We start from the raw sequence: 68749 nt of genomic DNA, 5'->3' as shown, positions 1-68749 counted from the left end.
TTCACCTTTCTGCTTCTCACAGGAGCCGACTGCAGCGGATGATATCTGATATTTAATTAAAGGCGGATGAATCTTGATTTCCTCTGTGTGCTCGGCCCTGTTGTCTCCGCAGTGTCTTATCAGTGTGTACATTAGTTGTCAGCACGTCTCTGTGTTAATGTCACCAGGACAAATCCCCCGTGCGCTCGTTGTGCGATTAGAGTGACGCCGGTTGTGTTGTGCTGCAGGGACGTGGGCAGGGCGATGTGGGCACTTGTGCGCGAGGAGCCCTAAGTTGCAGAGGTTTTTTTCTAATTGAGTCAGGGACTTATGCTGGCAAGGTAGGCGTGCGAGTGGGGGGGGACTAATCCCAAGCTGCTGTTGTTTTTCGTGCCTGCTGGCTTGAGATCAAAAACTTAACAGCAATAATCATGCAAAATGTGTGGCTTCACTTCAAAGCTCGCCTCAACTTTGCTCACGCCCTTGTAGCTCGCATTGTTTCATCACTTCTGCCAGTATCTCTCCTCCTTCCTCTCCGGCAAGGGATGTTTTTCCTCTTAGTGCTCGTCTGTTGTCGCGTGTGACGGCGAACGCGCTCTCATAGGTAGTCGTGACCTTTCCTCCTCAAATTAATACATTTAACAGATTAATCACCGCGTCAGAGTTGAGGTGTTTCTCACACCACATCAGAGGCTCCACGGTTTCTCTCTGACTGCAGTGTGTGGTCGGGCGGAGGGAGCGTCAGCCTCCGCCTGGCAGCAGCAGACATGTCAGACGTCAGCAGCACTCTCAGGGTGAGGATGGCGTGGGCGGCGAGGGTCGCTGAGGCCCCTCCGTGGCCAAAATGGGCAAATCCCCTCCACGTCAGCCCACGGCCTGTCAGCAGGGAGCTGCAGGGCTTCCCACTTACAGCTCTAAAGGTGCAGCAGAGCGTTTCAAGAGCAGTGAGAACTCCACCGCATGAACGACGCCCGGCCCACTTCTTTTATGATTCCACTACTTTGGCAGCGCAGCCGGCGATGCAGGAGATTTGCAGATGTGCTGTTAGGACCACACTATAATAAATAACACTTATTTCAGCAGAGGATCACTTTATGAAATGTGTGTTTCCATCTGTGAAGGAGATTCGATGCACATTTTGTACGTTTTAGGTTTATTGTCTGAAAGCAGCTTTAGAGGCTAAATGTAGAGTCACAGATATAATAACCAGGTCATCTCCAGCTCCAAATATTCAACATTTCATTTCAATGGTGTTTCTTTGGTGTGAATCCTTCAGATAATGTGATTAGATTCAATGGAAACTTTTTATTTGATGTATTTTAGACTCAATAGATTGATTTAACGCAACATTCTCAAGGACACACACGTCCGAGGGTTTGACCTTGAGCAGATATTTGAATCCAGAGACTCTGAATGATGAAGACTTTAGTTAAACATGTTTGATGATGAAGATGTGTCACGCTCTGATAACACAAATGAAATGTTAAGTCAAACTTTATTCAGCTTTATCATCGAGTCAAACGTATATTTATTTATTCAGCTTTAATCAAAATGAAAGTTTAAAACACATCACTGTTGATTTGTGTCGACATCTGAGGATCAATTGATTTAACTAGTTAACTTTGAACGTCTTCATAATTTCAACGGAGATAAAACTGTGTTATTTTGTGAGCTGCTGTTTGCTTTGACTCATTTTCTCCAGTGAGTCTCGTGCTGGATTCAGGTCACAGTGTTTACACCATAACAATGAATCACCTCACAACTTCAATCACTTGTGAACATCAAAACTCCATCAAGTGGGAACTTCATTTGTTGCAAAATCATAAAACTCATTTAGGCCTTTTCTTAAAGTATCACCTCAGCATTTTGTCTGTTTGATTTTCAATAATTTAGAACAAAGAAAAGTAGAGAATCGTCTCTTTTGAGAAACGTGTGACTTCTGTGACTCTTGAGCGACAGAAAACAAAGTGTGAGTCGTCTCAAGAAGCCGAAATCTAAAGGAAACTAATTCCTCAGTTCACGTCTCCTCCTCTGGACTCTAGAATCTCCTTCTCCCTGCGTCTCCGCGGAGGAGATTCAAACCCTCACTTGTCGTGGACGTGTGTGAAGGCTGCAGATTTCCACGCAGGCACGTCTGCAGGCAGCAGGGCCCCTATAGCTGTTTGTGCAGTTGAGACTCTGCAGTAAAGTTTCACACACATAAACACAGTGCAGGAACACTGCCGTCTCTATCTGTATGTCACATAACCTCCGCCTACACACACTACGCCCACACACATCCTTGCCCAAAACGCCCACACACCAGTGTACTGTGTGCAAAGACACACACTTACACACGCACACACACACACACATCGCCCCTATACACAGTCCCCACCCACGCAGGCACACACGTGTTCAGTCAGACATAAGCCGCTCATACCATCCCACACTTTCTCAACAGACACAAAGTAAGACAAACCGGGGAGCCTGTGCAAACACACCAGCTTTCGCCCTGCACGTCCACACACACACACACACACACACACACACACACACACACACACACACATTCTCCCAGTACACACACACGCTGTGGCCTCGTACGACACCGTAAACTCAAAGGAATACGTTGTGTTTGCTGTTGAAAGAAAAACCTGCTTCTTCTGTCCAGATTCTCGATTTCACAACGTTTCATTTTCCTCCCGGTGAAGTGAAGTCAGGTCCACGCCCGACTGCACCGAGCCTGCCCCCCCGGACCGGCAGCACCACGCAGGGTGGAGCAGACAATGGAGTCACCGAGCTCCAGACGAGAGGAGAGCACTGATAGTTTAGTGTTTTTTAATTTTTCTCTCATTACTGAAATGTTTAAACTCTTGTTTTTGGCACCACTGTCTCTCTGTAACCCATATTCCCTCCAAATGAAAAGGGACACTCCATGACAAGCACCCCCCCACCGCCTGGAGACTAAATCAAGCCGCTCTGTTGTTCCTCTGGTTTCTTTTTTTTTTTTTCTTCCTCCAAAAGAGGAACTTGGATGAAAAGAGCTTCTTTTTTTTTTTTTGTCGAGCGCAAAGTGTTGAGGATGTGGGTTGGTGGGAAGGGGAGGAGGGGAGGAGGGGAGGAGAGGAGCCAGACGGGAGGGAGAAGGGGAGCAGAGCAGCGTGGGCGCTCTGACAGGGCGAGGGGCTGACAGGCCCAGGCGTGGGCGTGTCATTGAAATGTGTTTCTACTCCGAGGGGTGGGGGGGGGGGGGGGCTTGGGGGTCGAGGAGGAGACGGGGGGGGGGGGGGGGGGGGGAGTTGCAAGAAGAAGAAGAAGAAGAGACAGAAGCGAGAAGGAATTAAACAAGCAGGCGTCTCCAGAAAAGTGAAATATGAAGACACTCATTGCCAAAAGTGTGTGCGTGCAACTATGTGAATGTGTGTGTGTGTGTGTGTGTGTGTGTGTGTGTGTGTGTGTGTGTGTGTGACGCCTACTCACTGGGAATGATTGACAGGACGTGGTGAAAGCAGATTGCTGATGTCATGTGAAAACCTCACAACTCCTCCCCCCTGAGGTTTTTAGGACTTAATTGAAAGATGACTAGAAAATTGAATCTATAGTTTTATTCATTACTTTGACGGTGATACTCCACATTAGTATAGTCGTATTTATATATATACAGTAAATATAGTGGCTACTGCAGTGTGAGGCAGATTCAGGGGCTGTTGTTTAAGTGAGTTAAATTCGGCTGATGATGAATTGGCCTCCGGAGGCATCGGCCAATCGTCTGGGGCTGGGGGTGTGGTCAGGGGATGTCCAGGCCCGGCAGGACCACGGGAATCAAACCCTTCTCCACACGAGGACACAAACACTGATACTTTTTGTAGGTTAAAGCATCTCGGTCAATGCAGGTTAACCTTTTCTCCCTGCGGGCGACCGACGCCTGCTCCAACCTGTCACCTGCAGAATCAGATGTTCTTGTAGAAGGTGCAGTGAGCAGGAGCCGTTTGACCACAGCTGCCTGTTCCGACGTGTTGAGCTGAGATGGTGCTCGGCTGAACCAGGCTGATGTGATGAAGACTCTCAGACACAAGACACCGGGAACTCCAATGTGTCCAAAAGCAGATAAATCATCTTCAGAGGAATAGTGAATAATATGCAGAAGAGCTCATCTGTCTTTCTTATGGATGTATCGTGTGTGTTTCTCTCCTCTGAACTCTAGCTCTGAATTCACTTCACGTGATCCGAGCTTCTGTCGTCTGTAGAAACCATCATGTAAATACAGTGCCGTGCGGAGAGGGAGCAGTGGGAGTGTTAAGAAGCAAGGCAGTGGTGTAAAATTTGGTGAACTGGGAAACTGGGACTTGTGGGAACACGCAGCCTGGGTGTCGACCTACCTCAGAGTGTGGGTGGACATCCTATTTCCTGCCGGCGCTCTCATTTTAATTTGTTCTTGTTTGGTTCTTGTTGTTAGTTAGTGAGTGTACAGTGTGTGTGCGTGTCTGTGTGTGTCTGTGTGTAGGTGAGAGGAGGGGAGGAAAGGAGGGGGAGATCAAAAGAGGGATATCTGGAGGTGAAACTCCTCCTCCTCCTCGTTTCTTTCACAATTTGATTTGATCCCCGTCTGTTCGGAGGCTGATCCATCCAAGGTCATATCTGCATAATAACACACACACACACAGACACACACACAGACGCACACACAGACACACACTCAGCAGGCAGACGTGGATTTATCGGCCGAAGGTGGGCGGACTGGAATCCTACCTGCTACCTGCTCCATGTGTGCGTTTGGAAAATTCATCACACATCAGACACTTGCATGAAAGTGCGTCGTTGACCTTGGACTCGCACAATGACACACAACCGTCTGAACCCAGAGCTTCCTTTTACGAGCGGCTCCCCGAGCTGTCGACCACATGTCACGCTCTTCAGACAGCAGCTCGCCTGTCCGGAGAACGAGCGTGGTGATGTGTGCACCGGGCGATCTCTTACCCTAATGTAACTTCATACTAAGTCTACATATTGTATTTCTACGCTGTGTTTCTACCTTCTGCTGCCGTCTCCATGTTCCTGCAGGAGTTTAGATTTCAGCCTAATCTGCAGTTTTGCTTTGATATTTGTTTTAGTTTCCTTCTGAAATTAATTAGAGGATTATAAAAGCATGGAGTTCCACCCCGTCCACTCCCACACACACACACACACACACAGACACACAGACGCACACACAGACGCACACACTCTACAAATACTAGTTTTCTCATCATTTGGGCTTTTGAAGACACATGAAAGGAGCCGCAGCACAGACGCTGAATTGTACTTCTGTTATTGTATTTTATTTCATTGCTGCCGTGTTCAGGGTGCAGAGGCAGCGGAGGTGAGTGGTGGTGGGGGTGCAGGGTTTCAGGGTGGGATGTGTGTGGGGCAGGGGGGGGGGGGGGGGGGCGGTTGACAAAAGCCGCTCTGGTTCCGTCCCCAGGGTGTTACACTGGTGGCAGCTGGCCTAATTCCCCAGAATAGCTCATTGATGGGGAATCGGGTGGAGATGTGATCGGAGCTGGTAGTACTCAAACTTTACTGCATACTCCTACCAGTGTACTAATATACGCGTATATGTATGTGCACATTGGGAAGTAGATCAAAGGTCAAAGGTCATGATGTTCAACTACGACTACCAAAATACTACTGTTACTACTCTGCAGTAAAGTTAGTTAGTATTCAAAGTACCTCTAACTACTAAGGTAATCAATAGAAGCAGTAGTAGTACTCGTAGTATGTGTTGGTACTTGTGTAAGTTGGATTTGTTGCAGACGTGTGCGTTGGTAACAATAACAGAAGTAGTACTACGGATACTAGTAGCTGTGATGTAGAGCTGAACAAGTGAAAGTACTAGTATTAGTGTCAGTGCTGTTGATAGTAGCAGACATATAAGTGGCAGTAGCAGCAGAAGTGACAGTCCATGATCGACTCTGTGTACTTCTACATTAATGAAGTATTCTGAAGTACTGTACGTGTTTACAGACGCTGTGTTCCCCTGACTTGATTCTGTCTGACTGTTTTCATCAGCTCCGGCCGCTCAGTGAGTTCTGATGGAGGAAACGACCCCGAGTCCAGAGCGTCTGTGTGAAAGTCACTTTGGAGAAAACCCAGATCCAGCAGCAGACGAGTGGAGAAGCTGCTCAGCTGCTCCGAGGCTTCCTGCTGCACGGCGCCCTGCGCTGGAAACCATTTGCATCTCCTGTCACATCGCTGCTGCTTGTAAACGGCTCAATGTGATCAGAGCATTTGCATACAGGCCTGTTTCACTGACGCACGTGAACAGAGCTACAGACATCACTCACAGAACCTCAAGATAACAGCAGGTGACCTCAAAACACAGAGTCGGTGTGTTTGAAGTGTTCGGGGGGGAATTCTGGTCGTGGCCTTCATCAGATGTTTGAGTTTCTTTTCCTTCAGTTTGAAAGTGAATCCTCTGAAAAGCTCGAGGAGGAAACATGAACTGAAAGAACAAACAGGCACAAGTGTCAGTGTATGATGTCACATATACAGACAAACATTAATATGTCAACAACTTTATACTTATATTGAAAAAACTATGACCCACTAAATCCATATAATTTTATTTGTACAAAGAAATATTCCAATATTGACTGTTTACAGGCAAACATACACATGTGAACACATTGAACAAAGAAAGTATTTATTAATATACTTATACTACACATATATACATATGCAATATTATACTTACATTACACGTGGACCCATGAATAAAACAAAGGCTGTAATAAAGTTGACTATATTTACATTTTAGAGATACACTGACAAATATGTAAACGTACACATGTGCACATTGTTTATTGAACACGTTGTACTTTTAAAGTTCAAAAAGAACATTTTATCTTCCAGGACTTTTTGCACATTGATCCATTTCCATTGATTATTTTTTAAATGCTGAAATAACGAAGTGAGATCCACAGAAGAAGCCGGAGTGCGCAAACTGCTGTGTCTCTGTGGGTGTTGAACCTGCCTGTGTTTGGTATTCCGTGCAGAAGCCTCCCACGCCCCGTGTGTCCACCCACGCGCGGATTTGCGTCACGCAGGGAGCAGCGTGGGCGAGGAGAGAGAGAGAGAGAGAGAGAGAGAGAGAGGGAGGGAGGGAGAGACAGACACAGAGAGAAGAGAGGGAGGGAGAGAGACAGACAGACAGAGAGGGAGGGAGAGAAAGAGCGAGAGAGAAATAGAGAGACACAGAGACAGACAGACAGAGAGAGAGAGAGACAGACAGACAGAGAGAGAGAGAGAGACGCGGAATATCCCACTTTATTCCGCTGATGCGTCAAGCTTCGCGCTGTGATGACGCGCCAGACAGGAAGTGCTAACAAAATAAAAGCTTCTTAATCTGATGAAGAAATACACGAACGTGCACAAAAAGCCTCATGTACTTAATCTTAATCATAATCTTCATAATAAATCTGTTTTTATTGGCTTTTATATTTCATTTTATTCTTTTGTGCATTTAAATTTCCTTTTTGTTGTTTGTAAATATGAAAGTGTTTTGGATCTGGAAAGAGAAAGAAACCTTAACGTTGAAGTGGAATCTAAATTAAAGAGAAAACTTTACATTCTCTTAACAATATAGATACAAATATCATATTAAAGTAATTTTAGCATCACTGCATGTTTAAAAGTTGTACCCTGAACATTCTCCTTCACGCGTCCTCCTCCTGGTGCTTTTACTTCATTACCTCTGGCGGAAGTGTGTGTGAGTGTGTGCGTGTGTCTTGACGCTGGTGACAAGTGAAGGGGAGTGGAGAGAGAGGACTCAAACACTCACACACGCTCACGCACGCACTGACACACACTCTCCATACGCGGGCTCGCACGCAACACACACTTGGAGGCAAGAAGACGCACCGAAGACGCACGAAGGTCAGAGGCTCCTCACTGATTCTCTCTCTTTTCTCTCAACGGCAGGAGAAAGAAAAAGTTTCCCGAAGGAGAGAAAGAAAGAAAGAACGAGTGACGCTCGGCGCGAGCAAGAGAAGACGAGAGAAACCTCTTTGGCTTCATACCTTCTGCGTCTTGGACACTATTTTTCCGTTTTTACGCACCAGTCGCTCGCTGTGGGAATCTCCTCAAACTGACTCCCAGGGTTTGTGGTGCTACACAGTGAGGAAGAGGAAGAGGAACCGGACCAGGGCGAGCCGAAGGGGGTCAACTACTCACCAGGTAGGTAAGATCCGACTCGGGTTGAACCCTGCATGTCTCTGCAGGAATATTATAGGAGGTGTTTTAAAATCTCACTTTTACGCACAGGAACTCTCGTCATAGCGAGATGAAATAGTCCAAATGCAAACCCTGCCTCCGTTTGAAAGGTGCATGTGTTTATTATAAGAGATATAAATACCCTTAAAGAAATATTAAATTGGGTTTAAAAATAGCTCACAGCGCCACATGCCATTATTAACTCACTACTGAGCCGCACACAGGCTGAGTCGCTGTCAAGGGAAAACACCTTAAAGAACAACTCTCCTGATTGTGATATGTTCTATGTGTTCAGAATGAATGTGCTGTTTTAAGAAAATTCTGAAAACACCACAAAGGAGATAAAAATAGCTCAGAACTCATCATCACATTAACAGCTCTGGGTCCCCGTTGCAAGACTATGACATGGAAATACAGTAAAGCAGCTTATGGCCGGATACATGTATATTATATGAATATTATATGTATTAAAATACCACGAGAAGTAATTTAGAAGTAGCTGTAGGAGAATTACTGGTATTTTACATGATTTTGGGGCATTTTACAGCAATATTCACTCAATTACTGTGATAATATGATACAGACACACACACTCACGCTGTATGAACTCATGGTGACCAGGTCATAGTGATGCTTTATTGATAACAACATTTATGCTGCTGCTCTGACAAACCGGAAAATTCCCCTTGAATCACAGTCAAATCAAAGGAATCCTGGTTTTCTCTGTGGGAGGGCAGAGATAACGCCGGCGTGCCACTTCACCTGGAAAACCACACAGCAGCCTTCATTGTGTGTCTGTGTGTGTGTGTGTGTGTGGGTGCCATTGTGCCAGTGAGCCCTCCTTCTCCAGGTGAAAGGCTGAACTGGCTCAACTCGCTTTGTGAAGCAGGGCTTCATTTAGAAGCTGCCATTCACAGACGCCTTTTACACCCAGGACACACTCACACGTCTGCTGTGATCAAACTGGAGTATGATGGCAGGCGGTAGGAGTCTGAGAGTGTTTGTGCAGACGGATGATGAACAAACACACACACAGACACACACACACACTCACACACGCACACACAACATCACTGGAGCTGTTTTTCCTCTAATACAGTAAATTGATCCCGTCTCAGAACACCTTGTGGTTCTTTTAAAGCTGCAGCCGCCAGGATCGCTTTCATTCTCCAGCAGAGGTTTGTCTCTGTTGATGGACGGTTCTACCTGCAACACACACGTTTACACTGCAGCTAAATATAGTCGTTCAGTTCCCAGATCTGTTGTAAAGCAGCAGAGAAGAGTCCGTGCCAGCGTGACAGCCTCGTTCGGTCCTGCTGTCGTGTTCAGGGCTGCAGCTCTCCAGTCCATTAATCTGCCAAGTGCTTTCTTTGTTAATTAGTTAATTGTTTTTGTGACATATTCTCATGGGTTTTCTGTCCAAAACCCAAAGATGCTCAATTTGCTGTCGACTGTTTCTCAAAGAAAAGCATCAAACTCTCACATTTAAGACAAAAGAAGAAGAGATCAAGACGTTATCAGAGGATTTGTTTATTAATTGACTGATTGTCAATTTACCTCTGAAACTGGATGAAATCTGTCTTCAGACTTGTTTGATCGAGCCAGTTATGTTATTGCATTTGGAGATGAGCTGGACATTGTTTCCCAGAATCCACCTTGAGTCCGAGATGTCCGTACAAACTTTGTTAAGATTAAGACGTAACTGACGATTCTCTCAGAAACAGACTCAGGAGATGAGAAGCCACAGAACCTGCAGGAGGAAATAAAAACTACACAACTCTGAGTGTTAAACATTACAAAACTTGGTAACGCCTAAGATCCATTGATCCATATTTATAATATGACCTTGTGAACTAATAAACTATGGCAGAGGTGTGAAAGTTTGAATTCAAACTCAAGAAACTTAAGATTAAAGAATTAAAACGTCTCTCTTAAGCTTTACTTTAAATCATTTGCTCTACTTCTTTAACTTTTAAGGTTCAAGTCTTTATTGCCCCACTTGTGTCAAATTGATATAACGTGTGCAAACAGGTTGAACAAGGTGTAATCTGTATTTCCATGATTCATAAGGTCTCACCTTTCTCTGCGATGGCAAACAATCGTCCACCTTTTGAGCGTCAGTGATCAGAGCCGATCTTTTGTCTCCAGACGGAATCGGACGTCACGTTGTTCAGACGGTTCTCAGGTCGGATCCAGATCTGAACAAAAACATTCTTTAATTCGGATGTGAATCTAAATGTTTGGATGAAACTTGCAGAGATGTGAAGAGGAAAAGAAAGTTTGTGGTTGTGTTTCTATATCTTGTCCAGTGGAATCCTCTTTACATCTCCAACTCTCAAACTGTTAAATTAGTTTTCTGAAGGTTGAAAGTCGTGTATTCGTGGACTTGGATCCTCTGGAGCTGCTCGATGCTTCGTGGTGAACTTTCCTCCCGGGGGGGGGGGGGGGGGGGGGGGGGGGTAGGAGGGGATTCATCTTTCCCACAGTGATTTTTGCCGAATCACCAGTTTCTTTGGCAGCTCACTCTCTGGTTTGTTGTAAACAAGACACCACCAGACGTAGAGATAGGTGGAAATTCAGCAGCTGTGATCGGGTTTGTTGAGTGACTCACATTTACGTTGTGTGGTTTAATCCATCTGCATGGACCAGGATGTTAAATTAAAGACATATGTATATTACTACTTTAACTAGTAGTGGTTGTTTGAGAGAATGCAGCTGGAGGTAGAGATGGGATAAGGTCATTGTCTTCTCTCGTTTCACTGAGGCCGAGTCGAGGCCTGCCTGGCTCCCTGGGCTGAGGCTCTCCGGGCCTATTTCTGGGCGAGGCGAGCCCACCACCCACACATCCTGCAGGGGTGGAGAGAGGCATGTGGTCCTCCCAGCAGCCCGGGCCTGCTGACTGCCACTCCTCTGTCAGCCTGGCTTCCGCAGGGCCTCACATGCACATAGGAAGAGTCCGAAACAAGCCTCAGTCTGATCCCCTCTCAGTTCGAGGTGGCAAGGAGACGATCTGAGAACAACCAAACATCCCAACCAGAAGAAGTGTAATCACAGGCTGCTGCCGATGTGGAATCCAATGCATGTAGAAACACTGACGGCTCGAATAGTCCATTCAAATCCCATTTGTTCTGCATTTTATCCCCTTGTGCATTGGAGCAGCACTGTAAGAAACACCTTCTCTTAATCGCAGGTGAAGGAACGACTTACTGAGCCCTGTGAAAATAAGCTTTGTAGTTTTTAAATCTTGAATTCTGATGTTTTAAATGTAGATTATTAAGTTCGGGCAAAGCAAAGGACTAAAATATCCTGTCGGTGCCATTCAGGCTAAAAAATAACTCCTGTTCAGGCCTGATTAACCGAAAGCAAGCACCTGCCAGGAATAGAGAGTACAGTACGTTTCTGTGGAAATGTGTCTCCTCTTCAGGTCACGGCGATAATTTGGTTCTGAGTCAGTTGGGACATGAAATAACCGATGAAGGTGTGAGAGCAGGTTTGGATTCGTCTTTCAAAAATGCAGCTTTCACTACTTTAACCCGGTTTAACTGTAAATGCCCCTTTTATGACTTTATGCTTTTTCTGTTTATTGTCTTGATCATGATCGTCTCTCAGCAAAGTCCCTATTTCACGTTGTTGTGTTGCGCTGGTTTCTGATCCACTTGTGTGGCGTGCTGTCCCTCAGGTATGGCGGCGGTGTTGCCGAGGACCCTGGGTGAGCTGCAGCTCTACAGGATCCTGCAGCGAGCGAACCTGCTCTACTACTACGAGGCCTTCATCCAGCAGGGCGGCGACGACGTGCAGCAGCTGTGCGAGGCCGGCGAGGAGGAGTTCCTGGAGATCATGGCCCTCGTGGGCATGGCCAGCAAGCCGCTGCACGTGCGCCGCCTGCAGAAGGCGCTGCGCGACTGGGTCACCAACCCGGCCATCTTCAACCAGCCGCTCAGCTCGCTGCCCGTCTGCAGCATCCCCGTGTACAAGCTGCCCGAGGGCTCGCCCACGCTGCTCAGCGCTCAGGACCGGGCCAACACCGCCAGCGTCAAGATCCCCAAAGCCGTGGCAGCCGCCTGCTCAGATCCCGGGAAGCTGGAGGTGGCGCGGGACAAAGTGTCGGCCGGCTCGCCCCTGCAGGGCGGCAGCGAGGCCCGGTTCTGGTCGGGCCACAGCAACGACAGCGAGCACAGCCTGTCGCCATCGGACCTGGGCTCGCCCTCCTCGCCCAGAGACGCCCTGGAGGCCCTGGACGCTGCCGCCGTCCAGTCGGTGCTGGAGTGTGTGGACAGGATGGCCCCTGGACTCCCTAAAGCAGACCTGGCCGAGGTCAAAGATCAACTGAAGAACAACAAGAAGTTAGCGAAGATGATCGGACACATCTTCGAGATGAGCGACGAGGAGCCGCGGAGGGAGGAGGAGATCCGTAAGTACAGCGCCATCTACGGGCGCTTCGACTCGAAGAGGAGGGACGGCAAACACCTGACGCTGCACGAGGTTCATCCACCTTCTCCTGTTCAGTGAACTTTCCTCCCGGAGGTTTGAGATTGTGTGTTTCCTGACCTGACTCGTGTGTTTGATGCAGCTGACGGTGAACGAGGCGGCGGCTCAGCTCTGCATGCGGGACATGGCTCTGCTGACACGTCGAGACGAGTTGTTTGGACTCGCCCGGCAGATTTCCAGAGAGGTCACGTACAAATACACCTACCGCACCAGCAAGTAAGAGCTGCAGCCTTCTGGGCACTGATCTCAGATCGCTGTGATTCACATCCGTCCTGTGAGCGTCAGATTAAAGATGTAATGTGGTTCCATTTGTTTCCTGATGTGTCTCTGCAGGTCTCGATGTGGAGACAGAGACGAGCCGTCCCCCAAAAGGATCAAAACAGAGGTACGCTCTTTGACTTCCTGCACCTTCCTGATCTAGAGTGTGTGAAGTGTAGAGAGAGTCCAGCAGACGCAGCTTTGTGTTGTTTTGAGTTGTGAACAACGTGACTTCTCACTGGTCCTCTCCTGACACTTGGCTGGGAGCTGGAGCTGTGAATGGCTCCTCTCAGTTTGTAAACCTCTGATTGGAAACATGTGGCGGCAGCAGGGACTCTAACCACCGTGAGCCGACACCTGCCCACGGACTAACGGAGGGAGTTTCCTGTCAAATTCACTTTCAGGACATTTTACTGCAGAAAAACCCAAACTCCCCAAAACCACAGTTTGTCTGTCACCTGGTTCTCTTAGACACAAACTCTATTATTATTAGAAACCAAAGGTCTGACCCCCTTGAACTCAACCCTGACACGAAGGGTAAACCCAGGTTCCTCTGTGTGCTCTGCGTCTGCAGGAGAACTTCTTCGACATCCAGGAGGCGCTGCAGGCCATCCACATGCGGCAGGAGATGCTGAGGGAGCAGCTGGCCTGCGCCAAGTTGAAAGGAGAGGAGACCGTCGGGAGGAATCTGCAGGTGAGTCCTTGATGGATTTCCACGAAACTTGGTTGAAGGATGCGTTACACCTCAGGAAAGAACTCAGGGAAGTTTGGTTGGAATCCGGATCAGGGACCAGATTCTAGAATCGTTTCTTTAACATTGTGAGATAGAACGTTTCTGTTTATGATGCAGATCCACATCACATCTGGATTTAGATGTGGTTCTTTACCTCTTGGGCTTCAACTGAGTTCATGTCTAAATGCAGAAAGATGCTCCTCAGAGGTGAGGACACAGATTCTCTTCTGCACCTCAGCTGTGGAGTTGAAAGAATCATCAACTGCCGCGACAGATTTCCACATCAGCAGATGTTTGTGGCGGCAGAATCCAGTTTGATCCCAGTTAATGGTCTTTATTGGTTTCCATGCTGCTGCTGCGGCTTGTTCCTAATTAGAGTCAGAGAGTAGGAGGAGAGCTTTATGATAACTCATTACCCAGAGAACACATCGGTGCCGAGTGTGTCGACTGCTCTGTGCACGTGGAACACATGTCTGGTGTGCGTGTGGATTCTGGTTGATCACTTTGTGCGGCTGCAGCTACACTTGTCATTTTGATGTGATTTCCAGAAATCGCATTCAGGAGAAGAAGAGATTTCACGGCGTCTGAGCGTCTGAACGTCCCAGCACGATTCAACGTGACAGCGATGTGCAGACAATGAGCTGCTGGTTTTATTCCAGTGTGGATGAAACTAACTGGATTAGTCTTTTTTCTTAGTAATAACTCCAGCTGTTAGAGTTTCTTCATCCAGAGCTCAACTGGTTTGTGTCCTTCAGATCCAGCTGGAGCGTCTGCTGGCGCGGCAGATGGAGATCCTGCAGGACGCCGCCGTCCAGGAGCGACTCCAGGCTCTGGACTGGAGGATCCCCCCCGCCGCTCTGAAGTACCTCAATGACGTGCAGCACACTAACGGAGCGGCGGCCGACGCCAGCAGGGACCACCAAGGTGAGGAGAAGGTTCTGTGATTCCAACAAACCACAAATGTCTTCTTCGGCTTCTCCGCGCCAGATTTTATCTTCAGTTGTTAAATGCTCGGCTCACTGCTGCCCCCTGTGTCCAATAAGGGGAAGACTTTCCGTCTTCAGCCAAATTGACGCCATTGTTGCGTCTTTGAGGCGAAACTGATTCTAATTCAACTCGATCTGTTTTCTGCTAATTTGATTAATTTCCTCTCGTGAATGCTCGAGGAAGGTTCTGTGAGGATCTTCCACACGCAGCCGCGGCAGCTGTCACTTTCTGTTTTTTTTCTTTCTTCACCTCCGTTTTTACATTTATTTCATCTGCACTTTTCCGCCACAGAGGTGAGAGAGGGAGAGAGAGACATCATTATTCAGGATGTGACTCCTGCTCCGGGCCTCATCTCATTTTCATCCTGTTCCTCCTTCACCCACTCCCGACAGCTCATTATAACGCTGTTCCCACAAATCCCACAATGCACCTGTAATTATCACGCCCACGCCTGTTTACCTCCAGCCAGTTGCCTGGAGGGGGGCGTCTCTCTCTCTCCGTCTGGCTCTCTCTACCTCTCTCTCTCTCCTGCCTCCTCCTCTTCTTCTCTGCTTTTCTTCCTCGTGTCCCTGTTTCCTCCGTCATTTCTTTTTGTCTCAAACAGTTTGACGTTTTAAACTCCCTGTTTTTCCTAATTTGTCCCTTTTTCTCTCTTTTGTCTATTTCTATATTTTGTCTATTATCGAACTAAAAACCTGCAGAAAACCTGAACCTTGTGGATTGAGATATTAAAGTCGATAAATCAAATGGAATTAAATGAATGGCCCCTCACAGATAATAAAACCCTGATTCAGCTGAAGCTTTATTTAATGTAATTGACACAGAATCGTGGAAAACCAACAAGGTGATAGAATCCAGACGTAAATGACTCAGATAATATGCAGAGTAAACCTCCTTGTTACTGGTGAATGAAAACAGACTCTGGTGAATCCCACATTAACACGTGTGTGTCGGTATTAAACAAAGAGCAATGGTTCCAGCGTGAGATCTTCCGCTCGGCGTCTTTCCCTCTCGCTCCCAAAGGCAGAAGAAGACAAACACGAGGGATCAGCAGCTCCACTCTCCTTGTTTCCACTGGGAGTTTATCAGGGAACACGTCAAACCCAGTGAGCGCTGGGAGAACATCTGGGCTGATGTTTGCTTTTGTCCCCGATGTGGATTCGCTTTATTTCATTTGATGATGAATACGACACGAGAGGAAGAATAGAACCTGCTTTTAACAGAAATATTCTTCTCTTTATTGTTTTTTACAGCTGTTATAGTAAAGTATATAGAATATATATAGTATATTATGGGATAGTATAATAAGGCATAGTCTCGTAATAAATGTAATGTTTTCTTAAAATGGTTTAATTTCAAATGAAACATCTTAGCTCCCTGAACACTCACTTGTTTTTCCGGAGGGTTCCACCTCACCTCACGGTCTTTACTCAGTTTCCTGAGTTAGTCACAGTCAAATGCTCTGAGAGCAGATTTAAGGAATATTTGTTTTTCTTTTTTCCAGACGAACGTCCAATCAACTTGCGGGTGGTGAGTCAAAGCATGCAGGAAGGTGACCTCCCATTGGGGAAGCAGCTAGCCAATGAACTGAAGCGTCATCACAACCACAACCACAACAACAACAACAACAACACAGAGGAGACCAAAACACCAGCAACGGGTTCGTGAGGGTCTTGTATTTTACATTGACCAGCAGGTGGAGGGATGGGTCTCCGATCTGAGTCTGAATTAAACCTCTTGATTCTCTGCTCTTCAGAAAACGGGACGTCGCAGCGGGCGCCCAGCAACGCAGAGAAGAAGACCATCAAGTCAGAGCCCGAAGACTCCACATAGTGCCTCGCCCACCCTCCCACTATACCCACTACCCAACCTGTACCCACTCCCAGTTCATTCTACTCACACTTGACCGTATGCAGTTACTACCCGTCAACAGATACTAAGCAAGCACAGCCACAGTAGAGCCTTAACAACCAATGTTGCCTCATGAATAGCATTTATTTTTCTTTGATTTCGTCTTTTCGTTGTTTTATTTTGAAAAGGTATTTGCCAAAGCCCCTGAGAGCCGGTTGGAGGAGCCCTCCAGCGCTCGGCAGGTCTTTGTGTGTAACTGTACATGTTCGATTCCCATGTCCTGAGTGGTTCGTCCTCTTTACCTCTGCCTGGGTGAGTTCTCTGTTGCTTTCTGTGGACGCCGGGTCGCAGGCTGTGACGTTGAGTCTTTACTCGGGCGCAGATTCAGACACGAGACAAAAGGCAGGAGTGTTGCTGCAGGACACCAGTGAGGTGAGCTCAGCCCAGTTCCACCAGTTTATTACACGACCACAGAGGCTGAAGCTGCGGATGGTAAACCGGACACTTGGAATTCAAAAGTGTTTTAAGAGTCTAGTGTTTCCTCGTTAGATATTTTGCAAAACCAGCTTCGTTTCAAATTGAAATATGAGAACAAGTTTTAGATTTGATTGATTGATTCCATGGTTCTCAGAGGATGAATCCTGAACCTGAAGGTGCCCCCCCCCCACCCCCCCCCTGGCTTCAATCCAACCTGTAGCTCAGTGTTAAGTAGAGAATTATATTCATGGTTCCAGGGTTTTGAGTCAAATATCTTTACAAGCATCCACAAAGTCGGGAAAAGACTCTCTCAGGATTAACTGCACAAATTCAAAATGTCTCCATCAGGACGTCGAAACATTTGTCTCCTGAAAACGTCTCCCGTCAGTCTCACCTGTCTTTTGTCTTCGGTGCTGAGACTTAGAAGTCTGTCGGAAACAGGGTGGAACTCAGCTACTTGTGTTCTGACACGACCGACTATACGTGTGACTAATAACTGAATATTTATTGTAAAAAAATTTAAAAAAAGCAGACACCACATGATAGTAGTGGTCATGCAATGTGTCCTAACTGTGAGATTCCTATTGGCTGTGGTCCTATTTAAATATGAGAAGATAAAACTTGTTTTCCTGGCCACACGTCCTCTGAGCCTCCGTCTCTCTCCCACCTCCCCGAGCTAAAGTCTGAACTGTCGGGAGACTGAGTCAGGATTCAGCCCCTTCACCCCCCCACCCCGCCCCCCCCACCTGGTTTGTGTTATGTATATTTATGGGGGGAGTCATTTCAGAGGAGGATGTACAGGAGCTGTTGTGGAAGAACAGCTGAGGCCGAGCGAATCGGTTCATTTCACTTTGTAATTTTTGCGGAACCCTGCTGTTGAACCAAAACCGTGCATGGACGAGGACAGGGAGAACTTCAGGAAGAAGAGATCCAGTGAAATCCTCTCAATATGAAAACTTTCAACTCATCACAATAAAATACTAAAGATTGCAGGTTTTCAACAACAGCAGCAGCAAAGAGTAAAAACCCCCTGTGTGTTGCGTGTAGTGTAAATAGTACCATGATAACGAGTAGTGTTACCTGATCTCTCCACCGGGGGTTTCCTTCGTCCAGTGTAACTTTGCTGTAGATTTTTCTCGGTGTCAATACGGTGTTAATGTACGTGGAGCAAAATCAAAAAAAAAGAAATCCTAAGTGTCATTGAGGAAAAAGTTTCTGGTATATATATATAAAAAAAAGATGCTTTACATGATGGTAATGTTGATTAGCCTTAGCTCTTAACAGTTTTTAATCCATCAGTGCAGATTTCAAAGATGTGTTGTTGCTGTTTAGAGGTAGATACATAACAAGTAAGTGTTTTTCACTGTGTTTCTGTGTGTGTGTGTAAATATGTCTATAATGTCCCAGACGAGGATTTAGTCTCCCTGCAGATAGTTTAGTCTCACTCAGCGTAATGACACACAAATGCAATATTTATGTCAGTAATAAGTCGGTTTTGCATATTGTATGGATCCATTGTTCTGTGCTCAGTAACTGTACGTCTGTCATCCGGGTGGAGTTCACCTGCAACACGGGAACTGTGTGTGTGTGTGTGTGTGTGTGTCGTCTGACTGTTAGTGCACGAGAGCACTGTGCTTGTGTTTGAAGACGTTGTGCTCGTTTCACAAAAAACTCCATGAGCTGGTTTCGTTTCAAGCAGCAGCAGCGACGACACGAGCCTGACGAGGATCTGAGGCTGTGATCAGCTGCAGGAAAAAGAAAAAGAACCTGTGGCTGAAAGGACAAGTGGATTCTGGGAGATGGAGCCACTGGGGTTTTTGGAGTAAAGGGAATCGAACACTGGCCGTTGTTGTGTCGTACGATGCTCAGCACGTGTCTGACCTGCGTCTCACTGATCACCCTCCTCCTCACTGTTTATTGTAAAGTGATAGATTAGGCTTCACCTAGTTATGCACCTGTTTTTTAAACACTAATATATTTTATTTGTTATACAGCACATGAACATTAAACTTTATTTTTTTGAACTCTATTGTGCCGTGCGTTCTGTGATCCCTGTCACTCTGACTCCTCATACCGTCATGGTTGTTTGATTCCAGAACTCAGTCGACCTTTAGCCGCACTTACCCCGACTGAGCTTTTAAAACTTTCCCATTACATGTGAGTACACAGATTAATCTTTAGTGATTCACAGAAAAAACCCGACTCCTCTCAAATTAATGGACGGTGAAGATTTGTGTTTAGAGTTGAAGTCAACAAAGGGAAGCCGACTCGAGCTGATGGTGGTTTGCAGTTGTTAGTTTCACTTTAAGATGATTTTGGGGCAGTTGCTGAAGTCAGATATCAAGTTAAGTGACTAATGGGCAGAGACGCTCTTTGTACTGTGGTAATAACAGGTTCCAGTCACTGGAGATAATCATGTTGTGCTTGATTATATATTAGCTCCTGGCTGCAGGGAGGAGCTGCAGAGTTTCACTGTCGGACTCAAGGAGGAGCTGGAATATTACTGGTTTGAATCCTGGCTCACGCATCTTGCTTTAGGAACTGTCGAGGTGCCTTTGAGCAAGGCCGGGAAGCCGCAGCTCAGACGTGTGTACAGATGCAAAGGGGTGTTTTGTGGAGTTTCCCATGTAAACACAGGGGCAGATGAAAGGGACTTAAAGCAGAGTTCACCTCCTTTAAAGGAGCCGCTGGTCGGCCTCCTTCTCTTTTCTCTGGGTTTCTGAGATGAATCCGTTCTCAGGCCATTTGCATCAGCGTCACATCAACACATTGTGAAACTGGCTGATGACTCACTGTGACGCAGGTCATACTCACATACCTCCCATCATTCTCTCCTCCAGTCCCCCCCCCCCCCCCCCCCCCTCCTTCTCACACACACACACACACTCACACACACACGCAGACTGCTTTCCTCTGGAGAACGGCTCAGCTCATGAACACCCACGCTGGTTGCTGTTCACAGTGGCAGCCCTGCTTGGCGCTCGAGCTGCCACCCCCCCCCCCCCCCCCCCCCCGTCCTCCTCCTCCTCCAGTGCAAGTCACTGATGATGATGAGGATGTGTTGCTGTGGCAACGGCCCGATGTGGGCGGCTCCACGGGCGGTGGGTGGAAGCCAGCCGCTAAGCAGCGTGGGAGGGATCTGCCGAGCGCACCCATCACCCTCATTTTGAAAGGAGCAGGAAGCTGACTGCTTTTGAGAAGGTGTGGGTGTTGGTGAATTATCGCCTCTCCTCCCTGCAGCTTCGTTAGGGATTCGCCTTGTTTGTCTCCCTTCCTTCCTTCCTTTGTTTTCTTCTTCACTGCTGCATGCAGGGAATCTGCTGCTGCTCACAGGGGATTCTGGGGCAAAATTTAACTTAGAAAGCTGCTGTTGCTTGGAAAAGAAAGTGGGAGTTAGAAAGGTTTCTTATGGAAGACACTTGAGAGGTAAAAGCACACAGGCAGAGAAAGGCCTTCGTTTGAAAATCCTCTAGTTGTTCAGCCTGATGTGAAGATAGAGATCTGTCTTTCTGTCTTGAGACTGAAAATGTGTTTGTTAAACACTCCAGTCTTTGTATTTTCTCCCATATTATGGAATCCACCAGCCCTCAGGGTCAAGAAGGAACCAGTACAATCTGCTCCTTCATATAACTTTCTCTGCGTAAAAGAGAGTTCCTATCACTTGATTTGATTCTGTTGTAAAAACAGAACATGTATATCACATATGCACGATATAGAGCAAAGCAAACCTCCACCACTTTAACAAAGTGTCATGCATAAAGGTGAAATATGACACAATCAAACAAAACTCTCATTAAATCCATTGCCCTGAAATTAACTGTTAAACGATAAAACACACTCCTGTAATGAGAAGGTTTGACGTCTGTTTGTAAAACGTCTAATTGATTCAAAACATGTGATTTGGTGAATTAAGGTAATTTATCTATGAGTTCTCTTATTGCACTGTTAACCTGCAGAGGATTCTGGGTAATGTGCCCTGCTCCATGTGAGGTTTCATTAGTCAGCATCAGTTTGCTTGATTTAACCGACTTGGAGACCCAGGTGGGTGGAGTTTAACTCAGATCTAAGCTGGCAGCTGAAGAAAAGTAAAAACTTCTGCAACTTATATAAAATACTTTCCAGTGAGTAATTGTGTTTTGAAGGGTTTGATGTAAAAGTTCCCCCGGACTGCGAACGAGGTCGACACGAACATTAAGACGCTGCATGACTCAGGTCGAATACAGAGAATGAATGTTATATTTTTACAGCACAAACACAAAGATAAATTGTCTGTTGTGTTTAAGATGAATCTTTCTCCAAACATGTAAAAGCAGATGTGGAGAAACGAGGCAGCGAGAAACAAACCAAGCATCGAAACCACTGCTTATTCACAATTCTATTTATAAGCACCTTTAATAAACGTATTGATTGTGTCCTGCTGCTCGTGGATCAGAAGAGAAGAGATGTTCTGACCAGTAGGTTGTGCAGTCAGACCAGTCACACCAGTCAGATGATGTGCAGTACCACAGTAAAGCACCCGGTGTCAGAGCAGGACCACACATGTACCGAGTCTGAGGCTCACTGGGGATTAAACCGATTCCAGCAGATGATTACAATTCAGAATACATTTAAATATGAGCAGCACGTCACAGATAATGACTGGAGGTGGACCTTGTTTAAAATAAAGACATAAATATACAGGAGTAGGAGCAAAGAGTTAATAACAACATTAAACATAATATATTCAACATAGCACAAACATTTATATTCATTTATAATATATAGTTTAACATAGAAACATAACATAAACAGATGATGATTATGTACAAGTAAGTAGATTCAAAATAATATATATTAACTCACACTGGGTTTAGTACTTTTCAACTTTTACTGATTATTACTATTAATAAAACATGATTTTCCTCCAGAATCTCATTCACTTCCTTTGTTTTGCTGTGTTTTCTCTTTCTAAAATGTAAAATAAGATATGTTTGTGTTTTCTAGTCTGTTTTCAACATGAATTGTGTTTTTAAAACGATATAAAAAAAGAGAATTGATCAATAATCGATATAAAATGTGAGTTTTAAGATGAAGCTCCAGCGGACAGCCGGGTTCAGGTGATTGACAGCGCTCCTGGCCAATCAGGTGCAGGGACTTATCTCCGCTGTCCAATCAGAGCTCTCGCTGAGAGTAAGGTAGGTTGTACCGCGGAGAACCGTTAACCCGACAGGAGAACCGACGCTCGTCTCCGGGATCGCGGCTCATTCTCTGCTCCTCCCCCGGGTCACGCTGTTCACTTGTCCCGGTTCTTTTCCTCCACGTTCCGAGATGTTGCACCTCCGGTCCACGGTGGTGCTCAACGAGCTCTTCCAGACGCTCACAGGCGGGGTGCGAGCGGCACCTGCTGCCGCCGCCTGCCTCAGCAGCACCGGCGCTCCGGGAGGGAGGTCGCCGGGCGGAGGGAGGTCGTCGGGCGGAGGGAGGTCGTTCGCCGGGTGGGGAGCTCCGCAGCACCTCGCCAGGAAGCAGCACTGCGTCCGGGGCTTCTGCTCCAAGAGCGACGGCCAAGACGAAGCCGCCAAAGAGTCCGCAGCGGAGAAGTGAGTCACGTCAGCCCCGCGGTGTGAGGGCGTGTTAGCCGCTAGCTTCACCCGTAGCCAGACTCCATAGGGAAAAACATGAATTTAACATGGACACGATGCGAGGAAGCTCTTCCATAAAGTGTCTTTATTACTGGAACCAGTGAATAACTACTCACACAATACATGCCGAGTTCTTCAATACATTTTAACATTACTTCTAAAAGATCTATGAGTGTTTTTCTTTTCATGTTTCACTTGCAGGCTGTGAATATGTAATCACGTTGTTTTCCTAAGCTAGTTCTGCACGGAGCATCACGCAGAGGGACTAGCTGCTGATACAGATGCTGGTTAGCTGGATTAGCCAATTAGCCGGGCAGCTACAGGCCGGTGGAGGCTGTAGTTTGGGGTTTGATGGAAGCTGGAAGGTGGAGGTGTGGAGAGGCTCCACCCGGGGATCTGCTCCATAACATTAAAACCATTTAAAGCACCTGAGATGCAAGTGTGTCCGACGATGGAATCAGCTGTCGTGACTACCGGGAGGTCCAGCTTCATCTGCAGCTCAGAGACATGAAGCTGGGAGCATCTTACTCATCTTCATGTTCATCTTCATCATCTTCATCGTATAACCATAACAAACACTGTGTGTTTAACTAACTGGTAACGCACCAGGAGAATGAGCCTCATGAAGGTCAGCCTGTGTTTCCTCTACGAGCAGCTAACAGCTCTTTTGTTATTGATTTTTAACTTATTGATCTATTAGAATATAATATGTCTGAAACCTCCACTGACCCAAGTTGACCCAGTTTGACCAGTTGTTGACTTTTCCATCTATTATCACTGGAAGCAGCATTTGTGATCTTGATTGAAATCGTTTATTACAATCACATAATAAGACAAAGACGAGCTGAGGTGTGAGAAGCTGGAACATTCATCCTTCTATTGATGATCGGAACAGATTCATCTTCTGTTTGTCAACTACGAGAAGAAGAAGCTCAATATTCACAAATCACCATGATGACAAACCAAATGCCTAGAAGCTCACTGACAGGTGTATCGGTCAGTTGGTCTGTAGTTGTGTTTGTATGCAGGCGGCTCTCCTCTTATTCTAATGAGATGTAAATCTAAATGTAAAGCGATGCTTCCTCTGCAAACACAGGAGGGTCCCCTGAAGATTTGTCTTCCTCTACTTACATATTTAAACATGGACTGGATGAATCTAGCAGCTGGATCGCTTGTCAGTATTCACAGTGTTAAATGATATTTCAGGATTAAGGACAGAGAAGCTGAGGAAGTTATTTATGTTCACAAGCTGAACAATATTAATAGACAGAGATAAAGATAAAACAACTAAAGTCTCATTCTTTTTCAAATCAGCTGTGATTCCAGCCGTCGCACCAGCCAGAGTTTCTACAGCGATGAAATGCCTCATTGCCCCTGTGGGTGCAAGTTGCCCCATTTGTTTCTGTTCACGGACCATTTGCTCCAGCAGTCGGTCACGTTCATGCAGTCGTTTGCTTTGCTGCACATCATCAACATCTGGTTTTTACCCGGGAGACAAGTTTCAGTGACAGGGAATCTCGGCTGGTTCTCTTAAAGACTGCAGTGTCAGAGAAATCATCAGCTGTCAAGCAGGGCTCGCAGTGCAGGATGAGTCAGATTCTTCTAGGAAAAGATTCAAGGGATCCTCTCGTTATCAAGGAACTGCTCCACAACAAATCCTCCACAAAGACTAAACTATGACACTGCTAAAAGATCAACTCATAAAGTAAATAATCGTTAGCGGCGTCCATTCAAACAGAAGAGGACAAGCTCCCCAGGCTCGGTGTCAGACAAAGAATACCCAGGGTTAGTGCGTGTGTCCTCTATCCTCTGGTAGAGAAGTGCTGGCAGGGCACTGGGGAGCGCTTCATCATAACCAGCACCATGTGGTAATCTGTGTTTCTATATCACCAGTGTCCCCACCAGTGGTATTTGGTTGAGATGAGGCTGCAGTGACGATATGATGCTTTCCTGAAAGGGTTCTGAGACTTTCCAGCAGAAGAACTCAAATCAGGAGTGAAGACGCCGGATGGTTTCCCCCCCGCAGCTGCATCTGCTCTGTCCTCAGAGGAAACAGCAGGAAAAAGATGCTGCTGCTCAGAAATAAAAAAGCTCTTTGGACGCATGCTCTTAGAAAACTAGCACCAGCCTGCTCCCGAGGCTGTGCCCTGGCTAATAAGGGGTTAAGAATGTTTGTAATGCAGCGGAGATCATCCCGCCCACATCATTTCTGCACGGTTTTTGCACCAAAGCCTGTGTGCTGGCATGCTGCCTAGCACTTGTCAGGGCCTAGAGGAGCAGATGAGTCACTCGCACAGATTGATATGTGCAGCGCCGCCTCTCAACGCTCCCAGTCTCATGTCTGCATCCACCCCCCCGTCAATTTGTCATGACCAGCGGCGAAACCGGCACCATCGATCGGGTCAGATAAATACTGCAGATATTACACAGGACTCGATCCAGAAGCAGATCTCAGCTGTCATCTCTGGCAGCGACTCACAGTGTGATGTCGTCATCGATAGCCGGGGATCTGAGGAAAGGGTTCGGGCGGCGGGAAATAAAAATCAATGAGCAGTCAAGTGCCTTTCAATAGTAGTTGGGTTACATGTCTTTTAGATTCTTAAGAACATATCTGGTTTTGGTTTATAAACCAAGGAGAGTGGAAGCTTGACGGCATCAGGGTGTAAAGGTCCCTGACACTCAGCTGACCCCGGGTCTGATTCCTGTTCAGCCGTGTCCACCTGTCCCCTCAGCAGCAGCTTTACTGAGCTGCAACTTAACTGACGTGAGAAATACCCTGGAAACAAGTGAGCGGCTCACTGGATAAAAAAGGAGCAGAAGACGAAAGAGAGATGATGTTTTCATTCAGAGATTCTGTCCAAATTGCTCAATATAGAGATTTGACCGATAAACCAGACAGACGGATATCAAATCAAAGATCTAACTTTGCATATTGATCGTCATGTGCAGCTCGATGTAAAAATAGATTCTGGACAAACTGTGTGCTGACCTTTTTAAAAAGAGAAGGCGAGGGATGGACTAATGAGAGCAGAGGAGGTAGATTAACGAGGTCGCTCCAGATGTTCCAGATGTTCACCTCTAACCTGCTGGTGGTGGTGATGCTCCCAGAGGTGGAATCTCTCCACGGCCTCATTAACTATAGGATGTTACTCAAGTGTCATTTCACACCATGTTCATGTTCATTCTACTGACTTCATCAGAGGAAGCCTATTTTCTCCTGGTGATGGATTCACGTTACTGCAGCAACTTAAGATTACAATATACAATATGGATTTTGATATTTACATTCATGCTTTGGTCTTCGTGTACGATAAGTCTCTGTCACTAACTCAGTATTTATTCCCTCCTCTCTTCCTGTTGTTGATCTGCTTGCTTTGCATTTGTAAGTATGTTTCAATTTTACTTTTATTTTAGTTTTAGTCTTTTTCCAGTAGAATTAGAGGTTTTCTGCAAAAAGCCAATAACTGCTGTGACCTTGAAATGACCTCACTACCTCCCAGAGGCTGCGCTTCAATCCCCTCTCCTCTACCTCACCCCCTTATCATCCCTTCATCCTCCTCTTCCTCCCCTCGACACACACACACACACGTGCCCACACACACACTCTCTGATGTCGATTCCTTCCTCACCAGCAGGCGTCAACCGTCCATTAACGAGGGCAGAGACGGACAAACAGTCAGAGGACGCAACAACATGCTGATTCAGACGGCATGAGACTTGTCTTGAGTGATAAAGGAGACATATGATGCTGTTTTCTTGTTTCTCATGTTTTCTTCCTCTGGGGTTCGGTAATGTTTTATGTAAAAGTTCTGCAAAGTTCAGAAAAGACTGGGAATTATCGGGGGGGGGGGGGGGTTCTGAACATTAGAGCAATTCAAAATGTTCAAGGAATAACACAAGTTAAACTGATCAACCTGAAAATGAGCAGAATATGTCTCCTTTAAAGCTGCGTTCCACACATGTTGAAAAGTCACTGATTCTGACTTTGTCCACTGAAACTCAAGTTATATAATGATGTTTAATAACACCAACATGACAGACACTGTATGAGGTAAACTCTGCACCCACAATCTTCTTGTTCAGAAGTTCTGACTCAAGACATAAAGTGGAACTCGGCCTAAAAGCTGAATAAATCCAGAGGAAACTCCAAACTGGAATATTTCTGCTCCGATCTCTCCAAGGGTCCGAAATCAGCCAACTGAAACTCTACCTTCAGACTTCCTCCCCCAGCACACAGGCCAGTCAGTGGCCCATGATGCATTGCAGGAGATCATGCCCGGGCACCCGGAGCTTTGCACAAATCCAATTTGGTGTTGATATGAATCATAGCCGAGAGCCTGCTGTGAGCTGGTCGTCCCGTCCGCCTCCTGACACACGACTAACTTTCCTCCCAGAGACAAGGTGGTGTGGAAACACGGCTCAGAACACCAGCCAGAACATAGTACCAGATCATTCAACCACGTGTCCTCAGGCTGCCAGCGGCTCTGGCAGACCTCCACGTCACATGTGCCACAGCCCAGTCATCACAGTTCACAGACCGAGCTTTTATTCGGGTGATTTGCACTGACACTGCAGAACAGAGATGCCTTTAAGGCTCTGTCATGAAATAGTTTGAATATTTCAGGTGTGTCTGCTGCTGCTGTGCTGCCCACAGGATTAACTGAATAAATAAAAGTCAAACTGCAGTAAATCCAGAACGGTAAACAAAAAGCAGTTTGGATTAAATTGCATGTGATGTGTTGTTTGGTTAGATTAGTGGTGAATCGGCTCGTTAACCATGTTCCTGGCTGGTGTTCTAGCAGTGCAGACTGTTAACAGTTTTCATTACATTGGCCTTATTGCAGCATTTTAATCCCTGGGAACGTTATAGTTAATCTGAAACTAAAACTCTGAATGTACTGTAAATTCTTCAGAGCAGAGACTCACATACTGTCTCTGACATCAAGTTGTTCTGTAGAAACCTTCTCCTCAGCTCATTTTACTGCAGTAAGGCCAGTGTAAGGTCACGTTTTCCTCTAGTCACCGCTTCTCCTTGCAGTGAAAAAGCTTTTTCTTCTGCCTCTGCTGCCCGTCCCCTCCACCAGTCCTCCTCTCAAGGCCTCACTGGCTTTCTCTGTGTGTTTTTCTGTCCTGCAGGAGAAGGAAAGCCGGCATCCTGCCCAGCCTGGAGGACCTGCTGTTCTACACCATCGCTGAGGGCCAAGAGAAAATCCCTGCTCACAAATTCACCACAGTGAGTTCTATGAGGCTTTAACGACCAACTGTGACAGGTCGTTTTAGATATTCAGCAGGAAAGAGGATGAATACATATATACAAGAGTGTAAGATGTATAGGATGTAGATTAATATGCCACAGATTTGCAGCGAATGAGCGTAATCACTGTTTAAATGTCTCCCTGGTTGACTTACGAGCAGTAAACCTCTTGTAGTCTCTTTAGGAGTCTCAGTTCACGGCTTGTAGCTTCATCGATTTGTTGTCAGGCCCCTTCAATCACAGTGTTCCTCCTCTACCACCTCCTCCTTCTCCTCTACCTCCTCCTCCTCCTCCTCCTCCTCTCTCTCTACAGGCTCTTAAAGCCACGGGGCTTCGCACAGGAGACCCCCGGCTGAAAGAATGTATGGAGATGCTGAAGGTGACCTTGAAGCAAACGTCTGACGGAGCGCTCGACAGACACCTCTTCAAAAAGTAGGTTCAGTGGATGTTCAGCTGTTGAAAGTCCTGGGTCACTGCACGTCATTCATTAATCATCACCATGTTGAGGATAGATGCGTTCAGGTGACCTGGAGGGAAAGTACAAAATAAACCCTCAGATAAAGCAGTTTAAAGTTGATCAGTTTGTATTAAATACATTAATTACAGATGAAATACAGATAACTACAAAAATATCACTGTACACAATCCCAAAGTTAGTTTTATATTTAAGTATGAAAAACACAACTGGAGACAAAACAACAATGGATGTCAAATAAAATATCCTTCACCCCCCCCAACCTTGTGCTGGCAGCCCCTCTGCTGAATGAGCCCCCCCCCCCCCTCAGAGGAGATGCTGCTGAGACAGAACTGGGTGACAGCTTGGTGAGCGGCGGCCTGGCGAGTCAGGGCATATGACGCCTCCTCAGGGCGCTAAGTCGTCACCGCACAGACCCCAGTCACGGCTCTGCTGGCCGGGATCCATCACATCCGCTCCCGGGCTTATTTATAGAGCTCAGCAACACAGAGGGAAACATGTGAGCGGGCGGTGGAGGGGAGCGTGTGTTTTCACTGCAGGGATCCCATGCTACAGGGATTACACTGGGTTAGATGCAGTGAGATGGCTGAGCCACAAATCTCTCCTCTGACAGACCTCACCAGTATCTGTGGTCTCAAATCAAAAGCGCTGGGAAGGACTGGTGGGTTTCTATTCCCAACATAAATGATTGGGATTGGGTGCACAAATCCTGAGGCCAGTGACACCTTGTTCTGAAAAATGGAGGAACTGATTCAGTAATAACAAAAGGTTTAAACCCTCGTGCTGCTTGTTCAGTTTCCTGTGAATATTCCTCCCCCCCTAATCATGGTGATAGTCCTAACTGTCTCCTGTCTCCTTTCTCCTGTCTCCTGTCTCCTTTCTCCTGTCTCCTGTCTCCTGTCTCCTCCTCAGATGTGTCCAGAGCAACATTGTCCTGCTCACCCAGGCCTTCAGGAAGAAGTTTGTCATCCCGGACTTTCAGCCGTTCCGTGCGCACATCGACGAGCTGTATGAAAACGCCAAGAACATGTCTGGAGGGCAGGTGAGTCAGAGGGATTCTCTTCCTCGTGCGGAAACGTGAAGGTTAATTTCCTCTGGCTTCAGATCAAAATCATGTTTTTCTATTGAATATTAATTTGTGAGCATTGTAATCTTCCTATTAAAGCATCATGCTGTTTAACCACGATGTGACGATGAGGTGTTGATCCCTCTTTAATGAATTCGGTCAATGGAGATTATTAAAATCTCATTTATTCACACAGGGAGCAGAGAGAGAATCACAATCTGCTTGTTTTGCCGTTTGACATATTAACAGCCAATAAACACATATTTAATAAAGTGTTGTGTTGTGCTGTAGGTGGCGGACTACATCCCCCAGCTGGCCCGCTTCAGTCCCGACCTGTGGGCCGCCGCCCTGTGCACCGTGGACGGACAGAGGTACAGCTTCCCCTCTTCATCTGAACTGTGAGGAGATCTGAAAACATTTGAAGAGTTGGTTTGAGTGTCAGTTGGTCTGGTTCCTTCTCAGACACACCGTGGGCGACACCAAGGTTCCTTTCTGTCTGCAGTCCTGCGTCAAGCCGCTGAAATACGCTATCGCCGTCCACGACCACGGCACCGAGTACGTTCACCGCTTCATCGGCAAAGAGCCCAGCGGCCTGCGATTCAACAAGCTCTTCCTGAACGAGGAGGGTGAGGACTCACACACACACACACACACACACACACACACACACACACACACACACACACACACACACACACACTCACCGCCTCTCGACTGCATCATGACTCAGGCGGCCGGGGTTGAACTTCCTCTCCAGGCTCACGTGCCCTCTGTAAGAGGAGCCATCCAGTCCTGGTAGCTGTGGAACTGTGATGAATTATTAATGAGAGGCAGAATAAAACAAGAGTGGACAGTGTGTAACAGATACACAATCACCTGGGAACACAACAAGCTGCTGGCACGTGGCACCAGCCAGGCCTGAAACAGTGAGGCTGAAAGTTACTGTTGTTGGTGTCAGATACTGAGACGACAACATGAACCTGAACCCTGCGGTGAAAGCACTGCTGTCTCCTTCTGAAGGAACCACACAACTATCTGAGGTCAGAAGGTCATCGCACAACTCACTGGAAGCTTGTTTCTAATCTCCTCTCTGTTCTCTTTGCACCCTGTGAATATCTCTCAATGTTTAATAGTGTTAAAGATTAAAAACAGTGATTTATCTGATAGATTGATCAGGTTTCCTCTCTTTGATGTTACTGATCAAAGCAGAGAAGAAGATTAGGATCTGAACCCAGAGAGGAAGTGGTCTCAGTGTCAGAATGTTGTGTTACCTTTCTTGTTGTGTTGATGCTCAGTGAATCATTCAGCTGGGATTTGACCTCTGAGCATTAAAATGTTTCTCTTCCTCCTTTTACTTCTTTCTTTGATGAATCTCATTTTCTTGATTGCAGATAAACCACACAACCCCATGGTGAACGCCGGCGCCATCGTCTGCACCTCCCTCATTAAGGTACGCAGCATCCACACCCCCCTTTATCAAGTATAAGATGTTACAGACGCAGTTTGTGAACGTGTGTAGAGTTTGTTTCAGGAAAGCTATAAAGCCTAAAATGTATAAATCAATCGATATCTTTATTTTTCATGTCGGGACTAACGCAGTGATTTGAGAAATGATTTTTATCTGCAGCTACAAAGTTGCTGTTCCACGGGGAGATTAAGGTTGTAGATAATCACGCTGAAAGGGGATTTGGTTGAAAGCAGCATCGCCCGGATATCCTGTGCACACACACACGCACACAGACACAGACACAGACACACACACGCAAACGCACACAGTTCATAGAGTCCAGAGAGTGGATGGAGACAGAGCAGCTCAGCTCGGACACATTTTCAGCTTTTATCAGGGGAAATGCAGTGTTTCATTCATATCCTCCACTGACCTTCACACACACAGACACACACACACAGAGCCGGTTTAAACACACAACGGCACCACCTGCTGACGCAAATTAAAATATACACCACAGCGTCTGGTCTCGAGTGGCCGATGAGGATCAACAGGATTCCATGAGGTCTTCTCAGAGGTCGTCAATAGCAGTTTAATAACTGTTATACATTCACACAGGGAGAGGAGTCTGTAGGAAACATCTTGTCGAGTACAGACAGTCAGTATTTGTCAGTATTTGTTGTGTTTATCATACGACACATGGCTCCATCAGCCCGACCCTTAACGAGATCCTGTTCTAAGTCCCGACTGTTTGCATGCGTGGCTCCTCCTCCTCTCTCTGCAGCTACACATGTGCAATGTACCTGTTCAAGGCTCGTTGTGTGGTTTTATGTGTTGTTGCATATTTTACAGCATTAGGATCTTTGGGATATTATGACCACAGCAACAGGTCAATGACGTTGGTAATTTATTTCCTTTTTAATCATTTTCCTCCCTCTTTGATCTGGATTTGTGAGCTTTGAGCTTTTCACTTGGCCGTTGATGAATGTTTAAATGTGGCTTTTATACTTTTCTTTCACATGCATTCTCCAAACTGTTTATACATCTGGATTATAAACAGGACAGCTCTGGCTCCTTTTTGATTTCCTCTCATTTCTTTACGAGTCAGTGCAGATAAATCAGCCACAGTAGTTGTGTAGTCACACTCTAGGCTCATAGTGGTTAATCTAACTCACCAGCCTTTGTACAACTACCACACTGTAAGTTAACTACTGCAGCACATATAGTTACTTTCACAACTTTACACTCTAGTTTATTTGAATTTTCCTTTTAAAGAAGAATCGGAAACCCAGAGTGGATTAACTGTTTTCTTTCACCTCCTCCATCTCCAGCTAGTGTCCCACCTCTAATCTTAATTCATCTGATGTCATTACTGGTTTAATTGGTCACGTAACTGATGACTCTGAGTGAACTTCCTGTCATAGTTCAACATCATAGAGACGTGAATCATATAATACACTAGTGCTAATATGTGGGTAACGTTGAGTGTCAGTGTTAAGATTGAATGTGTGATCTTGACTGAAATGTTGTGTTACTAATGTTGTTTGTGTGTTTCAGCAAGGGGCCAGCAACGCGGAAAAGTTTGATTATGTGAGTACGACTTGAAAAGAAGTTTCCAAACTAAAATAACTTTATATCGGGATAATTAATTCTCAACATCTGCTCCTCAGGTCATGGACTTCATGAACAAACTGGCAGGAAACGAGTACGTGGGCTTCAGCAACGCCACGTGAGTAAAACCCACGTCAGTGCAGCTCAGGGACACCTCAGTGACTTTCAGAGACAACACAATTCAGTCAGTACAGTTAGATTGTGTTTATATAACTGTGTGAGCTGAGTCATGCTCTGTGCCCCAGTTTCCAGTCGGAGCGCGAGTCTGGAGACAGAAACTTTGCCATCGGCTACTACCTGAAGGAGAAGAAGGTAACGTGAGGCAGAGGAGAGACGCTGCTTCACCTGAGCAGTAGAAACCTTCAGATGAAGCAGCAGCAGTTTGTTGTAGTGAAGCAGCAGATGTGTTAACAGACGGGTTGACGGTGTGTGTTTGTCCTTGCAGTGTTTTCCAGAGGGCACAGACATGACGTCCATCCTGGACTTCTACTTCCAGGTAAACACAAGTCCACAAAGGTTTGAAAACACAAGTTTGCTTCTCTGCAATCTGAATTGTTCCTGCTCCTCCCTGTCAGTTGTGTTCCATCGAGGTGACCTGTGAGAGCGCCAGTGTCATGGCAGCGACTCTGGCCAACGGCGGCTTCTGTCCAATCACGGGCGAGCGTGTGCTGAGCCCCGAGGCCGTGAGAAACACCCTGAGTCTGATGCACTCCTGCGGCATGTACGACTTCTCGGGACAGTTTGCTTTCCACGTGAGTGACTCGTTCAAACACAAAGATCCTGTAGAGCGACAAACGTCTGAGACACAACTCATCCTCATCTCTATCCGTGGGTTTCAGGTCGGGCTGCCGGCTAAGTCTGGTGTCGCCGGTGGGATTCTGCTGGTTGTACCGAACGTGATGGGCGTCATGGTCTGGTCTCCTCCTCTGGACAAGCTTGGCAACAGCGTCAGAGGAATCAAGTTCTGCACGGTAACATCAGCTTTAAATCAATTAGTTTGTTTAACTCAACTTAAACTGACTCTGAACTGAAGCCTCTTCATCTTTCAGGACCTGGTTTCTCTCTGTAACTTTCACAACTACGACAATCTGAGGCACTTCGCCAAGAAACTGGATCCTCGCAGGGAGGGGGGGGACCAGAGGGTGAGTCCCAGCAGCACCATCCTCCATCAGACATCTTCATCATTTCACACCCACACTCTTCTTTAAAGTCTTTAAAGGGCAGAATAGAACATCTGCAGTATTTTACTATAACTGCTCTTAAACCGTTGATCAGACATTCTGCGTCACATCCTCTTCCTGTGGTCGCTCGCCGTCCTCTTTAGGATTTTTTACTCCACAGCTCCATCTGCTGGAAAATTACTGCAACAGCATTTTGATGTTTTTCCTTTTATTCTTAAAAAAAACTATATCCTGATTTTACTCTTCTTCACTTTGTGGTTTGATCCTTCAGTGTCACGTGTAGTTCATAATAGTATAAGTTCAAATCGAAGCTTTAATGTGTCACAAAAATACATTTAGACAAAAATATGCACCTACAAACGGTAATAAATATAAATGTGTTGTTGTTCCAGGTGAAGTCGGTGATCAACCTGCTGTTTGCTGCTTACACCGGAGACGTGTCCGCTATGAGGAGGTGAACACACACTCACCTCAATCACACAAACACACTCACACAAGCTTTTCTTTTCTCGACTGAACTACAGAAGAATAAAAGATTAAACATGATTTGAATCCATTATAAATCCTTGTTTTATTCTAATCACACTGATTAAAGGTTTCCTGAGTAGGTCAGTGTTTAATCTTGACTTTTATTTGTCCAGGTTTGCTCTGTCCTCGATGGACATGGAGCAGAGGGACTATGACTCCAGAACTGCTCTGCATGTGGCGGCTGCTGAAGGTAAAACACTCTGCAGCAGCGCCCCCTGCAGCCTCACTCGTGTGTGGTGTTGATCTAAGGTTCAATCTGTGTGCTTGTGTTCACGGAGCTGATGTGTTGTGGTTTGTTGTAGGACACACTGAGGTTGTGCGTTTCCTGCTGGAGGCCTGTAAAGTCAACACGATTCCCAAAGACAGGTAACACACAATCACATAACAAGAACATTTGGGTGTTTCTTTCCTTCTAACATGGTTTCCGTACTTCAATTATTTATGCTAGTCTGTTGATTTACACAAGCTGTTAGCTGAGGTTGTGCAGAGTGAAGTGATGTGAAGCATTTGATGATCCTCCAGGAAATGTAAGAAACACTTCTATAGCACCAGAGCACCTCTGACTGTTCTCCTTCCCCCAGGTGGGGCAACACGCCGATGGACGAGGCCATCCACTTCGGCCACCACGACGTGGTGACCATCCTGAAAGACCACCACAACAAGTACAGCCCCCAGGACCCCAGCCCCAAGGACAAGACCAGCGCAGAGCAGAACCTGGACGGGATGCTCTGATGGAGCAGAAGCAGGAAGCTCATGAACTCTGAAAGAAAAAACTCCAGGTAGTCAGTTTGATCTGAGGGGGAAAAAAGATGTCACTCTGCACTTGAGACAACATTTACATCCTGGTAAACAGCCACAGTAGAAAACATAATAACAACCCAGTTAACTGAGTGTAAGGATCAAACCTAGAGGACGGCCTAACCGCTCCTCATCATGTCGTTTGTAGATGTCGTTTTTGTATTATATTCATGTTTGTGACACAAGTGGAGAAGTGTTTTTATGGCGGATTCTCCTTCTGTATTTTGTTGTCAGCTTTGTAGGAAAAAACAGCCACTAGTTGAATGCTGGGTAAATTTGGCGGTGGCTGGTCAGTGGATGGACTCAGGTGTGAACAGACAGTGTGGTGCTCTGGTCACTTCATCATCACAACGTGCTGGAATGTATCCCCCCCCCCCCCCCCCCCCCCCCCCAAAAAAAAAACACTCTAGTGTGTGTGTGTAACGTGTGCGTGATATTTATTTATCTATTTAAGATAAACTGTACATTCATGTTGTGTGTGTACATTCCTGAGAGAAGTGGATATAAATACGTGAATAGCTGTCGTTGTGTCTCACTGAAACTAAACTAATTGTGTGACGTAGTTTTCACTAAAACCGTAAAAGCTGAATATTTATTTTCCGTGAATGTTGAACTGAATATTCTGCCGTTAAAGGTGAATATGAGTCTAAAGCTTTTCTTCAGCCAAAGTTTCTACATATCCACGTCGATACTGCTTTCCTGGAAAGTTCCTCCAACTTCAGATGCGTCGTAGAAGGTTCAAACATGATTGTCACTCCTCTGAGGAAGTGACTTCATTCAGTTCCTATGAGCCTCGTAGGAATTGAACCCACAACCTCAGTCTGGACAGAAGGTTCCACACACGCCCGTCGGTGTGCGAGGTTCCACAGGTTGAACAGAGAACATGGGTCATGGTTTGATTGTGTGCTTGTAGAATATTAAAAAAGTATTAAAAGGACGAATATCATTTGAGTTTGACTTTATTTCCAATAAAATCATAAAGTTTTCCACTTACTGTTAACTCAACTCACAGATATTTCACAGTCACATAAACTCTTATTTTAAATACATAATGTTTTAACGTGTCCTCGTTGTGTTTCGGCTACAACTGATTATGTCACATTCTTGCTTTTCACTGTTTCAAAATTTCTCTTTTCAACAAAAAGATATGTACAAATATAAAGTGACAGAACCTGTGAAACCTGACACCACCACCAAGCTGCATGTATCTAAAGTCTGTGCAGATGATTTACGTAGATGAAACTTAACAACTCCTGGTTCTCAGGTCTTTCTTCTTTTCTCTCTAAGCAGACGTTTGGAGGTTTATTCTCGAGGCACATCAGAGATAAAGAAGTGGAATAAAAGCAGAACAGTGATAAGAGAGGACGAGCTGAGGGAGAGGCGTGTCCATTTTCAATTTTCATCCTGGAAGTCTGAACTCATCTGAGGAGAGAAGGAAAGGACGACAGGTTATTCAGGTGGTTTTAGCCGGTGAATCTATTTTAAAGAAACTACCTCACAAAAGCAACAGGAAATGTTAGTTTCTCTCGTTTATGCATCTTAACTTGAGTTAAATCAGGAAAATCAAGAACAATTGATATTTATTATTTTGAAATCGTAATCAGGAAGTAGGCCATCCTGTTAAATTAGAGCAGCTGAAGCCAAGACATCAAACGTGTGAGTTCAGAGACCAACGCGAGAAAAACCACAACTGTTAGTGAAGTGCAGCAGTGATGGAGACACACACTTTAAAACACACACACATGATGGAGCAGAGCAACAGATTAAAGCCGCCTCTACCTGGATGTCAAACTGATCGAGTCCAATCAGAGTGCTGCCCTGAAAGCAGGAAAAGGAAAAACGACAAAAAAGACAGAAGCCGAGATTTAAAGCCGGGTAGAAAACGGACCAGTTTCACAGGTAGATCGAGGAGGAGGGGGGGCTGCCAGGTTTGACACACACCAGAGATTAAACATATTGACTTGACACCAGACATCGAGACATGAAACAGTAAAAGAGCAACTCGCTTCCAGGAGATATAGAGATGATTGATAGTAGAATTTAAAAGTGTGCGATGTGTCTCCACAGCCGTGTCCCACCACAGCACTCACCACAGCATCGATGTCCCTGTGGCCGATGGCCTGCTCCAGCACCCGGTAGTCGTCCGGAGACATGGGCATCATGTTGTCGTGCAGTCTGGACGGATGTCTGCGCCAGAGGAACACGCACGTTACCTCACTGATCACAACATGTCAGGGCTTTAATGTGTCGTCTCTGCATCTTACACTTCTGACACGGAAATGAGCTCCGTCTTCATGTACGCTCTCTTCTCCATGTTCTCCACGTCCATGGGCTCTGGAGCTGGGGAGCAGGCAGGGCTCCGGTTACGTTGTGGATGTTACACAGTGTTTAGCAGTCGACAGGCTGAGGGGTTAGAAGCGTCTTACTCTCTGCAGGTTTGGGGTAGTACTTCCCGAAGGCCTTGTCTTTGGGGATGTCGGGGTAGAGGAAGCGGAGCGGGTTCTCTGGGATGTTCTCGGCGGCCATCACCTTGTAGGTGCGGATGATGTCGGGCAGGGAGACGGCGCCCAGCTCCTTCTTCGTGTACGGCTCCACGGAGTGGAAGTCCGGCTTGTCTGGACGGAGAAGGACACAGATGTTCAATTGGTTTCCTGTCGTGGAATTCTTGAAAGTTACGATGGAATAGTAGAATTTGTCCAGGTAATATTAATTTTAAAACGTCTTCTTTACCGTGCATGTCGAGTTCGACCCAGGTGAAGGTGATGGCTCCTTCTCTGCTGCTCTCGCTGAACCTGAGCAGGAAGGTGCCGGGACACTTGTCGCTGAGCAGAGCCTTCTCCCTCTCCTTACAGATGAAGCCCATGATGGAGCTACCGACACAGACAGAAATATACACTTCGTTTAGCATCTAGAAGAAATCTCCCAGTCTCCCAGTGGAGGAACCCAGTGGAACTCACCCGTCGTTCCACAGGGACAGAAGGTGTCGTTTGATGAGGTCCAGGATTCCTTCAATCCACAACCAGAAGGGGAAAGCTTTCTCATTGGCACTCTGCTGTTCACAGACACAAGTCAGAGAACTCAATCTCTAAAACTTACTATCATGCATTAGAGGTAAAAATATTCTCATGCACGACCGGAACCAAATGAATATACAACACCTTGCAGAACTTGGTCCAGGGGATCTGTCCCTCCGGGTTCCTCTTGGCTCTGGCTCCTGCACACAAACACATTCACATTTCTACTTTCAGAATTCACTGAGCTCTGCAGGAAAAGTCTTTATTATTGATATATTCAGACAAAGGCAGGGGAGCTGGGGTCTGACCCAGCAGTTTGTCGGCCAGCATGTTGAGCTGCTCCTGGTTCAGGCCTCGCTTGGTGACGGAGGAGAACTGCCAGCTCAGGACCTCAGACAGCTGAGACCAGGTGGCCGACGGGGGAGAGAGGAAGAACTTCAGGTTCTGAGGACGAGGAGGGGAACGGACAGAAAACACAGAACTCCATTAGCTGGTTTACATTTCACCTTCAGGTCTGAGAATGATCATAACACACGTTTGCAGCCAATGTCAATGTTAGAGATCTGATTCCCCAGAGAGTCATCCGATCCTGAGTGTGTCCTCACCTTGGGCTCCGTGGTGAGCATGTTGTACCAGAGGATGGACGCCCAGCCGCTGGGCAGCTGGCAGACGTTAGAGATGACCACGACAGGAAGAGACGAGGCCTATGACGACAACAACAACAACAACCAGGACAACACACAACACGAGAGTGAGTCTTAGTATTCAGCCTCATCTGTCATCTCCTTTAGAATCTCTCTGTGCTCACCTCCAGTTTGATGTTGAGTCCTGACTGGTTGAGCTGCAGCTCGGACTCGAAGGTGAGCGAGTGGAGCTCCTCAGTGACGATCAGAGGACCCTGAACACACACACACACACACACACTCAAGCTAACTGGAGCTACACAATGACAAATTAGACCTATTGTACGTTTTCTTCGGCTCTTACCTCGTTCGTTCTGTTCCCGGCGACTTTCTGCTCTTTCAGTTGCTGCAAGAAGAAAACAATCCAGATTTTAAAATGCTGTGTTTCCTCCTCTGAAACCCAAATGTGCCTTTTCCTTAACGTGGTTTGCCTTTTTGTTGGATTATTAGCTCAAACTAAATACTACTAATAACGCCCACATGGAGACAACGTGGTTTTAATTCAGTTTCTCTCGTACCAGATGTCTGAACTCCGCTGCCAGGCTGCCGTTCGAGTCCTCCATGTTCATCACTTTGGAGTTTGTTCCCAAAATGTTGAACTTACGAAACCTGGAATCAGAGTTTGTTTTTAATTATAATGATATAAGCAGTTTTGGAACTTTTATACTCTATATTATAAGAAAGTGGTTTTAAATCCTACCCTTTCTTTTCTGTAACATCCCTGAGGAAAAGGAGGAGACGTGACATTTATTCAACATGTTCAAATACAAACAGGTTCATTTAGTAGAAAGACGAATTGATCAGCTTACTTGTCAAACATGGCTTTGACTTTGAGTTGGTAGTTGAACTCCTGCAGCTTCACCAGGAACCTGAACCAAAAGGATGTTTACGTTAATGTTTGAATCTTCTAGTTACAAGCAGAATGTAAGACTGATAAATGGGGCTGAGGTGAATTTAATCAATGGTCATCAAGTTAATTAGGAAACAGATAATGAAGTTTTCTTTTCTTACCGTAGTTTCACAGTGAACTGGACGCCTGTTTTCAGCACCAGGGGCCTCTGGGGGTGGGTGGGCATGCAGGGCTGCCTCTCCACAACCAGAGAGCTGCACACACACAAAACAATTGAGATCTCTTCAGCTGTTTTTATTCTCTTCAGCTGTTTTTATATATATTTAGATATATATACACTTTATTTTTTATTTAAAATTTTGATATTCTATTTTATACTATTTCTATTTTATTTTTTAGGTTGTAATTACTTGAGCATTGCTAGAAGAGAGCCCGTGACCCAAGCATTTCACTGCCAGCGACTCCTTAATGTTATTGTTGTGCATTTAATAATACAAATCATGAATCTTGAATCAATTCCTGAATACTAATCGAGAACAAAACCATCGATGACTTGTGTGTGGTGGGTTCCATACTTGGAGAGGAGGTTCTTGAGGAGATCCAGAGCTCGGGTCTCCAGGAAGGTTTTCTTCTGTGTGATGGGGTCACTGTCGTAGGTGAACTTCTGCTCCAGCTCCTGCAGCTTCTTCAGATGCTGCCGCACCTGCTGCAGACTCTCCGCCACCGCTGTGAACCTGCAGGAGGAAGAGGAGGAGGAGGAGGAAGAACGGAGTGTGTGAAGGAAGGACTGAGAGGAGCAGGAAGAGGAGAGACGAGGGGGGGGGGGGCAAGACGAGTCTCACCAGTTCTGGAGCTGGTCCACGCAGGCGTTGGGCGGACCCCCGATGCAGGCGATCTGCTGCCGCTGCTTCCACTCGGGCAGCTCCTCTGAGATCAGGTTGGACAGTAGAGCCTGGGTGACGTTCAGGAGGTCCGTCAGCTGGGTCACCACTTCCTGACACAAACACAGACAGAGGAGGGCCCTCCAGTTTCCACCTTCTGCACCTCAAACCGTGATACTCAGGAGTCACCTCTGTCTGCTCACCTGGCGTTTGGTCTTCAGCTCGTAGTCCATCCTCCCGATCTGCAGCTTCTCTCTCTCCTGCTCCTGCGGTGTCATGCCGTGCACTTCCATCTCTACAGGGACAGGACATCACACGATGACACCTCACGTCTCAGTGTAGTTTCAAACTCCATCATGTTTAGATGCCAGCTTTGGATTTTCCCTCACCTCGGTTCTTCCGTGTGTTGAGTTTGAAGTCGTACTCGTCCTGCAGATACTCCACGTTCTTAATGTTCTGATCCACAAACTGAAGAAGAAAGCATTTGTATCATTTCCATTTGCAGTGTTGCATTGTACACAGATAGAAGCACTAACAGGAACTTTAGGTTCACTGCCCTCTCCTAGTTCTGGGATAATGTCCCAGATTTCAGGCCATGTCTTACCTGGACTGCCTCTTTTATCTCCTTCACTTTGTTGTCCAGCTTCTGTTTCTCCACCACCATGGCCGACACTGTCCCCTCCCCCTCCTGCTGCAGAAACAAGAGGCGACACCTGGTTAACTTTGGTCCAAATCCTTAAAATAATCCCTATGTTTCACCACCTGTCGATATTCATTCATTACGTGTTTGCAGCTGTTACCTTGGAGCTCTTTGCACTGTCCAGGATCTTCTGCTCCTCCTTCAGGTTTCTGGAGATGATCATGGCCATGTGGCTTGGATCATCCTGGAACCGGTCCTGCAGAAACAAATCACTCAAATGTTAATAAATGACAGTTACACCTGACACAACCCCCCCCCCTCCAGGTTTGAAGCATCAGCTCCAGGGTCTGACCTGCAGGTTCCTCTTGATCTTGCGGATGTTGTGCTGCAGCAGGAAGTTGCTCTCCAGGGCGAAGCGGCTGTGCTGGTCGTCCAGCTGAGCCAGGAGGTCGTGGAACCGGACGGTCGCCAGTGAGTCCTGAATCGACACCGTGTCCCTGAGGAGGCAGAAGGTCTTTTCAGGTCATAACAAAACCGATTTCTCTACTAAATAGGTTTATTTACAGCTGCAAGACGTCTTGTCACGCCGCAGAGTTTGATTTCCTACCAGTCGATGCTCTCGATCCATTTGCTCAGGTACTGTCTGATGTCCATGGGGAAGGAGTCGTCATAGAGCTGGTCCACCTGCTCCAGGTACTTACAGTCCAGCATCTGCAGCTGGCACCACTGGGACATCTTCTGGAACAGGAGCAGCGTCGGGAGGATTCAGGGTAAGAACTTTCAGATCTGTTACAGCTGGAGATGCTCTGATACCAACACCATTTCATTGACTGTATATGTTTTTTTAATGTTGCACTACGGTTGCTGTGGTTTGACAAATTTCCCAATATGGTATTTCCACATTCTGGTGTCGTAACATCCCAGCGCATCTGCTCCGTCTTCTCCAATTCACGGTTTCTGTGTTGCATTCAGTCTTTCTACTGTAAGGACATAATAATGTGACATTTATCCCGATAATTATCATTTTGATCTCAATATAATTGTCCCACAGAGACTAATGAAGTTGAATCCAATCCCAGATCATTCTAAAATTAGAATCAAGCTCAAATCCAAACCAGCTGCACATTATCGAGAAATCTAAAGTGCTGACTCTATAGATACTGTGATGGGATCCTCCTCCTCCTCCTCCTCCTCCTCTTCCTCCTCCTCCTCCCTAACTGCTTTCAGCCCTAGAAACCAAAACTTAGAAATGAAACCTAAAAGCTTTTGAATTAATCTGTGAGGATGAATGTTGATTTAGATAAAAAATCAACCAGGAAATTATGTTGTGTTGAACATTTTGACCTTTTCTGGTTGAAAATCTCAAAAAGGAGACAAGTTATCAGCAGATAAAAGAAAACCGTGGATGTGACTCAACCTTAAATCTGAAAACGAGAAGACAGTTGCATTGAATCAAATACAACTCGTTAATAAAAGGGTTCTGCTGCAGATGTTATTCATTTAACTTCATATTTAGTCAATTACCAGCTGTAAACCTGAAAAGAGGTGGATGTCATGTTAGGTTTCGTTTTTCACCAGGAATCTGACCTCAACACAAACAGATGCCTTTACGTCTCTTATGCATAATATATCAATATAAATATTAACAGTATATTAATGTGATTCCACAGCAAAACACTAATCTGACTCTTATTAAGCTTCTATAACATATTTCACACCTGTCGTCAGTTTTATCCTTCACAACCAGACTCACGTGTAACAAAACCGGCACAACTCCACACTTGATCAGAGTGATCATGTTCCACTGGTGCATTCTGGGATAGTTATATGTATCTATAACTCATATTTACAGTTATTAATTCACGTGGTGGGCGGTGACGGACAGTCCGCAGTACTAGTAACTAATGGTGGCTGCAGAAGCATCAACACACACGTTATTACTGTGATTTTATCAACTAGTTAACTAAACTAGTCTGTAGCTGGTTTGTCTAAAAGCGTCTAAAGGTTGAATAGCGTCCCACAGACCGGAAGTGCGTCATTAGACCTACCTTGAACTGCGGTGAAACGAGTTCGATTCCGGACAGAAAGTGGTTTTATCTCAGAAATTGTCTTAATCCAGTGTTGACTCTGCCTCGGACTGCTAACGCTAATATAGTGTGGGGATTGTGCGGAAACTACGTCAGCCAATCCCTGCGTCGGATTTACGGTCTGCGCCCGCCCCTTTCCTTGTGACGGCCAATCAGAACGACGGAGAGACAGCTGTTCTGTCATCTAGCAAAGCGCCGCCGTAATAACATTTCAACATTTTTATTATTTCATTTAAATGTACTGAAAATGGTATAAAATCTAAATTCAAACACAAATGAAGTTTTTAAAGCCTCTGAGACTTTCCACGTGGATTTAAAGTGTGTTTGTGACGATTGAATCCAGAAAGAATGACGTGCTTTCAGGGAGGGAGGGCAGCAGACAGAACAGCCTCCGGTGACCACGTGTTTTCAGAGAAAGAGAAAGTACTTCAGAAAACGAAACCTAACTGTAGATCCTTTAATTGAATTAAGAAGTCAAACTCATTTCAATCTTTAGACGTTCGAAAGAAACAGGATGTGGTGAAGGTCTAACACAAAACATGCAGCTTTAGGTTCATCATAATATCTATAGAAAAGATTCATAATTTGTCTTTTCTTTCGCCCTAAACAGAGGCGGAATGAATAATAAGAGCATGTAATATAATAATGAAATAAATCATTGCAGCTCACGTTTTACTGCTGCGTTTTAAAAGTTTGACTTGTTTGTGTCCTAATCAAATCATTTAAAATAAGATGATTTAGAAGAGCAGAAGAATAATGTAACTGTTAATAAACATCACTAACTCCTGTTTCAACTGCAAACCTTTGTACTTCTGACATTAATGAGACTTACAGGACATTTGTCCTTCTTCTTAGCAACGTCATTACAACCACAGCTGCAGGTAAATACAGGGATTAATCATAACCTGTTTGTTTTACACTCAAACCACACATTTACGGTCATTTCTTCAGTGTTAGTTTCACTATCAGAGCACCGACCTCAGGTTTCACAAACATCGAGGGTGTGTGAGCACATTTATTTATTCACTGAGTGTTATCAAGAGAAAGATAAATAGCAAGAAATTAAAAATATGCATCTAAATACGCTAGTTTCATTCGTTTTCTAGAAACACATTCAACTTCTTATATATTTAAAGTCAAAACATATCAAGTTCATCCACCTGGTATTTAACTATTCTATTCAGATACAAAATCTCATGAAAAGGAACAATTCAGCTTCTCTAAAGTGTTGATTCTTCTCTCATCTTGTGGCCTCATCTAAAGAAACACAAAAACAACCTTGGATCCACATCGGTGCAGCAATGTGACCATATAAAAAAAGAAAAAAGAAAAGTGAACTGAAGTTCACTGCAGAATCACAAACGTGAATGTGTGTCACTGGTGGACGTCCTGTTCCCACAGCGGAGCCGAGGCTTGTGGGTCAGGAACCCCAGCGAGGCACAACAACAGGCAGGACATCTGCACTCAGCTTCAAATCGAGATGAAGCCTCCCTCTGAGATCACATTTCTGCTCACATTAAATCTGGCCGATGGCTCCCAGTCTTCCCAGTTGTTCAGACACTGGTAAATCAGTTGATGAGGATTTTTAGATCTGATTCAAGCTTCAGAAGACGCCTGAGTCTGATTCTCTTGAGCTTGTTCACCACGAGGATTCATAGGTCCTGAAAATCAGCTTATTAATCAGTGTGTGTCTGCACCCTATTTACACCAGTTTAACAAACAACCAACACACACACACACAACACACACACAACTTCAGCTGCGGTGCTTCTACTGTCCACTAGATGTCTCTCCACTCACACTACACCAGGACATCTCTTGTTGTTGTTCTTGTTGTAAAATGTATGCTTAATGTCACGAGTGAAACAAGAAGAGAGCTAATCCATTTGAATCTTTTCAGATCCCAGGGCAGTGTGAGTGTGTGTGTGTACATCACTTTGACAGGCTTTTAATGTGTTACCTCCGTCAAGGAGAACGTCTTTTCTCCTCCAGTTGTTTGTTAGTGTGAAAGAAAACGATTCAAGAAAACGATACACCAGGAAAAGAAGACAATAAACCATGAAACCTCCAGAATAGGCACAAAGGAAACTAAACTGAGGAGAAATCTCTCAGCCTATCAGCGTCTGTCACGGCTCTTCATCTCCATCCATCCACCCACGTTAGCATTTACTGACCATATGATGTCATGTTGCTCTGAGGGAAGACGGAGCCGCCGTCTCCGAATCGAAGCCTCTGCATGTTGACAACATATCACAACACACCTGCAACAACGTCCTTATAAAAGTGTCTCTCTCTCTCTCTCTCTGTCGTGTGCTGGTCTTGGGAACTGGTCCCAGCGAGGAGTCTGCAAACAAGCGTCAGGGCAGAGAGTCACTCAGTTCATGTTTTGTAAAATCAGGGCGCACATGAAAGACGCCCTGCAGGGTTTGTCCTGGTCAGGACTCAAGTCAGGACACGTTCTCAGGAGACGGGAGGACAGGGAGCAGCAGGAGTTTATCTACGTGTGGACGATGGACAACGGTCAACAAGTCTTATAATATGTGAAAAGCTGTATCTTTTGTTATGGTGGAGAAATGACAAGTTCAAAAAATACATATTGAAAATCAACAACATCTGATTCAGCAGCTGATTACTAGAAACTGATAAAGTTGTGTTTCCAGGGGCCAAGAAAAGGAGAGATGGTTCAGGAGCAGCCGCAGTGGTCCACCACCATGGACGGGATCTTCCCGTAGATGATCTGCTCCTTGCGGTTGAAGTAGAGCATGTTGATGGGCGACATCTTGGTGGGCGTGCAGCAGGGCCCGGCCGTGCCCCGCGGGTTGGCTTTGTTCACCAGGTGTGCGTGGGGGTACTGCTGCAGGTGCATGAACTCGCACTCGCCCGAGCAGTAGTTGGCCCGGTAGCGTTTGGGCGCGATGATCCAGTCCCAGCCGAACTCCTCGAAGTCCACGGTCAGCGCGTAGCGGCAGCAGCGCGTCTCCGCCGACTCCTCGTCGCAGTTCAGGCCCGAGTCCCGACGGGACCTCCTGGGGCTGTCCAGGATCTTCACCTCGATGAAAGGTTGCTAGAAGACATTCAAAACCAGAGTCAACGCCTCGTAGTCGTTTGCCTCGAACAACCAGTGCAGGTTTTTCCCAGGCTCTTATGAGGTCACCGTGACCTTTGACCTTTGGCCACTGAAATCTAATCAGATCATACAAGTCAAAACTGGTAAAAATTTGAAGAAATTCCCACAATGAATAAAGGTTCTCGAAAGAAAGAAAAGAAACATTCATATTCTTCTATGACAACTGACCAAACTTTATCTGCTGATGAAGATTTCACTGGAAGCTCCAGAACGAGGTGTAAGTCGAACTTGAGTCCTTTTTTAATTCACACTGAATTTCTCGATTGGCAGTGAACTCACCAGTCCTTCCTCTCCAGGCTCGGCCGATGTCACAGCCAGATCCTCTCCCCTGGAGCTGTAGGCGTTGATCTCGATGCCGTAGTTGACCTCCGGTTGTCGCAGCCACGTCTGCAGCATGGACTTGATGTCGATGCTCTGCCAGGAACCGGCTCCGGCGTCGATGTCGATCTTCAGCGAGCGCACTCGCACGCGGGTGTTGTTTCCCTCCTTTCCGGGTTTGAGGTGTGAGAGCTGCAGGAAGACGGTGGAGACCATGTGGGCCGGCCGCAGGTGAACCCACAGCTGAGCCAACAGGATGTTTCTGGGCTGGATCTTCGGACTGAGGCTGAAGAGGCAACAGGAGGACAACTCGTCCTGGGAGATCGGGTTGTCTGGAGGAAATCATTCATATAAATTACACATGAAAAACTTAAATAATACTCTTACATATTAATAGTTGACATCTTGTAACTGTTCTGTTTGCCCAACACGTTAGTCCAGACCTGTGTGTGTGTGTGTGTGTGTGTGTGTGTGTGTGTGTGTGTGTGTGTTATTGTGTTCCCATGTATGTACCTTTAAGATATCAGAATATTCCTCTGATAGATTTTTTTATATATTTAAAAGATATAACATTTAAAATCACTCGCACCTTAGGTTGGTTTTCAAAATAGTCAAGTTTCAAATCATTACTTCAAGTTTACAACATACAAACTAAACTTTCTCCTTCCACAAGCAAAACATTTCATCAATTTACATTAATATTTGTTCTTCAAACTCTACAGATCTAAACATTAAAGTGTGAGAAGTTCGTTTTATTCTTTGTAGCATATAAAATAGGTCTTAATTGTCTCCACTGTTCTGGAGTACTACTGGAAACACGCGTTACGCACATTTTACGCACGGATTTGGCTCTTTACGCACGAGGTTTTCTAAAAGATCCAGTTGCAGGACATTAAATATCGAATATATATGTTGGTTCGGTTTAGTTACGCATGGTGGCCATAGTGATGATGGTCTCCGTGGTGGCGTGGTCCTCCTCCTCCACCCGCGGGTCGTACTGTTCCAGCAGCTGCGTCAGAGGCGGCGCTTTGGGCAGCATCTGGCGGATCATGTCCCGGCTGATGTTGGGCGCCTGCTCCAGCCGCAGGATGCTGAGGATCTGGGACTTGATGCTGTGGAGCCTCATCTGCTTGTTGTGCTCCCGGTACTCGCAGGGCGAGCACTGCTCCCCGCTCTCCACCAGCAGCCTGGAGGTCTGGTTCGTCTCCATGGAGAACCCCGCAGAGGAGAGGGCGGTCAGACAGAACAAGAGGAGCATCCTGGGGGAAGAGAGGACGCTGCGGAGGCGCTGGATGATATGAGACTGTCCCCACACACCAGCATGTTATGATTGGCTGCCAGGAGGATCTTTTTTTAATCAGAGAGGACGCTTAAAGAGGTAGTGAGATTATACCATGGATATTAAAGTTTGTAAAAGAGTTTCCCCTCTGCTTTTTAAAACTCATTCAAAACTTGTATTTAAAGTAGAACAAAAGTTATTCTTGCTTAGGGACACTTCAAAAAGGAAAAAGCAAACAGGGCTTTTATTTTTCATTGTAAAGTTTTTTGAGGCACGAGATAAAGAGCTCAGATGTTTCAGCTGCTCATTCTACATTTAACTATAAACTTCTTTTTTTTTTTCTGACTAACATCTTGTTTGTTTTCCCACCAGATGGTGTCCCTGCACCTGAGTTGGTAAAGTCCCACCCTGTGCAGTGACTCTGAAGGCACCGTCACCCCCTGACCTGAGGTCAGTTTCTCTCACAACACAAAAGCCTTTTTTGATGCACAGAAACTTTAAATTTACAATGAGCTGAATATTAACAGAAGGAGCTTTGATAAAAGGCATAAATATGAAATCAGATAATAATAATACATAAGTTACATAAGTAATAAGCAAAAGGACATGTTCTACATTTCAATCTACTACTGAATTATCCCATTGAGGATCCCTGAAGCTTCCCTGTAAATAAGTCCAAACATTTTAAATAGCTCCTTGTGGAATAATGATATTCCTCTTGTAATCATTGACCCTCATAGAAGCGCTGCTGTGCTTGGTGCTGCTCCTCCCACCACTCACCAGCAGAGGGAGTGTGTTTGGCTGCAGCTTCCAGCCCTGAACCTGCTCAGAGTCCAGAGAGGAGCTGCAGCACAACACAAGGTAAAGAATTCAAACTTCAGCTCCAATATTTGATCTCTGTCCTGTAGTTTAATTTGTTTTCAGTTATTTAACACTTATTGGAACCTTTACATGTTCTTCTACAGGCTTTAGGTTAAATTAATCCAGATAATGTAAAGGTCTGTTGACTCAGGGTCACAAAACAAGGTATTTTACAGTCTGTGTTTCTCTGTATTTGATTATATTTGTATACTTTACCCTTGAAAGTGGATTTACAGTCTGTTAAAAGTATTGTTGTCTCCAGTTGAAGTCATGTTAAACACTAGTGACCTTGGCCGAGGCTTTAAAAGCTTGTTTGTCTGGATTCTACTGTTTTTGGTTCAACACAACCTGCAGGCGAGGTCAGACTATCCTCAGATACGGGTCAATGTCTTCTAGGAGAGGTTGAATTACTTTCTAAATACTTCTTGTCCTGTTTTTTCTGCAGTCATGGATATGATCATCCAATACTCCTCCTGCTGAAAACAATAGTTCCTCCCGTGTCTCTGTGAGATGGGATGTACTGAGTCCAGATTCTGGCCTCGGTCCTGCTCACACAAGCAGACGGACGACGTCATCGAGGAGCCGAGAAGAGAAGAAACCAAATCTTTCCTGGAGGACGTGAAGGAGCCTGAAGGTGTCCTCCGTCCAGAGGAGACGGAGACTGACACTCGCTGTCTGACTCTTCTCCCAGTCAGCGAGCCCGTACTGGAGCTGGCTCAGAAGATGTCCCAGGATATCGTGGCTCAGGCTCTGCAGCTCTTCTGGGAGGTGGAGATTCAATACAACAACCTGCCCTTCATCGACAGTGACTGTGATTATTTTATATGAGCTGGAGAAGAGAAGATTGTGACTTAGCCGGGACAAAAGAAAGAGTTTTACCAGCAACATGATGCTGTAGTGCTGCAGGATTTCAGCTTCTCTTCTCAGAAACACGTCTGCAACATGTTATCAGAGTGTTTGAGGTATTTGAGCTCCTCTCACAGCACTGCAACATGTGATTATATGTGTTGGACTCAGAGGAATAAGACAAATCAGGCTCTGGATACACAGTTTAAATAATAATATATTATAAGTAATAACTGGTGGATGATGAAACTCAAAGTTGGGTTTTTCTCTTTCCAACAACATTTGAAACTAAACTAAAATATATCACCTGAGGCCTTTTTAACAGCTTTAACAGTCACATCTTCCGTTATCTTTTTACCAAGTTTAGACCATGAGCTGATGAAATGAAAATAAAAACGATATCCCAAACTTCCACCCACACTGCATAAAGACTCGTGTCCTTCAGTGAAGCAGCTGTCTCTGTGTCCGTGAGAAAAAGAACATGTGTGTGACGCCCGTTCACCAGGACCACTTTGCTTCTGAGCAGTTTTTCTGCGGACATGAAAACACAACCAGAGGTGAGTCGGGTTAAGTCAATGTTTCCCTGCTCGGCCTCTCAAACACGAAACTCTGTCATTGAAAATACTTTGCTCTAGGCCCAAAAGGTAGAGCAACTCAACACCCAGAATGCACCAGGCTCGTGGTGGCTCCCAGGCCTCTCCTATGTTGTCATGTTGTCGTTGGTTCAAATCCACCTGCTGCTCTGCTTCAGTATGAATCTTAATTAAACTAATTCATGTGTGTGAAGCTGAAAGCTGCAGTAGCACAGAGGTGTCCAGACGATGGCGGTAGAGGACGGTTTACTGGAATGATTCATACTTTCAGTCGATGAATGAATGAAAACTTTTAATCTAGTGTTGTACATTTTCCGGTAGAAGTACAAAGACACAACAGTATCCAAGATTATGTATTTATCTTTTATCCATGTTTTTACCAATATTTTGATTATTATAATATTTTCTTATTTTGTTTAAACATGTATATATATTTAAATATGTTTTTATAACTTGGGTTTTTTACCCCTATTTTTATTTATTTATTCTAAATTTAAATTGTTATTGTGAAGCAAGACACATTCAATGAGATGATTTAAATAAAACAATTGTATTTCTGTATTTTCAGGTGTTGTGAGGAAATCTACGTGCCGCGTCACTGGCAGCGTGATGACGGGTTGTGCGTGCGACGCTCGGGGGGCGTGTCCAGCGGAGTCACTGCAGCGGCGGACAGAAACAAACAAACCGATTCTCCAAGTTTCAGGATTCGAACCCAACACGTCACCGAGTCGGTGAGTAACCGGAGTTTGTGGCGGGATTCGATCTGAATGACGAAGAGCGAAGAGCCGCGGCTTCGTCAGCGTTAGAGACAAGTTCAGGGACCGAGGCTGGTTAGTTAGCTGGTTAATTGGCTGGTTAATTAGTGGGCTAGTTAGTTAGCGAGCTAGTTAGCGGGCTAGCAAACAGCACAGTTAACTCGTGTGTGTCATTTAAGAGAGAAGTGTGTGTGTGTGTGTGTGTGTGTGTGTGTGTGTGTGTGTGTGTGTGTGTGTGTGTGTGTGTGTGTGTGTGTGTGTGTGTGTGTGTGTGTGTGTGTGTGTGTGTGTGTGTGTGTGTGTGTGTGTGTGATGCCTCCTGGTGATAACATGTCAAACATCTGCTGCATCTGGACTGCTGCATACCAGCGGTGCCTCTTCCTCCTGTTCTGGTTTGTGTCCCCTCCTCAGGACCTGTCCCAGTAGACCCATCCATTCCCATCAGGTCCACTAGTCCTGGTACTGGGACATGTGAATTGGTCCTGGTTAAGGTTAAGTCAGGGTTAGTTATGGATTAGTTGTGGTTAAGCATGAATTGTCCACGATGAATGGAAGTCAATGCAAAGTCCTAGTAGCTGGTGGTTACACATGAGTGTCCTCACTAAGATAGAAGAAAATGTCTTTGATATGGGCATGATGTTGCACCTTTGATACACACACACACACACACACACACTTACACACACTTACACACACTCAAACTGAGACACAGGTCAATTTGCTGTGTAATGTGTCACTATACTGATTCTGCTGAGTGTGTGTGTGCAGCATGTCCTGTGTGGATGCTGACTCTGGCTACACATGTGCTGAGTGTCTGCTGAGTGTGTGTTTGCACCTTGTCCTCACACACACACACACACACAGACACACACACTCAGTAGTTCACTGCAGTCTCTGTCTTGCCCCCGGCTGCTTCAGGTTTAGAGTTTCTCTGTTGCGACAGTCAAGGTCGGCTGGACGCTGGTTTCCTGGAGCTGACGACACAAACCTGGCCACAGAATTGTGTTGTGTCACTTTGTCGAACCGGAACATTTTCAGTTAATTATCATGTTGCACTTTCTACCTGTTAAAACACATCAGTGACGACCTAATCATTCGATTTCTTCTGGCTCTGACCGGCTTCACTGAACAGGTTTCAGAGTAAAAATAGGATAAATGATGCTGTCGGATGGATTTGAATTCTCATGTCTATTGTTTCTGTCTGTGGCCTTCATATCTCTGTGTGTGTTTGTGTGCGATGACTCACAAAACCCCCCCGCTCGGCTCCAGAGGGTCGAGCTGAACTCAGTCGGTTCGTCTTCATCTCACGTGTCCTCTTCCTCTGGTTGTGCTTGTTCTGGCCCTCGTCACATGTACGGGGGAACATGCGTGTGTGACATCAACACAGACGCTCACCGCTCCATGCGAGGAAGAGGAACACACAGCTTACACAACATGAGGTTGTGTGTTCAGTGGGTCGTTAATGAGCCGCAGCATCCTCTTCATCCCCCCTTCAGTCAGAAGTGTGAAGAAATGATCCTGTGTGTGTGTTTCTTCCCTTCTAGTCTAGATAATTAACAGAGGAGCCTTTTTCAGTGTTTGTGAAGTTGCGTTACCTTGTTAGACATTCAAATCCTGAGCCCACATATCAACACACACACTCAAAGCGATGCTGCGTGCGTGTGTGCGTGTGCGTGTGTGTGTGTGTGTGTGTGTGTGTGTCTCGCCTCATCGGACTGTACATGTATCCAGGCGAGGCGCTCGGATGCTGATGCTGCGAGCTGTGATGCAACTGTTTGGTCAATTATTAATGAGCAGGGGGGAAATGGAGAAGCATGAAAAGGGAGAGTGAAACCTCCTTGCAGTGTGTGTCTGTGTGTGTGTGTGTTTGTGTGTGTGATGCCAACACAGGAATCACCACATGGAGCATGGCAAATAAGATGGTTAATGTGCAGCCAGGAATAAAAACTAATTATGTAGTTTTGTATTTAAATATTAGAGACGAGTGAAAACAACGAGAAGCAGTTTGATGCAAATCATTTGATTATTTTGTCCAAAGTAATTTTCATTTTTACCATAAAACAGAGAAAAGCAGCAGATTGTTGCAAACACACCAAGAAGTCATTTTATTAGGAACACCTATCTGACACCAACACAGTACTGCAGTGCATCTGCCCTTTAGGTCGGTTATTTATTAAGACTGTTTGGGTTGTGATATTATAGAGGCTTCATTTTGTGGTGCTGTTTGAATTGCATTGTGTTATATTATAGATACTATAGTGTGATTCTATGGTCGAATCCTCCCCGTGATGGCAGGCTATAAAACAGAATAATACCTCTTCCACCAGGGATCGATGCATCCACAGCGCTGCAGACCAGGCACACTAAGAGTTAATTGGCTCGGGCCAAGAGAGCGAGAGAGAGAGAGAGAGGGGGGGGGGGGGGGGGGGTGAGGAAGAGCGAGGGAGAGATGGGAAAGCAGGAGGAAGAGGAGAGGGAGAGGCTGCAGTCTCTTTGCCGCGTGACGGCTTCTGCAGCGTGAGTTTGTTTACATCCCCCGGCGGCAGGCGGACGGGAGGAGACGTCCTCGGGTACGTGAGTCTCATCTTCACCAGCGTCCTCATCGCCCGGGAGCTCACAGAGCATGACGCGGGGTTTCTCTGCTGCTGCATGTGGAGGAAAATGCATCATCATGCTGTATGCTAAGGGTTTGTCTTTCCATGCGTCACATCACTTGTTGCTGGACTTCTGCAGAGAATCACAACACGGAGACGCTGCAGGAGACGTGAGGCAGATGCAGGGGGGGGGGGGGGGGGTACTGACACGTCACTGCTGTGGTTCAACTTTGCTTCAAGGTAAAGAGACATTTTTAAACTGTTAACAGTGTCAGTGCCGTGCATGATCTTTAATACAGTCTATGATCTCTATATCCAGTCCATGGTGCAGTGTGGAGGCCGGTGTTTAGCATCAACAGCTGTTTGCTTCCCAGTGACGGCTGTTAATTGAGTTTCCTTCGATTCCAGCAGCACAGGAAGTAGAGGAGACGAGATGTTACCCAGCCACCGACCCCCCCCTCCTCCTCATAGACTGTAAATAAAGATGGACGACCAGTCTCCACTTCTTCCTGTCTCACATGAGTGCGCTTCAATCTCCTCTCCCTGTGACTTGGCTTCACTTTTGGGGAGCTGCCCAAGTCGTCCGTGGACCAAACGTTTTATTCTAAATTCGTGATTTGATGATGTAAAACAGGAGTGACACCTCATGATTGACAGCTGAGACTGACTGGTGATTGGCACGGTGCAAGATGGCGGTATCCAAGATATTTCATGTTTGTACAATAAGAGGAAGTTATGTGGTTGATTAATGGCTTCACATGAGCTGAGGCCTGCAGTTTTCTTTCCCCCTCTCAGTCGGTCAAAGACTCGGAGCTTCTACTTTCAGCCCCCCCCCCCCCCCCCCCGAGCGTGTGCCAGAATAGACCCGTCTTCTGTTTAACCCACAGCTGCACTGGAAGTGGTTTGAGTGTGAGGATACTCCCAGTGTCAATGCACCGCTCATTCTGCTTTCACTATACTCATGTTTGTATGTATGTGAACTACACCCATCAATATTAGAGCTTCACACGTTTTTTCCACTGGTGTGTGTTCTAGAACTGAAATTCAGATTTTGAAAGTGAGGATATTTTAGAGATATTTTAGATTTAGATGGATAATGTCTGTTGTTGCTGCAGAGACGCATCAGAAGAAACAGAGATGATTTAAACGTGTCAGACTTAAAGTTCCCTCCGCTCAACACACGGGCTCTTTGAGGCCGCTGCCTGGAAACAACAGAAGGAAGTGATGTCAACACTAAGCAAGTGGCAGTTTCTCACACGTACACAACCTGTTCTGTTTGTGGTTTGTCAGCTCAAGCGGAAAAAAAATGTTAATGTGTTGTGCATCAACCTTTGTGTTGATGCAGGGGTCACAGAAAGGTCGGGTGGCTGTGCACGGCTTCGGTGGAACAACTTTTCAAAGCCGAGAATCATTTCTGTCAAACTTGAACTTGACAAAAACTGAGAAGTCTCTGTTGCGTGACGGACGTGTGCGTGTGTTTGTGTGAGTTTGTGTGTCTGTGTGTGTTAGTGTGTGTGTGCGATACAGGGTGTGGGCGATGCTCATTTTCATGTGAAAGGGCCACAGCTGCTCCGTCCCTCTAAGGAAATTATTCATGCTTTATTCTAATGCTGATCCTAGAGGGTACACACACACACACACACACACACACACACACACACACACACACACACACACACACACACACACACACACACACACAGGGTGTTTGTGTGTATCTATTATCGGCTCAATGGAGCAACATGGGGGCAAATTTGTGTTTGTGACATAACTGTTTATGATTTTTTAATGTTCATACTGTTTTTACTTATTGCACATTGGAAAAAAATACCAGCTGGACTCAGGAGGTTCATACACTCGATGGGAAAGTGTCCAGGATGTGAAGCTGTACACACATCACATGAAACTACGTGCACACACAAATGTTAACGTGCTTGTATTGAACCATGGAGGAAGCGTTTTGTAAATCCAAACTCTCCATCTGATGAGTTTTGACCTTTTCAAGCCAACGTCAGACACACGAGCTGTGAGTTGAAATGTGACACCTGCCGTTTGACGTGTTTTCAGGTTGTGAGCTGTGAGCCGCTCATCCTCACTGAACCTGGATCAGATCACTTCCTCTTTGACGTCATCCCATCCAGACACTGTGAGTAGATTCTCCCTGAACACCCTCACACATATGATCGAGGGCTCGGGCCTGTTCTTATTTTCAGTCGTTACACAATGTAAAGCTCTGGCCCGGTGGCTGTGAGCTGTAGTAAAACACATGTTGAACTATGCAAAGGTTTTAAGATTAGTTTCAGCCATAATCCCTTTAAGCGCCACTTAAATCCCAAACTAGCCTTGCAGCCCTGCCGGGTTCTCAGGCTCAGAAATGCAGATTCACCACGACTCCGCTGTGTGATGGAAACTTTCTTCCTCACATGCCAGAGGTCTGTTTTAACTCGAGCGCGGTTTTGCTGCGTTTAGCCACTGAAAGCATTTTGTTGAAATGAAAGCATTGTTGAAACAGGAACAAGCTGGTTTCATTGTGAAAAATATGCTTTTTTTTAAAACCGAAAGAATATTGTCGTGCACACGATAATGTGAAGTGGAAGAAGACGAGTTCTGCACTTGCTGTTTTAGATAAATCGTTATTAGAGTGAACCTGTGCTTTAAAACATACAGATAACTTTTATTTATTTGTGCTGCTTTTCTTTTGAAATGTAATTGATTCATTAAGCGAGTATGATCATTAGATTTAGGACTGTTAAACCAAACCATGTCCTTATAATAATATCACCGTCACCATCTGCTGCGTCTGCGGTTCATAAATACATCTCTGGGATGTTACTTTAATTTGTCTTCTGCTTCTCTTTGATTTGGTGTGAAAAGAGTAAAAGAGGAACACACACACACACACACACACACACACACACACACACACATGCTCTAAAAGTGTGTGGAAGGCCTCTTGGCAACGAGAAGGCTTGAAAAGGGGGTTTCACCATGTATGGTCAGCTGGACTCTCGCTCCCTCCCAGTCTGTTTCTCCTTCTCCCAGTCTGTCTCTCCTCGCTCAGGGATGAAACTAAGACAGAAGCTTCCAACACGTGGACGTGTGTTCAGTTCCCTCTGCAGGGAGTCGAACAGAGAGAGGCAAACAAATCACAAACAGTCGTGCAGAGGTTGAGTAGAAGACGGAGCATCTGTAAAGTCTGTTGATACTGCTCATCAACCAGAATCTAAACTCTGTCAGTCCTGTACGAGGGTTTTATGTGTCAGGAGCTCTGGGCCTATACAGTGTGTGTGTCTGCCCCAATTCATGTGACTCACAAACCTACACAAACACTAACACACCGTGCAGGCTATATTTGGAGCTCCCTTTTATGGCAGCATTTCTCGCTCAGTGAAGATTTCTGGAGTTTGACCTCCTCGTTACATTCTTCTCTTTTTTCTTCCATCCCTCTGATTCTCTCTTTACCAGAAGGTGAATTCCCAGATCTGCTGAATGACTTCATTGATCTGAGGTGTGTTAAAACATAAAGATTTATCTTTTTACAGGTTGCACGACAAAGTGAAACTGAAGTCATGGCTATAAATTGAAGCTCTGCATTTTTATCGAACTATTAACGTGCAACAAGCCATAAAAAGGAAGAGACCTGTAGACGGATGATGAGGAGGACCCAGTTTCTGATAAGGAAAGTTGAACGCAAGTAACTTTTGGCTTTGGGTTTGGAAAATGTGAGTCCAGTTGGCCGACAGACTGGAAATCTCCTCCCAGGTTTGTGAACAAAGACCAGAGATGCTCTGTCCTCGATGAACAAAGGAAAGAAAAGCCCTGAAACTACAGCAAGCAACCAAGTGGCTGTAGAGATTCTGCCCACAGAGAAATCCAGGTTTCCTCCATCCTCAGGTCGTGCTCCAGATGTTTACTCTGACAGATGTAGGACGTCGGTAACCCAGCTGACAAATGTGGGACAAGGGAGATCGGTGCTGGACCGTTTATAAGGAGGAAGTAGGACAGCGACTATTAACCCAGAACCACAGTTAAGATAAGAATCTGTGCACCTGGTTGTTAAAGATGTAGGAGAGTTCAAATACTCTTTAAATTATACATATTCATTTACAGAATAATTAGTTTACTGTAACTTTGACCTGAATCTGAATCACAGAGCACAATCCTACCCAGAGAGACGGAAGACATTTCCATCTGCGTGATGTCAAACTAGACCAATCAGAGTCTCTGTCCCCTGCGCTCGCCGCTCTGCTGCAAATAGGCTAATTGCTCCGTGAGGAAATGGGACAGAGGGAACGAGGTTAGGAGAAGACGAGGATGTGAGCTCGTCCACCAACCTCCAGGGAATCGAACCCCAGAAGGTCCACAGAACGACTCTAGTAAGATTTGCGGATCACGGCAGGAAGGAGACGGACAAGGAAATGATGAGAGAAGAGAAAAGGAATTAAAATAAACTGCGGGGGACCTCATGAGAAACGTACAGTCTCTTAGCAACATCAACTTTTATGTAGGGTGATAACTTTAACAGAGGCAGAGAACATGATCATTTGTGGGATGACACACACACACACACACACAAACACACACACTTCCTGCAGAACCGCAGACAAACACACACTGACCAGTTTATTAGGTATAACAACAGTGTTGTCTAATACAGCAGAGAGATGTTGATTCAGCTGTGGAGGCTGAGGTGTCAGTTCAGAATCAACCAGGAGAAACTGCAGCTTCCAAAACAACCACATCCCCGGGACCTGGAATTCTCTCTCATGTAGAAAACAGGAGGAGAAATGTGACACGTTAACAACAGGTCAATGAATCAGATGGAAAGTGAAGGTAGAAAAACAGATTGGATGAGTTGACCTTGAAGTTTTGCTGTTCATCAGTTTGACCTTGAAGACGTCAGGAGTTGCCCACTTCCCTCTGACATCAGTTTGTTTCTCTCTCTGTTTACATCTCTTTCCTCCTCGCTGCGGTCGGGGGCGTTGATTTAAATAAATGCGTGTGGTTGAAATGATTTCTTCTCTTAACCAAGTCTCATTTATAAACAACAGCACAGAGCCTCAGTGTGATGTTGAGTTTCTCATCCTCCTCCTCCACTCTCCTGTCTCTTTCCTTGCAGAGAGGTGAATGAGATCTACGCAGGAAGTGGGGCTCATCACATGGGAGTGTGTGAGGGCGTGAGCGAGGTCGTGTGTTCAGGCCTCCTGCTGGCATGGCGGGGGTCAGAGAGCGCGGCTCCCGGACCCAGAGGCCGTGGTCGGTGTACCGGGCCACCACCTTCGAGCTGTCCGACGAGATGATCGGCCTGGCGCTCGCAGGTGAGAGGCCGCTCAGTCTCCACCGAGGGAAAACAGAACCTGACACAAACAACACTTGGTGGTTGCCACCCGCACACAAACAAACACACACACACACACACAGGGAGTTAAGCTAGTGTGGGAGCGAGCGGCCTCTTCAACCACACTTTGCTCCGACCACAGCGATCCCTGAGTGCAGCTCCGCCTCCGTCAACACTTCCCACTGCAGCCGGTTTCATTACTTGTTTCTTCAAGCTCAGAATGGAACCTGATAGTTTTTGTTTTCCAGGGAACAGTCAGGACCCAGACGAGCCGGTGCTGGAGTTCAGCGTCGGTGAGTAACAGACATGATGTCTCAGGTTGTCCTCTTAACGGGATCAGTGTTACAACATGCAGCTCAAAGTTTACTGTCACACGACAACACGTCTTCCTCTGAAACTGCTGCACGGGTTTCAGATGGCCTGTTTGTTTGCCTCTGCACTTGTTTTGTATTGACTGTGGAGCTGTGTGTTTGTGTGTGTGTGTTTGTGTGTGTGTGTGTGTGTGTCTTCTGGTCCAGTCTGCACTGACCTGGTGCCTCCTGCTCTGGATCGAAAGCCCAACAGCTTCGTAGCAGTGAGCTGCACGACGCCGCCTCAGGCCTTCTGGACCAAACACGCCCAGACTGAGGTCATAGAGGTCAGACTTTCAGTTGTTCTGCTCCACCTCAACCGTCTCTCCTCAAGTCACTGGGAAATAACCTCATAAAACTTCATAAGAGTTATTGTTTGACAGAAATGTGACCTCCTCCGTCCACAGGGAACCAGTAATCCCATCTTCCTCAGCAGCGTGGCCTTCTTCCAGGAGTCCAACATCAACCAGCAGACGCAGGTGAAACTGGCCGTCTATGATGTGAAGGACCGCTCGCAGGGCACGGTGAGACCACGACTCACTCAATGTGGGGCTGATGAAACTCTGTGACATCACTGAGCGTCTCTGTCCTGGAAAACAAACCAGCGTGGACTTTGCTCACTTCACACCGGATAAAGAAAAACAGATGATGAGGTAGTTTGTGAACTCCAGTGTAAACATGCCTCTGCCTCTCTGTCTCTCCAGATGTACCTGCTGGGCTCAGCACTTTTTCCTGTCAAGGAGATTCTGCAGGAGGAGAGTCACAGACTACAGCTGGAACTGAGGTAACACACACACACACACACACACACACACACAAACACACATTTCTTTCTATTGTTTTACATTTGTTTGAGTTGTTCTTTAAAAGTTTTCCTTGTACATTTGTAGTCTCACAACAACATAACCTAAAAGTTTTCCCTGGAGTCTGTGAATCCTTCTGCTCCTTTGTCAGTGACACTCACTCACTGGGCTTCGTTGTGCAGATCTGCAGAGAACGTGCGCGTGGGGAACATCACCATCACAGCCTGGCAGATGGAGGACCGAGCGGACCAGAGGATGTCGCTCAACCGCCTGCCAGACGGCATCAACGGCCGGGTGAGAATCCGGGGGGGGGGGGGGGGGGGTGGAACCGCTGGCACATTGTTTTCAAATGGACCGGATGATTGTTCCTGCAGTGAATCAGTTTGAGACACCTGATGCAGATGATTAATGATTTACGTGGGAATGATTTCCTGTTTGTCTGTGTCGACCATTTCAACAAAACTCACTTAACCAGCTTTATGACACGGAGCCCCTAACATGTGAGTCATCTCCGTGGATTGGATCTGTCAGTGTCGACCTTTAGTCTAACATGAGTTGATGCACGTGTCCTGCAGACGGTGCTGCCTGTGGACGAGAGCCTCACGGAGTCGATGGGAGTCCGGATCAAGTTCGCCTCGCTGTGCAAAGACACCTTGCTGCGCTCAGGTAGGACCACACACCGGTTCTCTGAGTTCATGGTTCATTGTCTTGTACGTCTGTGAAGTTCTTAGACTCGGCGTCCTCCAGCCGTCTGACCCACACGGCTCCGTGTCCACAGATACATCAGAACCTAAATCTTATTAAGTAGGAATATATTGATTGTCACAGCAGAGCGGGACGCATCCGTTTACCTCAGGGACATGTCGCACATCCAGAAATAACACCTGTAGTGCTTTGGTTACACTAACAGTTTGATCTGATCTTTAACAATCGAGTGCGAGCTGATTGAATCTTCTGCGCCTCAGTGTTCGGAGGCACCATGTCCAGGATGTACCGCTTCCCCACCACGGACGGGAAGCATCTCCGCGTGCTGGAGCAGATGGCCGAGAGCGTCCTGTCGGTCAACGTCCCCAGACAGTTCGTCAAGCTGCTGCTGGAGGAGGACGCGGCCAGGTACCAACACACACACATCTCTCTGAAGATCTCCTCAGTAAAGATGAGTTGCTGAATTCCCAGTTGTCCATGTCCAGGGTCTGTGAGCTGGAGGAGCTGGGAGAGTTGTCCCCCTGCTGGGAGAACCTGCGGCGACAGATCGTCTCTCAGTACCAGACCATAATACTAGCTTACCAGGAAACCCTGTCCGACCTCAGTGACTACAGAGGTTGGTGTCCCACACGTTGTCAGTGGCCTCCTGTCGGGTGGGTTTTAAAACAAATGGACTTGATCCCCTTGTTTCTGTTTCCCCTCTCCACGCCAGGGCCGTCATTCAAAGCCAGTAACCTGAAGGCCGAGAGGAAGCTGGAGTTCATGCCGACCAACCTCCACGTTCAGAGGATGAGGGTTCAGGATGAGCTGGGCTTCGGTGAGTCACTTCTCAGCTCTCAGTTCTGTTCATTCACACACATCTGTTCATATGTTCTAATCGCCGCTGGTCCCGTGTGCGTGTTCCTCCTGCAGAGCACACGTATGATGTGATCACAATCGGAGCTCCGGCCGCTCACTGCCAGGGTTTTAAAAACAGCGGCCTGAGGAAACTCATCCAGAAGTTTGAGGAGGCAAAGAAACAGTAAGTTCCCAGAGGCCTGGTGGATGATATCTCCTCTTGTGTTGAATCTCCTCCTTTGCTTCATTCATAATTTCCCTCATATTGTTTTTTAAACGGTTCAAACCTGTGATTCATTTGATGCAGATGAAGTTATTCTGTTGATTGTTTTCTACATAGAATGAACGAATGCATTGTTTCTTTTAACCTTTGCATTAATTCTGCGCTTCAGTTGAATTCTTGATTTTGTTTTTATTATTTTCCGATCAGCGTTTATGAGGAGGGATGGTGAGTTGTTGTTTTCATTGGTTTGTTTGCTGTTTGCCTGTCGCTACTTTGAACCACCACATGAAACCATTACTCATATAACTCAAGGTTAAGTTCACCGCAGCCAATCAGGTGAGCCGCTCGGACATGTCACGTACTGACACATGCATCGGTATTAACAGTGTCGCGTTCGAGAGCAACGTGTTAATTCAAGCACTCGTACTGTATGTGACTTAAAGCAGGACGATAAGTTTGTTCAAATCTTTCTCATGTTGTAAACTCAGACATTGTTTTAATTGCTAAAACATCAACTTTTAATAATTTTAAATCATTTGTAAAATTCTCCTTAAGCTGTGTCTGATTTTACAAAGTGAGTGACATCACCCAGTGGTTTCTGTTGAAGTCAGTCTCACGTTGTCTTGTGTTTATCTGTAGAAAGTAAAGATCAACGTTCAGAGGAAGGCATGTGCATGTAGAGATATGTCATCATAATTATAACTTAACTAAAAATCGTTCTGTAAATGGAGCCTCCGAGACGTGACGTCCATCTTGTCTCTGTCCTGCAGCAGCGCGCTCTCCAGCTCACAGTCCATCGTCTTCATACCTCAGGACATCGTCCGGGCCAAAGAGATCATCGCCCACATCAACACGCTGAAGACTCAGGTCAGCTACTACGCCGAGCGGCTGTCCCGCGCCGCCAAGGACCGCTCGGCCAGCGGCCTGGAGAGGACGCTCACCATCCTGGCTGATAAGGTGAGAGCAGGAGACAGAGGACTATATTCAACCACATGAAATGATGTTATTATTATGTAATTCTGATGTCCCCCCCCCCCCCCTCAGGCCCGTCAGCTGGTGGCCGTGTGCGACTGTAAGCTGCTGGCTTCAGCCATTCAGGCCCTGAACGCCGCGCGGCCGGAGTACATCGCCTCCAAAGCGTCTCCTTCCGCCGACTCGGAGCAAGTAGTCCTCCGTAACGACCAGGACACGCTGCTCGCCAAGTGGAGCGGCCGCAACAGCCGCTCCTCGCTACATGTGGACTGGCATGAGGAGGAATGGGTGAGTTCATCAACCAGGAACCACCACCGACGACGACGAAGGGGCTTTCTGGGTTTTGAATCTAAAATGTGAAACAAGAGTCAAAGCACCAAAGTCACTGAGTTGCCTCTCGCTCTCTCTCCTCCAGGAGAAGGTTTGGGTGAATGTGGATAAATCCCTGGAGTGCGTCATCCAGCGAGTCGACAAGCTGCTCCAGAAGGAGAGGAGGCCCAGCGATGCCAGTCAGGACAGTACCCAGAGTGACCTGCAGGGCGGCGGCAGTAAGAAAGGTTGGTAACACACAAACATACACAAAGGGCAACTTTATATGTTTGCTTGATTCAGTGTGTACTCCTGAAAACAGCGACTGGAGAAGTTTTGAAATGTCAAAGGGTAACACTGCTCTCTGTGGTCACAACAAGGTAACGGAGAGAAAAGACGAGCGTTCTGGATCAACCCAGGGAATATGTCAGAGGAATCTCCATCATCCTCATCCTCATCCACACTTCCACCTCCATCATCACCTCCTCCACCACCTTCCTCATCCTCTCTGCCTGCCCTCTCCTCCGCTCATCCAGAACACGAGTCCTGTACGTTCACTTCTTTCTCTTCCTCAGAGTGCCGCTCTGGTATTTCTGTCCTTTCCGATGTTTGTGTCCGAACCTGACCCACGTGACCTGAACATCATTTCACACTTGTTGTCCCACGCTCACTCTAACACGCACCTCGTCTACAAGACATCTGGCTTGTTAAACCAGATGTAGAGGTTTGCTTCAGTGCAATCGAATCACAAGAGAGAAAAACTGCAGAAGAAATGTAAAAATACCAAACTGTTCCCCACTGCTTCCTCCATAAAGCCAAAGGAGTCTCATGTTTGAATAGTAGATGTGTCTCCCCCTGGTGTGCAGTGTTCTATGTGTTTGTCTCTCTGTTGCCTCGTGTGGCTCGCAGCGCCCGCTAATCACGCATGTTGCACCTCCATCCCTTCTTCTAGATGGAAGCCCCGGTGCTGAGGAGGCGTACCCAGGTAAGAGCTGCCTCCTCCGCCCATGCTTCTCCACCTCCACATCTCTGCAGGACCGGGGTTCAACAGGAACATACGGGATGTGGGCAGAGATTAATACATAAGACAGGAAATCAGCATATGTCATTAGTGATTCTGAAACTACCCAAGATGCATTGAGGCATCTGTTTAGAGGAACTTGTTGCAGTTCACGTGTGATTGGATCTCTCAGGGCGGAGCTTGATGTCAGGCCTACGGCTGTTTAACAAGGAATAAAGTCTTTATTTGGTGTAGTACAGTCAGATTTCAATTTTTTTTTTTTTCACAAACGTTTTAATAGGGAAATTTAGAGCGTCTTACGGGTAATATAGAGTTTGTGGGTTTTTCTGGTTGTTTTATTTTGTAATGAAACGTTTCGCTTCTGCTTTCCTTGTTGCTTCTGTTCCATCTGTTTCCTGTCTCTGTCCTAAAAAGTCTAAAAATATCAAACTTAACCTAAAGATTCACTTTTTATAACTGAGCTAATGTTGCTATTTGTTCAGTTGTGTTTTATCTTAACTCTTTTATTGTGTGTGTGTGTGTGTGTGTCAGGTGAGTGGAGCGAGGCGTTGTACCCTCTCCTCACCACGCTCACCGAGTGTGTTGCCATGATGAGCGACAAGGCCAAGAAGTCCATGGTCTTCCTCTTGATGCAGGACAGCGCCCCGACGATAGCCATGGACCTGTCGCTGCAGTACCGCCGCGACGTGGTCTTCTGCCAGACGGTCAGCACACACACACACACACACACACACACACACACACACACACACACACACACACACACACACACACACACACACACACACACAGCAGCGTGACGTTGACTCTCTCACAAACATGTTTACATCAGCATTTACATAAACGTGTATTTTAGTCTTTTAGTTAATGCGCTTGAGAGAATCACAAGTTCAGGAATGTGTGATTATTCTGAACATGAGGACGACGGAGGTGCAGCTGTTGGTGCTGGTGTCACATTTATGAGAAATAAACACTGATTATTATATAATTGGGGGGGGGGGGGGTGAAAGTGAGACAGTAAAGAGAGGATTTCTTCACCTTCAGACTCTCCTGAGCGGGCGGCAATCTAGAAAGACGTTCTAAGTTAAAAAGAGGATTTGTGTCAAAGAAGTTTTCTTGAAATCACAAGGTCTCTATTGTGTTGATGTGTTTGTGTTACAGCTCACCGCTCTCATCTGCGGCTTCATCATCAAACTGAGGAACTGCCTCCGTGACTCCGGCTTCCTCCGGCAGCTCTACACCATCGGCCTCCTGGCTCAGTCCGAGTCGCTGCTCAGCACCTACGGTACCAACACACACACACACATGATCAGACCTGCAGCACATCACGCGTGTTATATGTTGGACAACAGGTTTTACAGGTTTTACATATTCCTGCAGAGAAACCTATTATTAAGTTATTAAGAGTAATGAATTGTTTGTTATGAACGGGTTTCAGGGGAGGAGCTGTCCATGTTGGAGGACATGAGCGTCGGCATCATGGATCTGAGGAACGTCACCTTTAAGGTAAACACGTGTGTGTTAGAATATATTATGTATAGTATATATGTATATGAATCACATGGTCAAGCCTTTTCACATGTTTAGTGTCACAGTTACAATATAATGTCCTTTGAAACACATAGTGGCTGCAGCCTTTTGTATAAACTCTGTATAAACATGTGCAGCAGCAGCATTTGCTCATGAATCATTCAAACTTTTCCTTCCCCTCTCTGTAAGGTGACCCAGGCCACCGGCAGCTCGGCGCCCGACATGCTGCCGATCATCACCGGGAACCGAGACGGTTTCAACGTCCGCATCCCGCTGCCAGGAACCATGTTCGACGCTCTGCCTCGAGAGATCCAGAGCGGCATGCTGCTGAGGGTCCAGCCGGTGCACTTCAACGTGGGCATCAACGAGCAGCAGACGCTGGCCGAGAAGTGAGTGAGACGTCAAGTCGATCAGTGAACAGAGTAATGACATGAAGACAAATCAATGTCATGTCTTGTTCAGATTCGGAGACACGTCCCTGCAGGAGATCATAAACCTGGAGAGTCTGTCCAGGTTGAATTCGTACTACGAGCAGTTCAAAGAAGTCCTGCCTGAGGACTGTAAGTACTCAACCTCAGAATAATCTACCTCACTCACCTTACCCTCCACTTCAATCTTATAACAGGTTCAGTTATTAGTTCTCTCCAGATTGAACTCTTCTTCCTCATGTGTCCCCTCGACCCCTCAGGCCTCCCCAGGTCTCGCTCTCAGACCTGTCTCCCCGAGCTGCTGAGGTTCCTGGGGCAGAACGTTCATGCCAGGAAGAACAAGAACGTGGACGTCCTGTGGCAGGCGGCCGAGGTGACCTTCCCCACAAGCACAAGAATCTTATTTGTGTTTGAACGCACCTTGGACATAACTTAACGTCTCTTCCACCTCAGATTTGTCGCCGGCTGAACGGCGTCCGCTTCACCAGCTGCAAGAGCGCCAAAGACCGCACGGCCATGTCGGTGACCCTGGAGCAGTGCCTGATCCTGCAGCACGAGCACGGCATGGCGCCGCAGGTCTTCACCCAGGCTCTGGACTGCATGCGCAGGTGAGACGCCTTCACAGCACATGTGCAGATGAAAACATTATAAATCCTTCCTGAGCAAAACAAACTTCGATGGCATGGAAATCCAGATCCCATTGAGTTTTCCCCTTCATCTTACTGGTTTCCATTCAAGCCTCTGTGTTGGTGTTAGCATGTTTTAGCATGTCCAATCTCACTCTGTGGCACCTCATTTAAGATCTGTGTTCACCTAGAGAAACAAGTCCGGTCTGTAGGGGCTTTAAGATTCTATCATCAGTCTCTGGTGCAGAATTGAACCATGAATCAGCTGAAACCATTAAATCCAGTGAAGGAACCAGCTCGTGCAGGATATTCTTTTTCCCCGTCCCCTGTTAAACAAACTGATGTTCAAGTGAGAGGCTCCTCCGTCTTTCCTTTTCTCTACGTATAAACTTTAAGTATTTTCCCCATCGTCATCACTACCTCTTTGGTCTTTTCATTCGTTCATTGAGCCGCTGCCTGTTGATAAAGAAAGTGTTTAGTTTGTGTTGAGGCTGAACCTCTGAGTCCGTAGAGAACCTCTGTCCCATCGAGACCCGACAGTCCTCGTGTCTGTCTGTGTTCGAAGTGGAGCTTCATGTTGGAAACGTCCCCCCCCCCCCCCCCCCCCATCAGACACTCGCATGATCTGACGACGTGTCTCCACCTCCTCCTGCTCCTCACATCTCTCTTCCCCCCCTCCCCTTTCTGCCTCATCAGCCGCCGAGCATCAGAAATTTCCCTTCATCTGTAGACTTTGATTTAGTTCTGGGTTTAAGCTGTGATGCATGCTGGGATACGCTTTGAGATGCTGCATCTATTCCATTCATACTTCACCTTTATCCCCCCCTGAAAAGGAAGTAAAGGAACAAGTTAAGTTAGGTTCATAGGTTTTCTGCAGCAGGTTTTATATATGATCTTTTTATGAATTTCTCACCATAGCATGAATCATCCCCTCATCCCTTCATTTAAAGGGTGTCTGCCCTTTTCAGTCCTTTCCCTCCTTCACCCCATGTCTTAGGTAAATAAACATGGAGCCATTGTTGTATTTTCTTATCTTCTTTCCTTTTCTGATCGAAGCTTCTCTCTTAATTTTCTCTTTTTTCCTCTCTCTTCTCTTCCTCCTCTCCCTCTGTTTCCCACGACATGATTTTTTACGGGTTTGTTTTCATGATTAATTTGCAATATGATTTTTTTGTATTGCTTTTAAATATTGGTGTTGTTTTTCTGTCACACCGTGGAAACTGCCGTCTGTCCTCGTGGCGGTGGCTTCTTCGTCCTCATTGTGGCCGTGTCGCCCGTTACTTTGCCATTTCACCTCTGTGCATGATGCCATATGAAACATGCGTCTCCCTCTCCTCCTCCTCCTTCTCCTTCTTCTCCTTCTTCCTTCCCATCTTTTATCTTCTCCATCACCTCTTCCCCTCTCATTGCCTTTATACTTCATCTTTTCCATCTCACTCTCCTTCCTTTTTCTAACCTCTCCCCCACCACCTCCTTCTGCTTCTTCCAACCCGTTTATTTGCTGCTCCACACCTCTTCCTCCTCCTTTTCTTCTTCTTCCTCACACCGGCGTGGCTCGGCAGCATTGGTACGAGGGAGGGGGTGATCCAGAAGAACCTGAGCGGCTTGCTGCCGGTGCGTGACTTCCGGCTGGACCCCAGCCTCATGTACTCGCTGCCCCTGCTGGCCCTCAGCCCCAACCTCCTGGTGGTGTGGATCTTCCTCAGCGTGGCCTATTTCCTGGCCAAGCTCCGCTGCAGCTGAGTGGCCGCGAGCAGCCGACTGACTAACAGCCAATCATAACGCTTTGTTACTGAGGGGGAGGGGGGGGGGGGGGGGGGGGTGGGAGATCCTCCACACTGACCCCACAGTGTCCTGTGAGCGTGTGTGTAGTTCATGCACATTAACACTGGACAGCATGAACACACTGTCCCACCCTGACCAAGGGCTTTACGCAACTGATCCCCCCCCCGCCCGCTGTCTATTGTGCTGTAAACACAGATTATATCTCAGTGTAGATATGATGGTTAACTCTCCATAGATCTGACCTCAGCACTACATCCACACTAAACTGGCTCAATGTAAACACTGATGTTTTCTACTCAGCCGGTTTA

General features: G+C 46.3%; 5 protein-coding genes and 1 long non-coding RNA gene across 13 annotated transcripts; 4 read left to right on the top strand and 2 right to left on the bottom strand.

The window, feature by feature from the left end:
• The first annotated feature begins 7761 nt into the window (after positions 1 to 7761).
• On the top strand, positions 7762 to 19029 carry LOC128431227 (NGFI-A-binding protein 1). Of its 2 annotated transcripts, none has more exons than XM_053417485.1 (8): positions 7762 to 8175; positions 11891 to 12693; positions 12782 to 12915; positions 13033 to 13084; positions 13532 to 13651; positions 14446 to 14614; positions 16182 to 16337; positions 16434 to 19029. In XM_053417485.1, the coding sequence occupies exons 2-8, from the start codon at positions 11893 to 11895 to the stop codon at positions 16508 to 16510; spliced, it is 1509 nt and encodes a 502-aa protein (XP_053273460.1). In that variant the 5' UTR covers positions 7762 to 8175; positions 11891 to 11892; the 3' UTR covers positions 16511 to 19029. The 2 variants fall into 2 exon arrangements, with proteins under 2 accessions (XP_053273460.1, XP_053273461.1); XM_053417486.1 differs by having other exon boundaries at positions 7762 to 8179.
• A 3173-nt stretch (positions 19030 to 22202) lies between these two features.
• LOC128430992 (glutaminase kidney isoform, mitochondrial) lies at positions 22203 to 35363 on the top strand. 3 transcript variants are annotated; one of them, XM_053417168.1, is made up of 18 exons: positions 22203 to 22584; positions 27763 to 27859; positions 28194 to 28312; positions 29268 to 29397; positions 29713 to 29792; positions 29884 to 30047; positions 30813 to 30871; positions 32426 to 32458; positions 32539 to 32597; positions 32725 to 32791; positions 32925 to 32975; positions 33055 to 33231; positions 33319 to 33450; positions 33529 to 33621; positions 34053 to 34114; positions 34302 to 34378; positions 34491 to 34554; positions 34770 to 35363. In XM_053417168.1, the coding sequence occupies exons 1-18, from the start codon at positions 22313 to 22315 to the stop codon at positions 34918 to 34920; spliced, it is 1887 nt and encodes a 628-aa protein (XP_053273143.1). In that variant the 5' UTR covers positions 22203 to 22312; the 3' UTR covers positions 34921 to 35363. The 3 variants fall into 3 exon arrangements, with proteins under 3 accessions (XP_053273143.1, XP_053273140.1, XP_053273142.1); XM_053417165.1 differs by lacking the exon at positions 22203 to 22584 and adding an exon at positions 23164 to 26008; XM_053417167.1 differs by lacking the exons at positions 22203 to 22584; positions 27763 to 27859; positions 28194 to 28312; ... (2 more) ...; positions 29884 to 30047; positions 30813 to 30871 and adding an exon at positions 30917 to 31770.
• A 566-nt stretch (positions 35364 to 35929) lies between these two features.
• LOC128430991 (signal transducer and activator of transcription 1-alpha/beta) lies at positions 35930 to 43241 on the bottom strand. Of its 5 annotated transcripts, none has more exons than XM_053417160.1 (25): positions 43103 to 43241; positions 41662 to 41792; positions 41407 to 41551; positions 41215 to 41310; positions 41019 to 41105; positions 40804 to 40882; positions 40618 to 40709; positions 40376 to 40527; positions 40109 to 40267; positions 39695 to 39787; positions 39493 to 39552; positions 39384 to 39404; positions 39202 to 39292; positions 38988 to 39029; positions 38809 to 38898; positions 38606 to 38704; positions 38309 to 38444; positions 38145 to 38200; positions 37944 to 38038; positions 37717 to 37856; positions 37413 to 37601; positions 37251 to 37326; positions 37077 to 37173; positions 36766 to 36804; positions 35930 to 36408 (listed from the first exon to the last, which is right to left on the bottom strand). In XM_053417160.1, the coding sequence occupies exons 2-25, from the start codon at positions 41787 to 41789 to the stop codon at positions 36379 to 36381; spliced, it is 2292 nt and encodes a 763-aa protein (XP_053273135.1). In that variant the 5' UTR covers positions 41790 to 41792; positions 43103 to 43241; the 3' UTR covers positions 35930 to 36378. The 5 variants fall into 5 exon arrangements, with proteins under 5 accessions (XP_053273135.1, XP_053273137.1, XP_053273136.1 ...); XM_053417162.1 differs by having other exon boundaries at positions 37944 to 38035; XM_053417161.1 differs by having other exon boundaries at positions 41662 to 41789.
• A 690-nt stretch (positions 43242 to 43931) lies between these two features.
• LOC128430990 (growth/differentiation factor 8) lies at positions 43932 to 47844 on the bottom strand. Its single transcript, XM_053417159.1, has 3 exons — positions 47517 to 47844; positions 46548 to 46918; positions 43932 to 46205 (listed from the first exon to the last, which is right to left on the bottom strand). The coding sequence occupies exons 1-3, from the start codon at positions 47842 to 47844 to the stop codon at positions 45825 to 45827; spliced, it is 1080 nt and encodes a 359-aa protein (XP_053273134.1). The 3' UTR covers positions 43932 to 45824.
• A 757-nt stretch (positions 47845 to 48601) lies between these two features.
• Positions 48602 to 49992, top strand: LOC128430989 (uncharacterized). The gene is made up of 2 exons (XR_008334093.1): positions 48602 to 48726; positions 49172 to 49992. It is a non-coding gene; the product is annotated as an uncharacterized LOC128430989 (long non-coding RNA).
• Positions 49993 to 50778: 786 nt separating this feature from the next.
• Positions 50779 to 68440, top strand: inpp4ab (inositol polyphosphate-4-phosphatase type I Ab). Its single transcript, XM_053417156.1, has 26 exons — positions 50779 to 50896; positions 55582 to 55660; positions 58634 to 58832; positions 59101 to 59145; positions 59371 to 59489; positions 59610 to 59726; positions 59907 to 59986; positions 60188 to 60299; positions 60581 to 60671; positions 60971 to 61118; positions 61196 to 61326; positions 61423 to 61527; positions 61623 to 61731; positions 62541 to 62727; positions 62815 to 63030; positions 63158 to 63299; positions 63432 to 63599; positions 64004 to 64036; positions 64604 to 64776; positions 65234 to 65357; positions 65511 to 65578; positions 65792 to 65991; positions 66065 to 66162; positions 66291 to 66403; positions 66484 to 66638; positions 68219 to 68440. Exons 3-26 carry the CDS (start codon positions 58727 to 58729, stop codon positions 68397 to 68399), a joined length of 3021 nt encoding a protein of 1006 aa, XP_053273131.1. The 5' UTR covers positions 50779 to 50896; positions 55582 to 55660; positions 58634 to 58726; the 3' UTR covers positions 68400 to 68440.
• The last annotated feature ends 309 nt before the right edge of the window (positions 68441 to 68749 follow it).

Source organism: Pleuronectes platessa, chromosome 24 (assembly GCF_947347685.1).
Source record: "Pleuronectes platessa chromosome 24, fPlePla1.1, whole genome shotgun sequence".
NCBI classification, from domain to species: domain Eukaryota; kingdom Metazoa; phylum Chordata; class Actinopteri; order Pleuronectiformes; family Pleuronectidae; genus Pleuronectes; species Pleuronectes platessa.
This window is presented reverse-complemented; position numbering and strand designations above follow the sequence as displayed.

Bases quoted from the DNA above. Each gene is read 5' to 3' on its own strand.
- inpp4ab (XM_053417156.1), top strand. From the start codon at position 58,727: ATGGCGGGGGTCAGAGAGCGCGGCTCCCGGACCCAGAGGCCGTGGTCG. The intron at 58,833-59,100 runs GTGAGAGGCCGC...TTTGTTTTCCAG, and splicing joins GATCGGCCTGGCGCTCGCAG to GGAACAGTCAGGACCCAGAC. The intron at 64,777-65,233 runs GTCAGCACACAC...TTTGTGTTACAG, and splicing joins ACGTGGTCTTCTGCCAGACG to CTCACCGCTCTCATCTGCGG.
- LOC128430990 (XM_053417159.1), bottom strand. From the start codon at position 47,844: ATGCTCCTCTTGTTCTGTCTGACCGCCCTCTCCTCTGCGGGGTTCTCC. The intron at 46,919-47,516 runs GTAACTAAACCG...GATTTCCTCCAG, and splicing joins CATCACTATGGCCACCATGC to ACAACCCGATCTCCCAGGAC. The intron at 46,206-46,547 runs GTGAGTTCACTG...AATGTCTTCTAG, and splicing joins AGCCTGGAGAGGAAGGACTG to CAACCTTTCATCGAGGTGAA.
- LOC128430991 (XM_053417160.1), bottom strand. From the start codon at position 41,789: ATGTCCCAGTGGTGCCAGCTGCAGATGCTGGACTGTAAGTACCTGGAG. The intron at 40,528-40,617 runs GTGAGCAGACAG...TGTTTGTGTCAG, and splicing joins AGCTGAAGACCAAACGCCAG to GAAGTGGTGACCCAGCTGAC. The intron at 39,030-39,201 runs GTACGAGAGAAA...TTCTTCTTGCAG, and splicing joins CAGCGGAGTTCAGACATCTG to CAACTGAAAGAGCAGAAAGT.
- LOC128430992 (XM_053417168.1), top strand. From the start codon at position 22,313: ATGTTGCACCTCCGGTCCACGGTGGTGCTCAACGAGCTCTTCCAGACG. The intron at 32,598-32,724 runs GTGAGTAAAACC...TCTGTGCCCCAG, and splicing joins GTGGGCTTCAGCAACGCCAC to TTTCCAGTCGGAGCGCGAGT. The intron at 33,622-34,052 runs GTGAGTCCCAGC...TTGTTGTTCCAG, and splicing joins GGGAGGGGGGGGACCAGAGG to GTGAAGTCGGTGATCAACCT.
- LOC128431227 (XM_053417485.1), top strand. From the start codon at position 11,893: ATGGCGGCGGTGTTGCCGAGGACCCTGGGTGAGCTGCAGCTCTACAGG. The intron at 12,694-12,781 runs GTTCATCCACCT...TGTTTGATGCAG, and splicing joins AACACCTGACGCTGCACGAG to CTGACGGTGAACGAGGCGGC. The intron at 16,338-16,433 runs GTTCGTGAGGGT...TCTGCTCTTCAG, and splicing joins GACCAAAACACCAGCAACGG to AAAACGGGACGTCGCAGCGG.